Below are 60948 nucleotides of genomic sequence, written 5' to 3' on the forward strand. Positions count from 1 at the left end.
ACGATTTGTTTCTTGGTCAAACGGACACGAGGCAGCGCATTTCTTCCGGTCTCCGACCGGATATTTTGGTTGAGATTTACCCGGACATTATTTCCAGATGTACAGCTATAGAATATACATCGCCTCGTGATCAATTTGATCGATTATTAACGTTTACTAATACCTAAAGTTGCATTACAAAAGTATTTCGAAATGTTTTGTGAAAGTTTATCGTCAACTTTTTTAATTTAAAAAAATTACGTTATGTTATAAAACGCTATTTTTTTCCTTGATCACACAGTCTTCATAGATCGATATCTAGGCTATATATGGACCGATTTAATCGAAAAAAAGACCCAATAGTGATGTTTATGGGACATCTAGGAGTGCCAACAAAGAAGATGGTCAAAGGTAATGAATGTTTTATATTTTATTTGTGCGTTTTGTGTAGCGCCGACTATGCTAATTATTTTGTTTATGTCCCCTGCGGGTCTTTTGGGGTGTTACATGCTATCAGATAATAGCTTCTCATGCTTTCGCCGAAAAGCATTTTAAAAATCTGACTTGTTAACTGGATTCACGAGTGTAGCTTTAATTCAGTACCCTGCATGTGTATTTTCATGAACGTTTGAGTTTTAACGAGTGCTATTAGCATTTAGCGTAGCGCATTTGCATTTCCAGATGTCTAGATGGGACGCCTGCGTGTCGGGTAGGAGTAAGAGACACTAACAGCTTACAGACGGTAATGCAATTAAGGTCACAGTTATGAAAACGTAGGTCACTAAAGAGGCCTTTCTACTGACTCTGAAAAATACAAAAAGAAAGATGCCCAAGGTCCCTGCTCATATGCGTGAACGTGCCTTAGGCATGCTGCAAGGAGGCATGAGGACTGCAGATGTGGCCAATAAATTGTAATGTCTGTCCTGTGAGACGCCTTAGACAGCGCTACAGGGAGACAGGACGGACAGCTGATTGTCCTCGCAGTGGCAGACCACGTGTAACAACACCTGCACAGGATCGGTACATCTGAACATTACACCTGCGGGACAGGCCTCCTGTGTGTCTCCCCAGCCTGGTGAGTCCTGTGCCTGTGCCCAGAACAAAGCTTCCAGTGATGATCCATGGCAAGATGCCTCCAGTGATGATCCATGGCAAGACGCCTCCAGTGATGATCCATGGCAAGACGCCTCCAGTGATGATCCATGGCAAGACGCCTCCAGTGATGATCCATGGCAAGACGCCTCCAGTGATGATCCATGGCAAGACGCATCCAGTGATGACCCATGGCAAGACGCCTCCAGTGATGATCCATGGCAAGAAGCCTCCAGTGATGACCCATGGCAAGACGCCTCCAGTGATGATCCATGGCAAGAAGCCTCCAGCGATGATCCATGGCACGAAGCCCCCAGGGATGATCCATGGCACGAAGCCCCCAGTGATGATCCATGGCACGAAGCCCCCAGTGATGATCTATGGCACGAAGCCTCTGCGGGACAGGTACAAACCCACCATCGCTGGACCAGACAGGACTGGCAAAAAGTGCTCTTCACTGACGAGTCACGGTTTTGTCTCACCAGGGGTAATGGTCGGATTTGCATTTATCTTCGAAAGAATGAGCGTTACACCGAGGCCTGTACTCTGGAGCGGGATCGATTTGGAGGTGGAGGGTCTGTTATGGTCTGGGGCGTAATGTAGTGACGTAAAATAAAAAGTTGTAAAAGATATAAAGAGTAAAGCACACATACCCCCAAAATGTACCTAAGTAGTACTTTAAATGATTTGTACTTAAGTACTTTACACCACTGTCATTTGGCAACAGTGGACTTCGTAAGCCGGAATAGCTTCCATTAAAGTAGTTAGTCATGTAAGGTAATCGGTCAATTGAAATAAATTCATTAGGCCCATCTATGGATTTCACATGACTGGGCAAGGGCACAGTTATAGGTGGGCTTGGGAGGAAATTGGCAAAGCTAGGTGAAGAAGCTGGATGTGGAGGTCCTGAGCTGGCGTGGTTACAAGTGGTCTGTGTTGTGAGACCGATTGGATATACTGCCAAATTCTCTAAAATGCTTAGGGTAGAGAAATTAATTCAATTATCTGACAACATCTCTGGTGGACATTCCTGCAGTCAGCATGCCAATTGCATGCTCCTTCAAAACTTGAGACATCTTTGGCGTTGTGTTATGTGACAAAACTGCACATTTTAGAGTGGTATTTTATTGTCCCCAGCACAAGGTGCACCTGTTTAATGATCATGCTGTTTAATCAGCTTCTTGATATGCCACACCTGTCAGGTGGATGGATTATTTTGGCAAATGAGAAATACTCACTAACAGGGATGTAAACTAAAATTTGAGAGAAATAAGCTTTTTGTGCATATGAAACGATTCTGGGATCTTTTATTTCAGATCGTGAAATATGGAACCAACACTTTACATGCTTCGTTTATATTTTTGTTCAGTATGTATGAGGGAACCACTGGAGGAGCCAGACTAGATGGATACCTACATACTCTTATCATCAGAAGCATGGATGGCAGAGGGCAGCTCAGGGCTAACCTGTCACATTGACTTACAGCACTGTGTGCAGTTAAAATGTATACACAGACATCTTAATACCAGCCTTTGTCTGTCAGTGGTGGGTTGGCAGGCTTGTTACAACAACGGTTTCCTTGGCACCAATGAACAGTATGGTATGAATGAGATGCTTGTGTCCAGCACAGAATGGGGAAAGGATAGGAGGGTGATGCCGGAGGAGGAGGTGAGGGATGGAGATGGATGTGCTGGGAGCTGTTTGGTTATCTGCTGACTGGACCCTTCCAGAATGTTCTTGGGGCACCCCAGATGTTGTGATGAAAGGAGCAGGCGTCGTTTGGCTTGGTCCCGGTTCAGCCATGTTCTGAATGGTTCCTTTCAAAGCCCTTTGGACCAGAGGATTCCCAGGACCTCATTCGGCACCACACTTTACTAACAACACAATGTACATTTACATTTACATTTTGTCTCCGGAAGGTGGTGATTGACTCCGCTGTCCTGGCGTCGTGAGGAGTTTGTTCCACCATTGGGGGCCAGAGCAGCGAACAGTTTTGACTGGGCTGAGCGGGAACTGTACTTCCTCAGTGGTAGGGAGGCGAGCAGGCCAGAGGTGGATGAACGCAGTGCCCTTGTTTGGGTGTAGGGCCTGATCAGAGCCTGGAGGTACTGAGGTGCCGTTCCCCTCACAGCTCCGTAGGCAAGCACCATGGTCTTGTAGCGGATGCGAGCTTCAACTGGAAGCCAGTGGAGGGAGCGGAGGAGCGGGGTGACGTGAGAGAACTTGGGAAGGTTGAACACCAGACGGGCTGCGGCGTTCTGGATGAGTTGTAGGGGTTTAATGGCACAGGCAGGGAGCCCAGCCAACAGCGAGTTGCAGTAATCCAGACGGGAGATGACAAGTGCCTGGATTAGGACCTGCGCCGCTTCCTGTGTGAGGCAGGGTCGTACTCTGCGGATGTTGTAGAGCATGAACCTACAGGAACGGGCCACCGCCTTGATGTTAGTTGAGAACGACAGGGTGTTGTCCAGGATCACGCCAAGGTTCTTAGCGCTCTGGGAGGAGGACACAATGGAGTTGTCAACCGTGATGGCGAGATCATGGAACGGGCAGTCCTTCCCGGGAGGAAGAGCAGCTCCGTCTTGCCGAGTTCAGCTTGAGGTGGTGATCCGTCATCCACACGGATATGTCTGCCAGACATGCAGAGATGCGATTCGCCACCTGGTCATCAGAAGGGGAAAGGAGAAGATTAATTGTGTGTCGTCTGCATAGCAATGATAGGAGAGACCATGTGAGGTTATGACAGAGCCAAGTGACTTGGTGTATAGCGAGAATAGGAGAGGGCCTAGAACAGAGCCCTGGGGGACACCAGTGGTGAGAGCACGTGGTGTGGAGACGGATTCTCGCCACGCCACCTGGTAGGAGCGACCTGTCAGGTAGGGCGCAATCCAAGCGTGGGCCGCGCCGGAGATGCCCAACTCGGAGAGGGTGGAGGGAGGATCTGATGGTTCACAGTATCGAAGGCAGCCGATAGGTCTAGAAGGATGAGAGCAGAGGAGAGAGAGTTAGCTTTAGCAGTGCGGAGCGCCTCCGTGATACAGAGAAGAGCAGTCTCAGTTGAATGACTAGTCTTGAAACCTGACTGATTTGGATCAAGAAGGTCATTCTGAGAGAGATAGCGGGAGAGCTGGCCAAGGACGGCACGTTCAAGAGTTTTGGAGAGAAAAGAAAGAAGGGATACTGGTCTGTAGTTGTTGACATCGGAGGGATCGAGTGTAGGTTTTTCAGAAGGGTGCAACTCTCGCTCTCTTGAAGACGGAAGGGCGTAGCCAGCGGTCAGGGATGAGTTGATGAGCGAGGTGAGGTAAGGGAGAAGGTCTCCGGAAATGGTCTGGAGAAGAGAGGAGGGGATAGGGTCAAGCGGGCAGGTTGTTGGGCGGCCGGCCGTCACAAAACGCGAGATTTCATCTGGAGAGAGAGGGGAGAAAGAGGTCAGAGCACAGGGTAGGGCAGTGTGAGCAGAACCAGCGGTGTCGTTTGACTTAGCAAACGAGGATCGGATGTCGTCGACCTTCTTTTCAAAATGGTTGACGAAGTCATCTGCAGAGAGGAGGAGGGGGGAGGGGGAGGAGGATTCAGGAGGGAGGAGAAGGTTGCAAAGAGCTTCCTAGGGTTAGAGGCAGATGCTTGGAATTTAGAGTGGTAGAAAGTGGCTTTAGCAGCAGAGAGAGAAGAGGAAAATGTAGAGAGGAGGGAGTGAAAGGATGTCAGGTCCGCAGGGGCGGGATTTTCCTCCATTTCCGCTCGGCTGCCCGGAGCCCTGTTCTGTGAGCTCGCAATGAGTCGTCGAGCCACGGAGCGGGAGGGAGGACCGAGCGGCCTGGAGGATAGGGGACATAGAGAGTCAAAGGATGCAGAAAGGAGGAGAGGAGGGTTGAGGAGGCAGAATCAGGAGATAGGTTGGAGAAGGTTTGAGCAGAGGGAAGAGATGATAGGATGGAAGAGGAGAGAGTAGCGGGGAGAGAGAGCGCGAAGGTTGGGACGGCGCGATACCATCCGAGTAGGGGCAGTGTGGGAAGTGTTGGATGAGAGCGAGAGGGAAAAGGATACAAGGTAGTGGTCGGAGACTTGGAGGGGAGTTGCAACGAGGTTAGTGGAAGAACAGCATCTAGTAAAGATGAGGTCGAGCGTATTTCCTGCCTTGTGAGTAGGGGGGAAGGTGAGAGGGTGAGGTCAAAAGAGGAGAGGAGTGGAAAGAAGGAGGCAGAGAGGAATGAGTCAAAGGTAGGCGTGGGGAGGTTAAAGTCGCCCAGAACTGTGAGAGGTGAGCCGTCCTCAGGAAAGGAGCTTATCAAGGCATCAAGCTCATTGATGAACTCTCCGAGGGAACCTGGAGGGCGATAAATGATAAGGATGTTAAGCTTGAAAGGGCTGGTAACTGTGACAGCATGGAATTCAAAGGAGGCGATAGACAGATGGGTAAGGGGAGAAAGAGAGAATGACCACTTGGGAGAGATGAGGATCCCGGTGCCACCACCCCGCTGACCAGAAGCTCTCGGGGTGTGCGAGAACACGTGGGCAGACGAAGAGAGAGCAGTAGGAGTAGCAGTGTTGTCTGTGGTGATCCATGTTTCCGTCAGTGCCAAGAAGTCGAGGACTGGAGGGAGACATAGGCGGAGATGAACTCTGCCTTGTTGGCCGCAGATCGGCAGTTCCAGAGGCTACCGGAGACCTGGAACTCCACGTGGGTCGTGCGCGCTGGGACCACCAGATTAGGGTGGCCGCGGCCACGCGGTGTGGAGCGTTTGTATGGTCTGTGCAGAGAGGAGAGAACAGGGATAGACAGACACATAGTTGACAGGCTACACAAGAGGCTACGCTAATGCAAAGGAGATTGGAATGACAAGTGGACTACACGTCACGAGTGTTCAGAGAGTTAAGCTTACGTAGCAAGAATCTTATTGACTAAAATGATTAAAATGATACAGTACTGCTGAAGTAGGCTAGCTGGCAGAGGCTGCGTTGTTGACTAAGTAGGCTAGTTGGCAATGTACACACCAAGGGACGATCGGAGCCCCTCTTTGTTGGTTGAATTAATGTCTAATTTATGCCGTTATAATTTTTACTTGAGTTGGTGTGTAAATGTGGGTTTCTTTGTAGTAGCAGTAAGGCTGCAGACAGGCATGCAGCAACATGGAGTATCCCACTGCGAACCTCTCTCTCAGGGCATCCTCAAGAGCTGGTCCCTCTAGTGAGGCTTCATTTAAGAACAAAGTTTGGGAAAGAGCAGAACTTTCTGAAGTACACTAATGATCCTCAAAACGGGTAGATTTGAGTTATTAGCATTTTCCAACAAGATGGTTTATCTTCATCCTTTTAGGTTTTGTATTCCCACAGTGGTTAATCGAGGGGGAATTGCTCAGCTCTCCTTTCCCATCTGCGTAATATAAAAATAATTAGACACCGCATTGTAGAGTAGGAAAAGGTCTCCCCATAATGGAATCATGCACCCCTGGGGTTGATCAGAACTTGCTGATCTGAAGTCAGCTGTAGTCCATACAGCTGTGGTCTTCCATCCCCTCTCTGGTATGAAGCAGATGAAGCGGTAATATTGGACTCGCTCCCAGCTAGGCCCAATCACCGTAATGCCATGGCTAGGTGGCCATGGAGAGATTAAAGGAGCAGAAGTGAGGAGGATTGGGGAGAGCAGTGAACAGGAAATGTGATGAGGGCTGAAGGAAAGACTATGGCCCCCTGACGACTCCGCTTGCACAATCTGAATCAGTAATGGAAAGGTTTTATAGCATATTGTATGTTATTCAGACCACATGAATGTCAGTGGAAAGTACTGTAATTCAGCAAAGACAAAGAAATAACGTTTGAAGCAACATCGTGTAAATCTTGATCCATTTATGTCTTAAATTGATTCTCTGACCCAAATCCCTTCATATGATCTATTCTGCCAGTTTGTATTATTTCTTTATTCTACAGTATGTTCCAGAGAACAGTCGCTGTTGTTCTCTTCCATGGAAGAACAGCACCATCTGCATGACCGCACAGAGCCGTAAGCCTTCAAGAGAATATCTCTCCGACATGCCAAGTGGCACCCCACACTTTTGCCTCAGACAGCCATTCGGGAGCCCATTCAAATGCATCACTCACTTGACTCTGCCCATGATGCCAGCACTTCTCTATTCCCCAAAGTGAATCGCTAATGCGCGGGATTGATGGATGTGACAGCAATACACTCTGTCATTTAATCAGCACAAGAGTGGGTCCCTTCACTGATCAAAAACAACAGTGGAGGTGTCACGGGTGTTGTTGGAAGTAGACCAAAGTGCAGCGTGGTGAGCGTACATTTTATTTTATTTTAAAATGTCGCCAACAAAACAACAAACTAAATAAACAACCGTGAAGCTTACAGTGCTAAGTGCCACAAACAAAGTTAACTACCCACACTGAAAGGAGGGAAAAAAGGGCTACCTAAGTATGATTCCCAATCAGAGACAATGATAGACAGCTGACCCTGATTGAGAACCATACCCGGCCAAAACATAGAAATAAAGAAACCTAGAAAACAAAAAATAGAATGCCGACCCCACATCACACCCTGACCTAACCAAATAGAGAAATAAAACGTCTCTCTAAGGTCAGGGCGTGACAGGAGGACGCAGGAGCACACCAACCGGTTCCAAATTCCAAGAAGGACAGACTGGCATCAACAAGGACTCGCTGCCCGAGAGATATTCATGTCTAGCGTCTTTCTTCTTTTCCTGCATTCGGATAGCTCCCTCACATTGCTAACGCTTTGATTTGTAAATCCAAGCTGGCTTTATTCACTTTCATAAAGTGGAGGCTTGGAATAGAACATGTGGCCCATCACTCCTAAGGGCCTGGAAATGCCCGGAACCTTCTGGAACAGAACATTTAGAAAACGTTCAAATTCTTCAAAACAGAAGGATCTGTGTTACGGCAGAATGTTAGATAAAAATCGACATGTTTATGGATTACAGTCCATAAAGATGCTCACATAATAGCCTATTTTAAGGAGACAAAAGAGAATGATGACCAGAGAGACTTGTTAACTATCTAGGCAATTGATAAAAGCCTGTTATCATGCATAGAATACAGCACATTTTACTGTTGTCCAGTTGGATCAAATGGCTCTTCTCCATTATGGTCATCAATACTGGGGTTTTCTAATCTTTATCAAATATTCAATTATCTTATCAGCCATGATGATGAAACAGCCATTTGATCATATTATAGAAATGTGCCAAAGCTCAGTCTGAACGAAACCTTTTCATTAAAACCTAAAAGCCCAATAGTGATATCAATTACTATGCTGTAATTGTTACCGAAATAAATGAGATAAAATACACATCATTCAAATGTTCTTGAGTTCTGTCAAATCTTTAAACTGAATTTCAATTATCTTCTGAGTCCAATATACTTTTAAACATAAAGTTCTGTTCTTTAATCTTCCTCCACCATTTAATGGGATTTTCTCATGAGCTTCTTTGTTTGAGAATATGAAACTACATTCTAAGTGAATTACTTTTCAGAGAATGTCTGCAATATGAAATAGGCATTCACGATTAACCATCTAATGTCTCCGACTTTACCTCAACTGTTCCCCATTCACTTGATCTAAATGAAATTGAATACTTTCATGAAGAGAAAGTTGAATGCTTGTCTGTGAAGTCTAGCTGGTTTTTATATAGCAGCTCTTTGAGTATTCCATCACAGTTCCATTTGCCGATTTCACTTCACCCTTTTGTGTTTTTCACTTTCTCTTGTATATTGAGGATTTGGTTCTATTGAAGTTCACATCAGAGGTCTACTTGGAGCCACTTCAATAGTGCGGTGGTCGATCGTTTTTGGTATTTTTTTAATTACTGTCATCTGGCCCCTTATAGTTGGGGAAATATCCAAGAGTACAAAAAAATAGGCAATTAGAGAAAGGTCTCACTGTGTTCTCCTTCACTACACTGTGTTTAACCTTTGACCCACTAAAGGCATTACTTATATGGAACTGCTTCCAATTCCAGTCTGGTTAATAAAACATTCACATAAGAAGAATTTAGCTTTTTTACAACCGTATCTCTATTTTAGAAACAGAAAAGCTCTCAGTATAGTGATGGAGGTCTTTAGATGTTAGATGTACACATGAGATTGTGTCATTCTGAACTTGATCTGCAACTTTATATACACTACATGGCCAATAGTTCTATTCTAATGAGTTGATTCGGTCATTTCAGCCATGCTCATTGCTGACAGGTGTATAAAATCGACCACACAGCCATGCAATCTCCATAGACAAACATTGGCAGTAGAATGGCCTATACTGAAGAGCTCAGTGACTTTCAGTGTGTCACCATCATATGATACCACCTTTCCAACAAGTCAGTTTGTAAAATTTCTGCCCTGCTAGAACTGCCCCGGTCAACTGTAAGTGCTGTTATTGTGAAGTGGTAACGTCTACTAGCAACAACGGCTCAGCTGCGAAGTGGTAGGCCACACAAGTGTACAGAATGGGACCGCCGAGTGCTGAAGTGCTTTGCCATAAAAATTGTCTGTCCTCGGTTTCAACACTCACTACCAAGTTCCAAACTGTCTCTGAAAGCAACGTCAGCACAATAATTGTTTGTGGGAAGCTGAATGAAATGGGTTTCCATGGACGAGCAGCCGCACACACGCCTAACATGACCATGTGCAATGCCAAGCGTCGGATGGAGTGGTGTATTTGGGGAACACCCTTTCCTGTTTCTGCATGACAATACCCAGTGCACAAAGCAAGGTCCATACAGAAATGGTGTGGAAGAACTTGAATCGAACACGCCCTGACCTCAACCCCATCCAACCCCATCCAACATCAGTGCCCGAACTCACTAATGCTCTTGTGGCTGAATGGAAGCAAGTCCCCACAGGAATGTTCCAACATCTAAGATGGGGAGAAGTCTGTCCATAATAAAGCACTGCTCTGTCTTTTTAACAACACTATCATCAAGGCGGGTCCTACAGGCTCTAGTTTTGTGGCACATGGACTACTGTTCAGTCGTGTGGTCAGGTGCCAGAAAGAGGGAACCTCGGAAAATTACAAATGGCTCAGAACAGGGAAGCACGGCTAGCCCTTAAATGTACACAGAGTGCTAACATGGATAATATTCATGGAAATCTCTCATGGCTCAAAGTAAAGGAGAGATTGACTTCACCATTATATGTTTTTGTAAGAAGTTTTGACATGCTGATTGCACAGGTGTCTGTTTAACTTCTTGCGTCGAGCCATCCCGGATCCGGGATCGTGACTACAGCCTCAAGCCCATTACCATAACGCAACGTTAACTATTCATGAAAATTGCAAATGAAATGAAATCAATATGCTAGCTCTCAAGCTTAGCCTTTTGTTAACAACACTGTCATCTCAGATTTTCAAAAATATGCTTCTCAACCATAGCAAAACAAGCATTTGTGTAACAGTATTGATAGCTATTGATAGCTAGCGTAGCATTTAGCGTTAGCATTCAGCAGGCAACATTTTCACAAAAACCAGAAAAGCATTCAAATAAAATAATTTACCTTTGAAGAACTTCAGATGTTATCAATGAGGAGACTCTCAGTTAGATAGCAAATGTTCAGTTTTTACAAAAATATTATTTGTGTTGACAAATCGCTCCGTTTTCTTCATCACGTTTGGGTAAGAAAAAAAACGAAAATTAAGTCATTAAAACGCGAACTTTTTTCCAAATTAACTCCATAATATCGACAGAAACATGGCAAACCGATGTTTAGAATCAATCCTCAAGGTGTTTTTCACATATCTATCGACGATAAATCCTTCGTGGCAGTTGACTTTCTCTTCTGAAGAAATGGAACGCGCATGGACCTAGAGATTACGCAATAATTTCGACACAGGACACCGGGCGGACACCTGGTAAATGTAGTCTCTTATGGTCAATCTTCCAATGATATGCCTACAAATACGTCACAATGCTGCAGACACCTTGGAGAAACGACAGAAAGGGCAGGCTCATTCCTGGCGCATTCACAGCCATATAAGGAGACATTGGAACACAGCGCCTTCAGAATCTGGGGCATTTCCTGTATGAAACTTCATCTTGGTTTCACCTGTAGCATTAGTTCTGGGGCACTCACAGATAATATCTTTGCAGTTTTGGAAACGTCAGAGTTTTTTCTTTCCAAAGCTGTCAATTACATGCATAGTCGAGCATCTTTTCGTGACAAAATATCTTGTTTAAAACGGGAACGTTTTTTATCCAAAAATTAAAAGAGCGCCCCCTATCTCGAAGAAGTTAAAGTACTAGCACACAGCTCGGACACCCATGCATACTCCACAAGACATGCCATCAAGGGTCTCTTCAAAATCCCCAAGTCAAGAACAGACCATGGGAGGCGCACAGTACTACATTGAGCCATGGCTACATGCAATTCTATTCCAAAAACCGATCAAAAATAAACCTTACGGAATAGTGGAGACTGAAGAGACACAAAGGCACAGACACACATAAACATGACAAGACGCACTCTACACACACGTGCACATGGATGTTGTGTTGTAAATATGTGGTGATGGAGTGGTGGCCTTGGCAGCAGCTAATGGGGATCCATAATAAATACAAATACAAATCTAGCGGGAAGCTTTCCCAGAAGAGTGGAGGCTGTTATAGGAGCAAAGGTGGGCCCAACTCCATATTCAAATCTACGATGCATTGATTCTCCCCCACTTATCATACTGCTTGACTAGTTGGGCCCAAGTTTTTCTGTACAACAAGCTGTCAAAGTGAAAGCCCAATAGCCATCATCACTGTAACAATCTCAGAAGGCATGAGCTCCTGAGTTAGGAAAATCTTGTGCAATACACCAACACATGTCTTATATTCAAGATCATCAATGGCATGGCTCCCCCTCCACTCACCACGGCAGCAGATCCACAAGGTCTGCCAATGAGAGGCAACTTTAGTCAATCTGCTTTCTCTGTGAGAGCTTCCCATGTCTGGAACACACTGCTATCAGACACACACACACACACACACACAACTGCACCACCTATCCCACCTTCACAAAAAAACATAAAGACATGGTTAAAGGCCAATCAGGTTTGTGAACATAATCCCTAGGTGTGTATTGCCACTTTCCATGTTATCTGTTGTCTGTAGCTTGTGAGTTGTGGAAAAACTGTTACTTTTTTTGCTATTGCTCTGTTTGCATGCTACGTGGTGCTTGTCCTATGTTGCTCTGCATGTGCTCACTGCTCGTTTATTTGTCTGTATTGTTATTGTAATTGTTTTTAATAACCTGCCCAGGGACTGAGGTTGAAAATTTGCCGGCTGGCTAAAACCTGCACTTTTACTGAAACATTGATTAATGTGCACTGTCCCTGTAAAAATACAAATAAACTCAAGCTCAATTAATGCCCATGATTTTGGAATGAGATGTTCGACGAGCAGTTCTCCACATACTTTTGGTCATGTAGTGTACCATTTTGTGTGGCTCGGTCAGTTTCCCCTATGCAGCTATTCCATTCTCTGTGTAACCTACTGCTAGAATGGATGGAGAGGCATCGCTCGAGTTACAACAAAATGGAATACAACATTGCAGGTAAAGTTCAGAATGGCAAAATTGTATGTGTACAACATCTAAATACCTGCATTACTATACTGAGAGGGTTTCCGTTTCTAAAAGGACGTATTTGGGTGTTCTTGGAGCATTTGTTCACACTTTCAACGTACTGCACAACGAGGATTAGTTACTTTTTTGTGATTTAACTTTTTTTTGCGAAACTTACCCCAACCAGCGGTAAGTTCCTCAAAAACAAGTGAAATTGCTAAAACTCTGTCTGGACCCTTCTATAACATTTACATCAAAAATTGAAATTTGGGTGTAAAAAAGCTAACTTCTCCTTTCACACACATATGCACACATATACAGTATACAGTACATTTTGGATCCCTGACCAGACTGTTATTATCACGTTCAGATACTGAATGTGATTTAGCAACACTGGGGGGAAACTGAACGCTTCTGTACTGAAATCCAGGGGCACAACTTTGGTTTTAAAAGTGGGGGGAAAACATGTATTTTTTTATACAGTTGGATAAACACTCCAAACAGCCTACCCTAACTCTCGGAGGTGTCTGCATTTTGCTAAAGCACACTGTTGCCCAATGATAAAACTGGAGAGGGACAAAAATGCAATTTCAGAATGTAGAGGGGACATGTCCCCCCAGTCACCAGTGAAAGTTGAGCCCCTGCTTACATCACATTAACACCTATCACATTTTCAGGCTCTATGCAATGTACGTATTTTACAGGCCCAGTGCCGTCAAAACTCAGACTTTTATCATTCTGTACAAGAGCTGATGAAACTAACACTGTAAAGTATGATCACATTTGATCACTGTTATTTCCTGATATTTGCTGGTTGAAAATACAATTTACACAGGACCTTCTAATCAGCAGGTTTTACATCGGTGGAATTTTGGCTAGCCTGGCGACATCACCAGGCGATATAAGTTAATAGACCAATGACAAAAGGGAGTTTCAAACCAGCTAGTTTTCAGGTTACATATCCCTCCCATTAGGCCCCTCCAATTAGGCCCCTCACTCAGACCACTCCCAGATAGTTTTTGCAACATTCCTGCTTGAGAATGTGTTTTTTAGGCAAAACCCTTTTTGTTTCATTTTGACAATTTTAATGGAAAAATATTACGGGGGAGGAGGGACACAGACAGCTTGACCTGAGCTTTTACGTAGCTGAGGGGTATAGCTCAGCCTGCCATCATATTGGGTATTATTTAGGGGGGGAATAGGCTTTCTAAAATATGACTATGCCCTATTGTTCTTACATTATTACATATTACAATGTCACTTGAACAGGAAATTACCACCGAACTACTGTTTCTAACTGCAGTCAATATCAAGTGGAGTTTCATTGTTCTCCCAATCTAGATAAATGTCTTCAATCCAATACAGAATCAATAACAATGGTTTGTCACTGGGGGCTGTGCCAGGGTTTCTCATTAATGAGTTACATTATTTTCTCCTTTCTTCAATCATAATACATCTAATGTGGGCAACAAATCAACAGGCCAGGATCCATACTTGATATAGAGGGATGGGGAGAGAGGAGGAGCTGCAGAATGAAAAGCAGAATGTGCCAGAAGAAGTGCTGACTGTCTACACCTATGCTTTAGACAAGACGTCCGGGACCAGACTGAGCACTGCAGCAGTTCATCTGAGCACAACTAAACAAATGATCAACAAGACATATTCATCTCAGTCAGCAACCACAAAATCACTGCTTTTCACTACATACTCAATATCTCATACACAGACGATAAATGTGAAGTAAATATTCAAAATGTACAGTATGGGAATCATTCTGCCCCCTGAAGGGCATGAGATGTTTCTATATTGTATAGGAGGGAAATGGTTAGGAAATGGATAAAAATTCAGTTGTACTGCTTCAACAAAATGCTTGTAGAGAACAGCAAAAGGAAGTTTATTGATAGAGGGAGTTGCTCAGCCACTGTGTTAGACCCCAGTTGCCCCTTCCAAATAATAATTTAGGACACCAAAAATATAAAAATGTTCAACCAATGTTGCCACTGTGCACTATTTTGTTGAATTAACATTGTAGGCTAAACTTCGTTACATTTTGGGGCCAGACCAGTACTGCAGGATGGGGCCTTCATGTGTTTTCTTAAGAGTGTTGTAGCAGGTTAGCATGACGGACTGGGCTCCTGTCCTGCACTGTGATCAACACTGTTCGTGGTTTTAACTACAACCCTATGCCCTGAACAATTATAGGCACCAGCGTGCCCACAAGTGGGATGTATTGGTGGTACACTATAATTTCCTGTAGTGAATAATGCATTTATTGCATAAAACATTTTGGATTACATAGTAATTTTTACCTGTGAAATTCAACGGCCAAGCCCTACCTAAAGTTTAACATACGATTAAAGACATGAAGTTTTCAATTCTAACATGTTCCATGGCAAGTGAGTTGACTTGATAACCTATTTCCAATACATTTGAAATGCATTTAGGGACAAAAGAATCCACTCCAATCTAGCTGTTGAGGTGGTTGTGAATGCATTTTGTAACGTGTTAAATTGCGTAAGTGTACAATCCATCAAATAAGATTCCCAAATCTGAAAAGGAGTCAAGATTTGCTTGATGCATGGCTGCAGTCTGGTTGTGAAAACTGATCCAATTCCAAAATACAAGTGTCAGTTCACCTGTTGGAGAAGCTAAGGCATCATCCTTAATCATGATTATACCGCTCCTATGCAACATGTGAGCAGAATCCAACCGTCTAAGTCTAATGGTCTACAGCTGATTGAACAGGAAGCCACCACATTCAAGCAGACACGGTACACGTCTGTGTGGCCAGTCATATCCGAAGGGAGCAGACACAGTGGTTTTAACTCCCAATCACACACAGACATTAATAACCGCCAACCCGGTATCAAAAATGACTTATGGGGTTGTGGAAAAAAAACATAATTCCCTGAACAGTGTGTGTACAACATAATCCATTTCAGGAGCGTGACAAACCCAAGCAACTTCATTATACCATTAATAAATTAACATTAGACTGGTGGTAATGTACACAATTTGTCTTTCTGAGTGCCGCAAATGGCACGAAACATGCCGCGTGAACCCAACAGAAAACTTCAGTTATTCCGGCACCTTCTATTCAAAACTGAAATACAATCAGTGTTGTAAACTTGAGCTGCGACAGTGCCTAGACTCAATGGTGCTGAAACAACAACCAGTTCAATATAATATCAATCAATCACAAGGGGCTGGTTCTCACTGAGTAAAACTACTGAGGGAGAGAGAGAGTCAGAGACAGAAAATCAGAGAAAAAAATAACTGAAGTCCTGCCTTTTTATTTCAGAGATAAAGTGCAGTGGTGAAATGCATAGGCTTGGTATGGGTTTGGGTTCCAGCAAATGTCAACAGATGTATCTGCTCGTTCCAGACTGTATGGCATAAAAACAATCACTCTGCCTCCCATCTGAAAGTGCTATGATCATAATTTGTATTGCTGGGATACAGATGTATTCCAGATGCCCTTGCTAATATGGTCTAATATAGTAGTTTCACCATGCCTATTTATATCCGTTCAGAAGAACGCAGGGTCACGGGCAGTTGGCTGGTGGAGGCTGGCGAAGTGGTGAGTAATCTGGGGTTTGAGTACCAGAACCCTAGCCCTGGCTGGAGCAGCGAGCGCTCAGCCCTGCACACTCAGATGTCCCCAATGTTTCTCAGACACACAACTCAGGAGAACATGAGAGAGAGGGGAAATAGCCAGACAGAGTACATTTAAACACAGGAACAGACACGGGGAATGGGAGGGAGGTGAGCAGGAAACTATGAGAGAAGCAGACAGTGTAGTTTGAAAGAGTGAGACAGAGAGAGAGAGAAAGAGAGACCACCAGCACAACCACTCCCCAGTTCAGTGGCTCAGGAAATGTTTCCTCTGCCCAGGCATCGTAAATAGGATTTATGTCATTTAATTAAGCAGTTGTACAATCACCCTTATTTATGGCTGCTGGGCGGGCCACTCCATCCGGGGCTGTGGAGATCCGGGAAGGCCTGGCCCAGTCAACTGAAGGGGTCATAATTTGTCCTTTTTTTCTCTCTCATTGTTCCCCAGATGTGAGAACATGGTGCCTGTGTACGTACACGCTGTGTTTGGAAGTGTTTGGCACATTAGTCCCGACATTGATTCTCCAATGGGATTGTCTTGCTTTGTTTGATTACATAGGTAAAACGCTTGACAGGCGAGCATTGGCATGATAATTAGAAGATATATCAAAGAAGAGGTTATATAATGTGTCAGCACAGATGGGATAGCTCATATTGTTTTGGGATGGGATGAATGTTGTTTATAAACACCTTTTTGCAACATTGTATCAAGATTGAGAATTAAGAATGCTTGCCTTCTCAACAACAAATTGTCGGTAGATCCTTTTGTACGAGCAGTAGAGGGAATGTGTGCCTGTTCAACTTGTATAATAGATATATATATAATGAAGGGATGTGGGAGACATTACGTATGGGTCTTTTCATAATGGTTTGTGGACACAAACTGATGATATTTGCAGAGACAAGTGTTTCAGTTCCCTTTGTAATAGTGACCTCTGTTGGACAAACTATGTTCTGCAATATTATGAGGTGGAATAAAAGTAGAAATTAAATACAGTACATTTGTAATTATATACCTTCTGGTATAACATAAACATGATATATATATATATAGTTTAAATTAATGATAAGCCTCTTGTTGGACATTGTTACTAATATGCGTGTATTGTGTGTCTGTGTTTGTGCGCATATGTGTGTGTGAATTTATGCGTTCGGTTTTAACAGTGGCTCTTTATTTAATAGCTATTCTATACTCTGAATGACCAACACAGCATATGTCAATATGTGTTTTTTACAGACCAGAAGCAGTGTGCCGCACACACTGTCACCATTATGACTCGTCACACTGGAGGACATGTCTCCCATCAATGTGGTCTTTGTGACAGTGGCACACTCAGAAACAACGGTGTACTGTTGCCATAGGATGCTTCGGGTCAGCATTTTATTACTCCCTGGTCACTGCAAATGGGGGGGTTCTATAGAAACTCTATACAAACACAAGGAATGACTGAAATAAATAATGAAACCTCAGCCCTTTTAATTTGTTTAAGCTAAACCCCTCAGATGGAGCAGAATACTTTGGTTCTTGTGAAGTGACATATTTGTTCTTTAATATCATACAGTGAAGTCCAAATATCAGAGTGAAATGTTATTTTATAATACTATATATATATATATTTGTACTACCCCTTTCACAAGTCTCCATCCAGGAGAGGGTGCTTTAAACACACTTTTCCTCCATAGAGATGCCTTGGATAGTAGCCTACATATCATAGAAACTCAGCACATAACAGAGATTGTGCTGTTGTAAGAGACATAAGGAAAGACAATAGACTTCAATATACAATATATCTTGCCATTTTCATTAGTATTTGCAGCTATAACATTAGTGTGAACAATGGCACCGGAGAGAACGGTAATAAGTTTTACAGTCTCCTAACCAATTGTGCTATTGTGTGTGTTTTTTTGCATTATTTGTACCTTATTTTGTACATAATGTTTCCTCCACCGTTTCTTATGACCGAAAAAAGATTCTAGATATCAGGACAGCGATCACTCGCCTCGTATTGGAGGAACATTTTTTCTTTAATGAGTCGGACGAGAGTGATTTACTCCAGACACCCGACAAGGCCCTCATCCCCGTCATTTGCAAGAGAAAGAGACGTAGATATCGTGGTCGAAGGTCGGGGTGCCTTGTAAGGCTCCGGCGGCGAGTGGGTAATTTTCCTTCACCATCGGTCCTATTAGCCAATGTACAATAATTGGATAATAAAATAAACAAACGACAAGCATGTAGCATCCTACCAACAGGACATTTAAAAACTGTAATATCTTATGTTTCACTGAGTCATGGCTGAACGACGACATGATTAACATATAGCTGGCGGGTTATGCACTGAATCGGCAGGAGAGAACAGTAGCCTCTGGTAAGAGAAGAGATGCAGGTCTATGTATATTTGTAAACAACAGCAGGTGCACGATATCTAAGGAAGAATCAAGGTTTTGCTCGGCTGAAGTAGAGTATATCATGATAAGCTGTAGAACACACTTTTTACCAAGTTATCTATATTCTTTGTAGCTGTCTATCACCTCAAACCGATGCTGGCACTAAGAATGCACTCAATGAGCTGTATACAGCCATAAGCAAACAGGAAAACACTCATCCAGTAGCCGGGGACTTTAATGCAGGGAAACTTAAATCCGTTTTACCTCATTTATATCAGCTTTTTAAATGTGCAACCAGAGGGGAAAAAAACTCTAGACCACCTTTACTCCACGCACAGAGACGGATACAAAGCTCTCCCTCGCCTTCCATTTAGCAAATCTGATCATTCTATCCTTTTGATTCCTGCATACAAAAATAAACTAAAGCAGGAAGCACCAGTGACTAGGTCAATAAAAATGTGGTCTGATGAAGCAGATGCTAAGCTTCTGGACTGTTTTGTTAGCAGACTGGAATATGTTCTTCCGAAGGCATTGAGGAGTACACCACATTAGTCACTGGATTCATCAATAAGTGCATTGATGATGTCGTCACCACAGTGACTATGTACATACAGTTGAAGTCAGAAGTTTACATACATTTAAACTCAGTTTTTCACAATTCCTGAAATTTAAACCCAGTAAAAAATCCCTGTTTTAGGTCAGTTAGGATCACCACTTTACTTTAAGAATGTGAAATGTTTGAATAATAGTAGAGAGATGTAACTGTTTTCGTCGCCGGATGAGGAAAAGTAGTCGGACCAAAGCGCAGCGTGGTAACTGTTCATGCTGTTTTATTGAACTGAACAGTAATACAAAATAGCAAGAGAATAAATGAAACCGAAACAGTCCTGTAAGGAAACAGAAAATAACTACCCACAAAAACTATGTAGGAAAAAGCTACCTAAGTATGGTTCCCAATCAGAGACAATGATAGACAGCTGTCACTGATTGAGAACCATACCCGGCCAAAACAAGGACATACAAAACATAGAAAAAGGAACATAGAATGCCCACCTAAATCACACCCTGACCAAACCAAAATAGAGACATAAAAAGCTCTCTACTGTCAGGGCGTGAAAAGAGAATGATTCATTTCAGCTTTTATTTCTTTCATCACATTCCCACTGGGTCAGAAGTTTACATACACTCAATTAGTATTTGGTAGCATTGCCTTTAAATTGTTCAACTTGGGTCAAACGTTTTGGGGAGCCTTCCACAAGCTTCCCACAATAAGTTGGGTGAATTTTGGCCCGTTCCTCCTGACAGAGCTGGTGTAACTGAGTCAGGTTTGTAGGCCTCCTTGCTCGCACGTACTTTCAGTTCTGCCCACACATTTTCTATAGGATTGAGGTCAGGGCTTTGTGATGGCCACTCCAATACCTTGACTTTGTTGTCCATAAGCCATTTGCCACAACTTTGGAAATATGCGTGTGCTCATTGTTCATTTGGAAGACCCATTTGCGACCAAGCTTTAACTTCCTGACTGATGTCTTGAGATGTTGCTTCAATATATCCACATCATTTTCCTCCCTCATGAGGCCATTTATTTTGTGAGGTGTACCAGTCCCTCCTGCAGCAAAGCACCCCCACAACATGATGCTGCCACCCCCACAACATGATGCTGCCACCCCCGTGCTTCACGGTTGGGATGGTGTTCTTTGGCTTGCAAGCATTCCCCGTTTTCCTCCAAACATAACGATGGTCACTAAGGCCAAACAGTTCTATTTTTGTTTCATCAGACCAGAGGACATTTCTCCAAAAATTACAATATTTGTATCCATGCAAACCGTAGTCTGGCTTTTTTATGATGGTTTTGGAGCAATGGCTTCTTCCTTGCTCAGCGGCCTTTCAGATAATGTCGATATAGGAATAGTTTTACTGTGGATATCGATACTTTTGTACCTGTTTCCTACAGCATATTCACAAGGTCCTTTGCTGTTGTTCTGGGATTGATTTGCACTTTTTACACCAAAGTATGTTCATCGCTAGGAGACAGAACGCATCTCCTTCCTGGGCGGTATGACGGCTACGTGGTACCATGGTATTTAGACTTGTGTACTATTGTTTGTACAGATGAACGTGGTACCTTCACGCATTTGGAAATTGCTCCCAAGGATGAATCAAACCTGTGGAGGTTTACCTTTTTTTTCTGAGGTCTTGGCTGATTTCTTTTGATTTTCCCATGATGTCAAGCAAAGAGGCAGTGAGTTTGAAGGTAGGCCTTGAAATACATCCACAGGTACACCTCCAATTTACTCAAATGATGTCAAATAGCCTATCAGAAGTTTCAAAAGCCATGACATTACTTTGTGCAAAAGTATTCATCCCCTTGGCGTTTTTCCTATTTTGTTGCATTACAACCTGCAATGTAAAGATTTCTATTTGGAATTCATATTATGGACATACACAAAATAGTCCAAATTGGTGAAGTGAAAAAAATGACTTGTTTCAAAAAATGAAAAAATGAAAAACTTCAGAAAAGCGGTGCGTGCATATGTATTCACCCCCTTTGCTATGAAGCCCCTAAATAAGATCTGGTGCAACTTATTACCTTCAAAAGTTACAGAATTAGTTTTTAAAAAGTCCACCTGTGTTCAATCTAAGTGTCACATGATCTGTCACATGATCTCAGTATATTTACACCTGTTCTGAAAGGCCCCAGAGTCTGCAACGCCACTAAGCAAGGGGCACCATGAATACCAAGGAGCTCTCCAAACAGGTCAGGGACAAAGTTCTGGAGAAGAACAGATCAGGGTTGGGTTATAAAATAATATCTTTAACTTTGAACATCCCACAGAGCACCATTAAATCCATTATTTTAAAAAATGGAAAAAATATGGCACCACAACAAACATGCCAAGAGAGGGCTACCCACCAAAACTCACAGACCAGGCAAGGGGGGCATTCATCAGAGAGGCAACAAAGAGACCAAAGATAACCCTGGAGCTGCAAAGCTCCACAGCGGAGATTGGATTATCTGTCCATAGGACCACGTTAAGCTGTACAACCCACAGAGCTGGGCATTGCAGAAGAGTGGCCAGAAAAAAGTAATTGCTTAAAGAAAAAATAAGCAAACACATTTGGTGTTTACCAAAAGACATGCGGTAGACTCCCAAAATCATATGGAAGAAGGTACTCTGGTCAGATAAAACTAAAATGTTGGTTTTTGGCCATCAACGAAAATGCTATGTCTGGCGCAATTCCAGGTTGTAAGGCAATCAAATAGGGAAAATGCCAAGGGGGGTGAATACTATTGCAAGCCACTGAAACTTGGGTCAGAATTCCCTCCTATGTCAATAGTGTGTGTGTGAGTTTGACATAGGGAATATGGTGTGTGTGTGTGTGTGTGTGTGTGTGTGTGTGTGTGTGTGTGTGTGTGTGTGTGTGTGTGTGTGTGTGTGTGTGTGTGACAATTGTGAATATGGTGTGTGTGGCCTGTCTTCTGTGTACAAGGCTGATAAGCGTGTGAGACTGAGTGTAGGTGACAGATGCCCATCTGTGATCGAGTCGACAAGGAGGTGCCCTCAGAAGGGACGGCTGCATGGGCCTTCTGCTCCAAATACGCCGGGCACAATGTGTGTGTGGCTGTGATTGTGTTCTATCTGCAGAAGCCAGTCTGTTGGTCTCTGTGCCTGTAGTGTCCCGTGACTGGTTAATCCAGGATCTCTGGTCCGAAACAATGTCATTTTGACTTCTTCCGTTCTCTTTCTTTCATTCGATTTTCTCTCCAGACATCCCCATGGCCATGGGTATCCAAGAGCCTCTTTCTAATGGGCCATAATGAATATAAGAATTCTGCTATCAGCTGTGGAGCCTTGTGGCCTGTTTAATTTCAAAGCTTAGATTCCTATCTAGTCCTATTTAGTGGGTTGAAAAATAAGCACAATGCACATAGCTTCTCAAATAAGCAAACAGCAGGCTATTTTTAGGAGGACAGGGCACGGCCTGTTGCTTTTGAGGGAGAGGAAGATTCGCTGGGCTCTGCTTAATTTTACCCAATAGAGTAGTACAAATCAAATTGTATTTGTATATACCTGTTCTGAAAGGCCCCGGAGTCTGCAACACCACTAAGTGAGGGGCACTACCAAGCAAGCGGCACCATGAAGACCAAGGAGCTCTCCAAACAGGTCGGGGACAAAGTTCTGGAGAAGTACAGATCAAGGTTGGGTTATAAAAAAATATATAAAAAAACTTTGAACATCCCACAGAGCACCATTAAATCCATCATTAAAAAATTGAAAGAATATGGCACCACAACAAACCTGCCAAGAGAGGGCTACCCACCAAAACTCACTGACCAGGCAAGGAGGGAATTAATCAGAGAGAAAACAAAGATAACCCTGAAGGAGCTGCAAAGTTCCACAGCAGAGATTGGAGTATGTCCATAGGACCACTTTAAGCCGTACACTCCAGAGCTGGGCTTTACGGAAGAGTGGCCAGAAAAAAGCCATTGCTTGAAGTAAAAAAATAAGCAAACACATTTGGTGTTCACCAAATGGCATGTGGGAGACTCCACAAACATATGGAAGAAGGTACTCTGGTTAGATGAGACTATAATTTAGCTTTTTGGCCATCAAGGTAAACACTATGTCTGGTGCAAATCCAACACCTCTCATCACTCCGAGAATACCATCCCCACAGTGAAGAATGTGCAAAAATCCCAGTGGCTATACATGCCAAGCTTATAGAGACAAGAGATTTGCAGCTGTAATTGCTGCAAAGGTGGCTCTACAAATTATTGACTTTTGGGGGGGTGAATAGTTATAGTACACTCAAGTTCTGTTTTTTTTTGTCTTATTTCTTGTTTCACAATAAAAAATTAATTTGCATCTTCAGTGGTAGGCATGTTGTGTAAACCAAATGATACAAACCCACAAAGAAATCCATTTTAATTCCAAGTTGTAAGGCAAAAAAAAATAGTAAAAATGCCAAGGGGGTGAATAGTTTCGCAAGCCACTGCTGCTGCTAGTAGCTATCTTGTGGATCATCATTCACAGCTATTTTGGACTCTCCATACTGTAATGTAAACGTTAGTCAGGCTTCACTGACTAGTGTTGCTGTTTTAGGTGGAGCTATTCTTTGCTACTTTTCAAACGAATACTACATGATGTTTGTCATATCATCTTGCTATATGCCTTTTGTTGTGACATTTCACATAACTTGCAAGATATGCCTTTTGTTTTGTTTGTGAGGAGTAATTGTCGAGAGAAGGTAGGATACACTATGTTTTGTTTCGCTTAGGTTAGACTACTCCCTATAATGGATCAGTCATCCTCTAGGCTACACTCTACGATAAGGGGGAGGTGGGAGAGGAAGCGTTGTGTGTCTCGTTTAGGGAGACAAGGGAATGGGTTTCAGTGTTTTACTTTTAGGATAGATTTATGTTTGTTTGTTCCAAGAGATCTTCACCTATTTTCCGCACACCAAAATATTAATTCGGTCCTTGTGGTTACTAAACCATTTTAGATATGCCTTCATGCTATAGCTTATTCCATGCTTACATCTTTGGTTAAATTACTTCAAATGTAAAACTGAAATGTACTTAGTGGAATCTCCGAGGAGTTTGTAAACTATCCAAGCTTAAAACAGGTTATTACTAGGCCTAAATAACTCCATTCATCTATTGTGTTCCTACAAGAAACCCACTTGTTGAAGGATGAGCTACTTAAAGTATGCAGGCGATGGCAAGGGAAAGTAATTGCATTCAGTTTCTCCTCTCATTCTTGGTGTTATTGTTTTAATTCACAAATCTGTTCCGCTTCAAGTGGATAATATTATAACTGATACACCTGGTAGAAACATTTTGATACAGGGAACTTTTGAATGAGCGTTATATAATCTGTTTAATGTTTATGGTCCTAATGATGATAATCCAAATTCTTTGAGAATGTATTCCTATGTATTCCTATGTATTCCTATTGATAGCCTCCCTTCCTGGTAAAGTCCTAATGGCAGGGAATTTGAATTGCACTCTTGATCCTAATCTAGATCGCTCCTCTAGTTTTACTTTTAAAAATCTAGGTAACAATTTGCATCAGCCTTTTAAGTAAATACAACAAGGAAGATCTTTTAAGTATAAATATACTTAGCTTTTAGTGCATTACAAACTCACATATATTAAGTACAAACAATTAACAGGATATCAAAAATTCCTTTCATTCAACTTAATTGTATCTGGTTCAGAACATTTTGTTGTTGTTGACCTGCTTATGTCCTTCATGTCCCAGAACTAATGTTTATAAGTTTGATATACAGTGGGGCAAAAAAGTATTTAGTCAGCCACCAATTGTGCAAGTTCTCCCACTTCAAAAAATGAGAGAGGCCTGTAATTTTCATCATAGGTACACTTCAACTATGACAGACAAAATTAGAAAAGAAATCCAGAAAATCACATTGTAGGATTTTTAATGAATTTATTTGCAAATTATGGTGGAAAATAAGTATTTGGTCACCTACAAACAAGCAAGATTTCTGGCTCTCACAGACCTGTAACTTCTTCTTTAAGAGGCTCCTCTGTCCTCCACTCGTTGCCTGTATTAATGGCACCTGTTTGAACTTGTTATCAGTATAAAAGACACCTGTCCACAACCTCAAATAGTCACACTCCAAACTCCACTAGGGCAAAGACCAAAGATCTGTCAAAGGACACCAGAAACAAAATTGTAGACCTGCACCAGGCTGGGAAGACTGAACCTGCAATAGATAAGCATCTTGGTTTGAAGAAATCAAATGTGGGAGCAATTATTAGGAAATGGAAGACATACAAGACCACTGATAATCTCCCTCGATCTGGGGCTCCATGCAAAATCTCACCCTGTGGAGTCAAAATGATCACAAGAACGGTGAGCAAAAATCCCAGAACCACACGGGGGGGGGATCTAGTGAATGACCTGCAGAGAGCTGGGACCAAAGTAACAAAGCCTACCAGTAACACACTACGCCGCCAGGGACTCAAATCCTGCAGTGCCAGACGTGTCCCCCTGCTTAAGCCAGTACATGTCAAGGCCCGTCTGAAGTTTGCTAGAGAGCATTTGGATGATCCAGAAGAAGATTGGGAGAATGTCATATGGTCAGATGAAACCAAAATATAACTTTTTGGTAAGAACTCAACTCGTCGTGTTTGAAGGACAAAGAATGCTGAGTTGCATCCAAAGAACACCATACCTACTGTGAAGCATGGGGGTGGAAACATCATGCTTTAGGGTTTTCCTTTCAAGGTCCTGGAGTGGCCTAGCCAGTCTCCAGATCTCAACCCCATAGAAAATATTTGGAGGGAGTTGAAAGTCCGTGTTGCCCAGCAACAGCCCCAAAACATCATTGCTCTAGAGGAGATCTGCATGGAGGAATGGGCCAAAATACCAGCAACAGTGTGTGAAAACCTTTGACCTCTGTCATTGCCAATGTAACAGTATAACTTTAGACCGTTCCCTCGCCCAAACCTGGGCGCGAACCAGGGACCCTCTGCACACATCAACAACAGACACCCCTCGAAGCATCGTTACCCATCGCTCCACAAAAGCCACGGCCCTTGCAGAGCAAGGGGAACTACTACTTCAAGGTCTCAGAGCAAGTGACGTCACCGATTGAAACGCTATTTAGCGTGCACCACCGCTAACTAAGCTAGCCGTTTCACATCCGTTACACCAACAAAGGGTATATAACAAAGTATTGAGATAACCTTTTGTTATTGACCAAATGCTTATTTTCCACCATAATTTGCAAATAAATGCATTAAAAATCCTACAATGTGATTTTCTGGATTTTGTTTTCATTTTGTTTGTCATAGGTGAAGTGTACCTATGATGAAAATTACAGGCCTCTCATCTTTTTAAGTGGGAGAACTTGCACAATTGGTGGCTGACTAAATACTTCTTTGCCCCACTGTAGTGGTTGGCAGGATAATATTTATTTATACTTTTATAGGAAACTTCCTTCATTTTGTTAACAAGTAGGTATGTGTGGGGCAACATCCAAACTTTTTTCCAACAGATATTATCAATAAATCCATTCCAATAAGGCATGACATAAGGTATAGATACAACATCCTGCTGAAACGAGGTTCGTATCACTCTGTTGTTGAATGGACCAAAAGAGAAACAAATCTATCCTACTGATGAGTCAACAGGGTCAATAGAAGGTAGGCTCTGAGGGTCAGGTCTTGACACCTCCCTGAATAACATAGCAACACCTGAGGGAATGGCATCTAAAACAATTGCAAAATCTTTAGGTTTTACAGGCACCTTGTAAAGTGATAAGAATTCCTTATAACTGAGTAAAAGACCCTCTGAATTTACCAGTTGGCTCACCAATAGGATATTATTTCGGAACCAATATTCTAAAAACAAAATGATTATTTTTATACAATATATCCCGATTTTTCCATATATAATATCTGTGTGGAGAAGAATTGTGTTTATAAATGAAGGACCATGACAAGAAAACCTGCCAATGAAAATCAGAAAGTTTCACTGGAACTTTGTATTATAATTGCAAAACAACATGAAGGCCACCAAAAGTAGAGAATACATGAGGAATATAATTCCAGATAGAAGTGGGTCTCCTTAGGAATTGTTTTATCCAATTGATCTTAAAAGTATTTAAAGTAGTAAAGTCCAGAAAATTCCATCCACCATTCTCGCAAGTGTTCATTACAACAGTTTTCCTAATGTAATGGGTACGGTTTCTCCAAAGAAAGTTGAAAAGCATCTGGTCTATCTCCTTGCTTATTTTACCATCAAGATATAAAGATAGCGCACCATAGGTTGGTCTTAGAGATGCCTTCGGCCTTGGTTATTAGGACTCTACCTTTTAAAGATAAGTCCCTCTGTAGCCATTGATTTAGCTTCTTCTGGGGTTTTTTAATTAGAGGGTTCAAATTTAGTAAGCCTCTAGACTTCTGATCCTTTGTAATGGTTATGCCTAAATATGTAAGTTATTATTTTACTGGAATACCATAATATGAAGGTGTCACACAATCTTTGACAGCTATGAGTTCACATTTATTAATGTTAAGATATAGACCAGACGCTTTGGAAAAGGATTGTATCACATTGATCGATATGGGAATTTGGTTAGCGTCTTTCAGAAAAAGTGTAGTATCATCAGCCAGCTGGCTTATAATAATTTCTTTACCAGCTATGGAAATACCTTGTACAGGACTATTATTTAAAGAATTTGCAAGAAGTTGGGTGACTAATAAAAACAGGTACGGAGAGATAGGACAACCTTGCCTAATTCCTCTCTTTAACTCAAATCTAGGTGAGGTGCCATATTTAAATTTGATAGAGCTGTTACCATTTGCATAGAGAATCTTAATAGCCTTACAGAAAAAAAACAAAGCAAAGTCTCTCAAGGGAGTGGAAGAGAAACTGATGCTCTACTGTGTCAAATGCTTTATAAAAATCTAAAACATAATATGAAGCTATCCTCAGTTATTAGGTCTGAGTAGTCAAGTATGTCTAATACTAGTCTGACATTGTTAGAAATATGTATTTTCCTGTATGTTTCATCAATGATTGTATCCAGGACTTCTTTAATTATTTTTGCAAGTAGTAACGCTAATATCTTAGTCATTATTGAGAAGACAAATTGGATGCTAGTTATCGATGAGAAGCACTTCTTTTTTAGGCTTAGGTATCAGTGTTATTAACCCCTGACTCATTGTAGGAGGGAGAACATTGCGTTTAATACTCTCTAAAAAAGACTTCAAATAGGAAGGGATCTACTTGTTCAGAAAATAATTTGTACAATTCTGATGTAATTCCATCAACACCTAGTGATTTATTGTTCTTTAGATGTTTGATATACTCAATGATGTCTTCAACTTTGATGGGTTCATCACACTGTTTAGATTCTATATCACTGATAGAGTGAACCTTATTCTCTGAGTTAAAAAAAACAGTACATAGAGCTATACAATTTTCTGTTAAAATTGCTACAGTATTTAGCGATTCATTTTTAGTCATCTGTAGGAACACAGTCAGTATCAATACATTTGGATATAAGCCAAAAATATATGCTGGATTGTCTGGAACCTGTTTTGTTACTCCAAGTGAATGATCTGTCGGCCAGAAACCTCTCTCCATATATCAGTAATATCAAACTTTTCCATGAAAAGTATTAAACCCAAATTCTGATTGTTTGGACTACCTGGGGGCCATCTATCAGTTGAATTATCTATAGTAATGTTAAAGTCCCTTCCTATCAATAATAACAAATTGGGAAATTTAGATAACTAATGAAGTGTATATTTCTCTATAGATTCAAGCAACTCATCATTCTCATGTTTGGTGTTGTACCCGTAGAAGTTTACAGTAATGAGCGTTATGTCATTGTAACTGATCACAAGACAAATAAAGTGACCAAAGGGGTCACATTCTGAGTGTAGAATATTACCAAAGGTATTTTTCAATGTAGTGACACCAGCGGAGCGTTCAGATCCATGGGAAAGCCAAATATCGTTGCCCCACTGTGACCTCCAGAAGTTGGCATCAGCTGAAATTGAGTGAGACTTGAAAAAAGCAAAAATCTGTTCAAAATTGTTTAGCAAATAAAAATAAAGCCTTGCGCTTCACATTGTTTCGTAACCCCCTCGCATTAAGAGAAACTATAGACAAAGACAAAACAACAAAGATTATATAGAAGTATAAACTGTAGTAGGATGAGTCAAAGACATAGGAGCAGTGAACGTAAACAATAAGGAACCGAGATCTGCACCATTTAAGTCAATTTAAAGTGAAAATAGTTTATTCCATAACCTTTGAGCTAGACGTTATCCGGCTTTGAAATTCAACTCAACTGAAAATTATGTTCAAGACCAAACCAAGGGTTCTTGTAGTAAGAGAGACTAAAAACCCTCTTTAGTGTAATCAGGAACTATTCTGAGAAATAAAATAACAAATAATAATTTAAATAAAAGGGTACCTACTATTTTAAGTGCATATGACAACTGATCATAAAATAATTGAATTTTTTTTTTTTTTACATATACACTAAGACCTTTTTTGGAAATAAGTATTAATAACTAAATAGAACAATAACCGTGTAAAGTCAGAGCAGACCTGTATGCCCTTTAAAACAGTATCTTAGTTACTGTATACATAAAACATAAATACAGCTTTCAATCTTCTTCGTAAGTTTGTAAACAAAATAGGTCTTCTGGTCATACAAGAACAAACTAATAAATTGAAATACCTGAGTATTCCTGAAAAATAGTCACCTAATGCTTGTTAGGTAAACATAAGGAAAATTAGAATACCATGGCTGAAACCATCAACCGGTTCCTTCTAGTGAGATTTTAGGGAGGATATGGATTTCTGAACCGTTGATGAAGCCTCGTCCTCCGACGAGTAACCAGCCTTTCCCTCATACCGTGCTCTCTTGATCGTTGGCCACAACTTGTTCCTTCTTTCTATGTCCTCCGGGCTGAGATGCTCGGCGAAACGCATACCATGGCTCTGAAGGAAGGCGTTCTTCATAGCAGCTTTCCAGACAGCATCCCTGTAGAATCTGGCAGTGAAGAGGATGATGATACCCCTTGGACTTGAATCATTTTGCTGTTGCTTCTTGCCGAGGCGATGCACAACGTCGATGGTATCACCAACTTTGTTCTTCTCTGCAGGCAAAACGTCTTGGCAGATGCGGATAGCCTCTCCTCGCACATCTTCATTCTCCACCTCTGGCAAGCCGCAGTGTCTCAGGTTCCATTTTCGTGTGTATTGTTCCAGATCAGTGAGACGTCTATGGTAGACATTGTTATTATTTTCCACACTTTTTTCAACTTTTGCCACTCTCGTTTTCACATCCTTGATTTCACCACATGCAAACTCCAGTCTTTTTCAAGCCTTCGATAACCATGGTGTTCGCGCCAACCATTTTCTCAATGGCGTCACACCTGGAGTTGATAAGTAAGGAGAGGGTAGCCACGATATCAGAGTTCATGTTGGGTTTTTTGGAGGGTGGAGGTTTGCACAGAGTAATCGGTAAAGAGGGGAATTCGTCATGTTCAACAGCATTCGAAAGCATGATATTATCCATAGGCCAAGCGTAGTTATGGCAGTTGTCTATAAGCACGTTTCTCTCGTTGATTAGCAATAGAACGGCTAACTTCTTTCTTTTTTGTCACGACTTTGCATGGACATGCCGAAATAAATTGTCCAATTATTATTCCAGTCACAGGAAAGGTCTTATATCTTGAACAAATAAAAATAGTAATGACTGTAAACTTTTTTTTCACAATCTTTCTGAAGTTTGGTACGGAGCTCGGTAAAAAAGCGTCTGTTCAAGACGCCATCTTGGCACCTCCTCAATTGACGTTCATAACTAGATCTATCATATCAGTCCAACATAATAATGATAATTTGAATATCATATTTTTAAGTTGCTGGTTGATACTTAGAAATATTAGTTCAAATTTAGCAGCATATTACCTTAGACCTTTATTTGCAAAATCCAATCTTTGTCAACACATATAAATCAATTACTATATTCAAAAATGTAAGTAAAACCAGAAACCTATTATTTTAAGTAAAAATCATTGATTTTCTTTTGCAATATTTACTAAGCCCGTGAGTAATTTTTTACATTGTAGACACTTCCCACCTCCAGAGTAGATCATTTCATTAAGGACTTAAATCTATGTGAACCTTAGAGGACTCAGAACCCGTCTAAAAGGGAGTATTCTTGTATGAACTAGTTTTTAGTTTCTTGTAAAGCGGCAGGTCCAGATGGGCCACCAATAGATATTATAAGATATTTAAGGACAAACCTCTAGGTCAACTTCTGGATATGTATGCTGAATCCTTTCAGGAAGGTTGTTTCCCCCCCTCTCTAAGGAGTGCTTTAATCACTCTTATTCTGAAGTCTGATGAATCCACAACTAAATGTGGAAGTTACAGACCAATTTCTCTTCTGAACTCCGACTCAAAAATGATTGCTTAAGCTTTAGCCAGGAGATTGGATAGAGTGCTCCCATGTTTAACACAAAGACCAAAATGGCTTCGTGAAAAAACGTCATGGTTTTTTGGTTTGAATTGCTTATGGAAACAGGAGACAAAGGGCTGTGAGACATAGGTTTGACTCTGGACACGAAAGGTGGGATGTATACGTAGGGTACAGGGCAACAGAAGACGAACAGCAGAGCGGCTAATAATCTTGGAGATGGGAAATGGGCCAACAAACCGGGGGGAGAGTTTGCGGGATTCCACCCGGAAGGGCAGATCCCGGGTGGATAGCAATACCTTCTGCCTGAGACGATACCAGGGAGCCGGGGTCCGATGGCTTGTCGTCGATACCTGGGGGGGGGGTCTTTAGGAGGGCTGACCGGGCTCTCCTCCAGGTACGATGACAGCTGCGGACAAACATCTGGACAGAAGGTACGCTGACCTCTTCCTCCTGCTCAGGAAAGAGTGGGGGCTGATACCCCAGGGAACACTCAAATGGAGATAGGCCCATGGCAGAGCAAGGAAGCCAGCAGCTGCTGGCTACAGGAGGTGGGGTTTGGCAGAGAACAGGCAGCGCAGAGTAGTCTCAAGATCCTGGTTCGCTCACTCCAACTGGCCATTGGACTGGGGGTGGAACCCAGAGGACAGGCTGGACGATGACCCAATGAGTGACCACTGACCAAGTTGAAGGTGGTCTTACACTTGTCCCCTTCCCGTATCAGCACCAGTTGGTAGGCGTTCCATAGATCCAACTTGGAAAACACAATGGGTCCCTTGAGCTACTCGTAGGCCGAGGAGATGAGTGGTAGCGGGTAGCGGGTAGAACTGAACTGATGCTACAGGCGAAACCAAGATGAAATTTCAAACAGGAAATGCCCCAGATTTTGAAGGCGCTGTGTTCCAATGTCTCCTTATATGGCTGTGAATGCGCCAGGAATGAGCCTACACTTTCTGTCGTTTCCCCAAGGTGTCTGCAGCATTGTGACGTATTTGTAGGCATATCATTGGAAGATTGACAGGTTAACAGGTTAACATTCATGAAAATCGCAAATGAAATGAAATAAATCTATTTGCTCTCAAGCTTAGCCTTTTGTTAACAACACTGTCATCTCAGATTTTCAAAAATATGCTTCTCAACCATTGCAAAACAAGCATTTGTGTAACACTATTGATAGCCTAGCATAGTATTATGCCTGACATGCCTGACATTCAGCAAGCAACATTTTCACAAAAACCAGAAAAACATTCAAATAAAATCATTTACCTTTGAAGAACTTTGAAGAACTTCAGATGTTTTCAATGAGGAGACTCTCAGTTAGAAATGTTCAGTTTTTACAAAAATATTATTTGTGTTGACAAATCGCTCCGTTTTCTCCATCACGTTTGGGTAAGAAAAAAAACGAAAAAGTCATTAAAACGCGAACTTTTTTCCAAATTAACTCCATAATATCGACAGAAACATGGCAAACCGATGTTTAGAATCAATCCTCAAGGTGTTTTTCACATATCTATAGACGATAAATCCATCGTGGCAGTTGACTTTCTCTTCTGAAGAAATGGAACGCACATGGACCTAGAGATTACGCAATAATTTCGACACAGGACACCGGGCGGACCCCTGGTAAATGTAGTCTCTTATGGTCAATCTTCCAATGATATGCCTACAAATACGTCACAATGCTGCAGACATCTTGGACGAACGGCAGAGAGCTCAAGTTCATTCATGGCACATTCACAGCCATATAAGGAGACGATGGGAAACAGAGCCTCAAAAATTCTGCTCATTTCCTGTTTGAGGTTTCATCTTGGTTTCACCTGTAGCATGAGTTCTGTGGCTCTCACAGATAATATCTTTGCAGTTTTGAAAACGTCAGAGTGTTTTCTTTCCAAAGCTGCCAATTATATGCATAGTCGAGCATCTTTTCGTGACAAAATATTGTGCTTAAAACGGGCACGTTTTTTTATCCAATAATGACATAGCGCCCCCATAGGTTGAAGAGGTTAACGTTGCGTTATGGTAATGAGCTTGAGGCTATGATTACGCTCCCGGATACGGGATTGCTCAACGCAAGAAGTTAAGACCCCGGTAATGCACAGGTGGGAGAAGAAGAAGGACGGATGAATCTTGCAGCAAGGGAGTCCCCAATGTAGGTCTCCATTGCCTTGGTCTCTGGTCCCGACAGAGAGTACAGTCATCCACAGGGCAGAGTCATGCTAGGGATAAGGTCAATCCCGTAGTCATAAGTTCAGTGCAGCAGGAGCGAAGTGGCCTGGGTCTTGCGGAACACCTCCCGGAGGTCCTGGTACTCCGTGGGAATGGCGGAGAGGTCCGAGGCACCTTCCGAACCCCCAGGAAGACTTACCGGGGCAGGTTGTGCTGACTTCAGGCAATGGGCATGGCAGAACGGGCTCCAGCCCATGATGGCACCAGTAGACCAGTTAATGAGGGGATTGTGTCGCTGGAGCCAGGAGAATCCCAATACCAGGGACTCTGAGGGGACTTGATGAGCAGGAACTGGATAGCCTCGCTGTGGTTCCCTGACACACGTAGGTTGATGGGAGGGTTGTTGTAGGTGACTCTGCCTATAGAGCACCTGTCCAGCGCTCTAACATCCATGGGAATGGAGAGGGGCTGAGTGGGGATGTTCAGCTCAGACACCAGGGTAGCATCCAAAAAACTCTTGGCGGCCCAAGAGTCAATCAGAACTCGGAGAGATTTGGACTGGGCTCCCCACAACACAATGGCATGAAAAGGTGTGCGAACAAAATAAGCAGGAACATTCTCTATTTGGCCCACCAAAGTATTCACTCCTACCGGTGAGCCTGTTTTATTTTTTTTAAACAAGAGGACACAAAATGACCAAGAGTCCCGCGATACAGACAACTCTTCATGTCGATCCTGTATTGCCGTTCCACTGGTGTAAGACCAGCTCTGCCTAATGGCATAGGCTCAGGAAGCGGTGACTCAGCCGTCTTCGGCAGCCCTTGGGGCAGGTCGGGAAGCCTCGGGTTCTCTCGGAAATGAGAATGTCGGGAGCTTCCGGGATGACTCGGAGGCAAGGTGAGATCCCTGGGCGTGTGAGCGAAATCCAATTTCCTCTCCCCCCGCCGTTCCCGTAATCGCCCATCGATACGGATGGTCAAAGCGATGAGGGAATCGATCTCTGTAGGCAACTTCTGGGCTGCAAGATCGCCCTTGACCTCCTCCGAGACTTCGTGCAGGAACATATCGAACAGTGCCTCTTGATTCCAAGTACTCTCTGCTGCCAAAGTGCGCAAATCAACCGCATAATCAGCTACACTACCAGAGTCCTGCTGAAGCTGGATTAGCTTCAGGTCGGCCTCTCGCCTGGAGAACAGGGCATCAAAAACCTTCCTCATTTCTCCCAGCATATGGCTGGCTGTTGTTCCCACACGGCAGTAGCCCAAGTGAGAGCCCTCCCGGACATCAGCGTGATGAGGTAGGCTATTTTGGAGCGATCTGAGGGGAAGGTCACACGCATCAGCGATTCATTGGACTCACCTGGACTCTATCCCCTGTATTATCACCTCCCCTTTATCTGTCTGTTCACCAGCTCTGTTCTCTTCAACATTAATTGTCGTTTGTCGTTGTGTTACCCTGTTCTGACTCTTTTCCATGTCTGTGCAATATTAAATGTTCACTCTCCGTACCTGCTTCTCATCTCCAGCGTCAGTTCTTACACCCTCTCCAATTGAATTAATAACTTTGATCAGTTTTCTGCGTTTAAAGTTAATAAAACCAAATATTCTATCCTTTCCCTAAACAAATAAGAGAGACTGAATCCAGTTGTACAGCATCCATTTGAATACAGAACAAGATTTCACAAATCATGTGAATTTAATACCATCAGAAATTAGCTCCTTATTATGATTATGAACCCATGGTAACGAGTGTAACAGAATCCACCAATAGATGGACATCATTGCCTATATCTATTATTGGTAGAATAAATATCATTAAGATTAATATTCCGCCTAAATGTCTTTATCTATTTCAATCAATTCCTTATGCTCCACCACATTTATTTTCCCCAAAGATCAGAAAGATACTCTCAAATGTTATCTGGAGCAACAGAAAACCAAGGCTTAGACTTTCTCGTCTTTATTTGCCCTATGACAGAGGGGATTGCAACTTCCAAATCTACAGTGGTATTACTGGGCTGCACAATTTAGGGCTCCAATAAACCATACTTACTCTGGCTGCAGACTGAAATGCTGTCCACAAAAGGCTTAACGAGGGATGGATATTAGTACTCTGCTCCCTTTAAAAACACCATAACTATATGGCACGAAGTACAGCAATATCTGGGCGATCCCCTGTATTATCCAGTTTTACACCAATTTGAGGGAATGACAATTTCACTCCTGGTAAAAATGACTTGGGATTTAAAGAATGGGCAAGAAAATATATTGTTAAAGTAATGGACTTATGCAATGAAAAAGGGCTCATGTCGTTTGAAGAACTAAAATAATTTTTTTAAATAAATAGTTAAAATTTCCAGTCTAAAAACAATCTGCCTTACAACTTCCTTTGCCCACATTAGAAATGCTCTCTGTTAAAACATGTTATGTCTGCAATCCCGCTAACGGGATTGATATAACAACTACCAGTGAAAATAGAGGGCGCCAAATTCAAACCACAGAAATCTCATAATTACAATTCCTAAAACAGACGTCTCTTAAAACCTTTTGATACTCCCCATCCCGGATCCGGGAGCGAAATCATCGACTGACACTAATTAGCATAACGCAACGGACATAAATATTACTAGAAAATATTCCTATTCATGAAAATCACAAGTGAAATATATTGAGACACAGCTTGGCCTTTTGTTAATCACCCTGTCACCTCAGATTTTCAAAATATGCTTTACAGCCAAAGCAAGACAATCATTTGTGTAAGTGTATCGATAGCCTAGCATAGCATTATGTCCAGCTAGCAGCAGGTAACTTGGTCACGGAAATCAGAAAAGCAATCAAATTAAAATGTTTACCTTGATTAGCTTCGGATGTTTTCACTCACGAGACTCCCAGTTAGATAGCCAATGTTCCTTTTTTTTTTTAATATTATTTTTGTATGCGAAATAGCTCCATTTGTTCTTCACGTTTGGCTGAGAAATCGACCGGAAATTGCAGTCACGAAAACGCAGAAAAATATTCCAAATTAGCTCCATAATATCGACAGAAACATGGCAAACGTTGTTTATAATCAATCCTCAAGGTGTTTTTCAAATATCTATTCAATAATATATCTACCGGGACAATTGGTTTTTCAGTAAGACCGATTGGAAAAATGGCTACCTCTGTATTTTACCGAGAATCACTCAGAGCCATCAGGTGACCACTTACACAATGTAGCCCCTTACGGGTATTCTTCAACATAAATGCGTAAAAAAAATGCGTAATCTGGTTGAAAGCCCATTCACTGCTCAATAGGGACGCATTGGAACGCAGAGCTTTCAAAACATGAGACACTTCCGGATTGGATTTTTCTCAGGCTCTTGCCTGCAATATCAGTTCTGTTATACTCACAGACAATATTTTTACAGTTTTGGAAACTTTAGAGTGGTTTCTATCCTAAGCTGTCAATTATATGCATATTCTAGCACCTTGTCCTGACAAAATATCCTGTTTACTTTGGGTACGTTATTTTTCCAAAAATGAAAATACTGCCCCCTAGTCACAACTCCATTTTAAAGCTTTTCTCTTGTTAATCCCACCAAAGTGTCCGGTTTCAAATATGCTTTTCAGCAAAAGCACTACAAACGATTATGTTAGGTCTCCACCAAACCACAGCCATTGTCCAGCGAAATATAGCATTCATAAAAAGCAGAAATAAAGATAAAATTAACCACTAACCTTGAATTATCTTCATCAGATGACACTCATAGGACTTCATGTTACACAATACATGCATGTTTTGTTTGATAAAGTTCATATTTATATACAAAATTCTGAGTTTACATTGGCGTATTAGATTCACTAGTTCCAAAAACATAATGTGGCTATGCAAAATCACTTGGTTTCAACAGAAATACTCATCATAAATGTAGATGATAATACAAGTTGTACACATGGAATTATAGATATACCTCTCCTTAATGCAACCGCTGTATCAGATTTCAAAAACAGTTTACGGAAAAAGCAACCCATGCAATAATCTTAGACGGAGCTCAGAACAGTAGCCAAATTAGCCGCCATGTATTAGTCAACAGAAACCAGAAAATACATGATAAATGTTTCCTTACCTTTGATGAACTTCATCAGAATGCAGTCCTAGGAATCCCAGGTCCACAATAAATGCTTGATTTGTTCGGAAATGTCCGTTATTTATGTCCAATTAGCTACTTTGGTTAGCGCATTTGGTAAACAATTCCAAAGTCACAAAGCGCGTCCACTATAACGTGACGAAATGTCCAAATGTTCCGTAACAGTCAGTAGAAACATGTCAAACGATGTACTGAATCAATTCTTTAGAATGTTTACGTATATCTAGAATGACTTCAGATGACCAGTGGAACGCAAGTCCTTCCCCTGTGAACGCGCATGGTGAATGCATGGTCAACTCGTGACAATGGTGACTATTTCCTGTCTCATTCGACCCCCCTTCACATTAGAGTCATCAGACAAAGTTCTATGGATTGTTGACATCTAGTGGAAGGCGTAGGAAGTGAAAACTCATCCATATCTCGCTGTAATTTCAATGAGAGCTTGGTTGAAAATCTGCCACCCCCAGAAAAAAAAACAGGAAGTGGAATTTCTCAGGTTTTTGCCTGCTATATGAGTTCTGTTATACTCAGAGACATAATTCAAACAGTTTTAGAAACTTCAGTGTTTTCTATCCAATACTAATAATAATATGCACATATTACTAGATCTCTGAGATTACCTCTATCTCAATACCACTAATCCCTAAACTTTGCATCCTACATCTTTACCCAGAGAATATCTATTTACGTAGGAGAGAGAAGAAAATGGTTGACCTCTGTCTCTTACAAGCTAGTGCAACTGCTCTCCACTGGAAGTATGTCAGTTCCCCCTCACTTTGTCATTGGTTAAAATAATTAACATCAAACCTGGCCCTTGAAAAATGTACTTATATAATGAAAAGGAAAGCCCCAGAGTTTCATGATGTTTTGGGATCTGTTTGGTGAATTTTTGCAAACCGGTGATATTGAGGAAGCATTGGAATTGTAAATCTGTATATTCTAAATGGTTTAGTTGAACATTGGCTATAGTCGAAGTGTAATCTGCATTATCTGCGACTGCATATTGTACTTGTTGTGCATTTTTATTTTTGGAAATGTGAGGAAATGTGATTTTCTGTCATTTTTCTGTGAATATTTGGTTGTAATGTTTGTCTCTTTTGTCTCTTTGAGGTGTATGTGTGAAAATATTTTTGTAATTGTTGATCAAATAAAATAAAATAAAATTCTGTCACATGCACCAAATACAGCAGGTGTAGACCTTACAGTGAAGTGCTTACTTACAAGCCCTTAACCAACAATGCAGTTTTAAGAAAATATCTACAAAAAAGTAAGAAATACAATTGAGAAATAATTAAAGAGCAGCAGTAAAATAACAATAGTGATGCTATATACAGCGGGTACCGGTCGGAGGCAGCTTATGGTAGAGAAATTAACATTTAATTCTCTGGCAACAGCTCTGGTGGACATTCATGCAACCAGCATGCCAATTGTACGCACCCTCACAACTTGAGACATCTGTGGTATTGTGTTGTGTGACAGAACTGGACATTTTAGAGTGGCCGTTTGTCCCCTGCACAAGGTTCACCTGTGTAATGACCATGCTGTTTATCAGTTTCTTGATATGCCACACTTGTATGGATGGATTATCTTATCTTTTTAGTGTATGGAACATTTCTGGATCATTTATTTTCACTCATGAAACATGGGACTTTACATGTTGAGTTTATATTTTTGTTCGGTTTACATGGCTTTCTGTCATTGATCCTAATATTCTGAAACATTCTCTGGATATATTCTAGTGAGTCTGTTCTAGTGAGTCTGTCGAGAAGAAAATTCTATTTAAAAGGTACACCAAATTTAAAGGGATGACTTTTAGATAAATGTGTTGAAACCCCTATTGAATTAAAACACCACAAGAAAATCTGTTGGCCAACAAGTGGGAGGGTTAGCATTTAAATATGCATAAATACATTTATACAACGTGCCCAAGGGAACCATGAAGCAAAGCCTGTTATGCACCTGCATAAGGTAAGTCTGAATACCTACTGAGAAGTAGGAAAGGAGGAAAGGCATGTGTACGTGTCCCCTCACATTCAGAAATTGCGTTTGTGTCCCCCAGTTTTATCATTGGAATGTGACACAAAACGAGGCAACGGAATGCCTTAGGACCATGCGGATGCCTCCGAGCGATCGGGTAGGCTGTTTGCAGTGTTTATCCAACTTGATAAAAAACATTTATAATTAAAAAAATCTCCCCCCACTTCTAAAACCAAAGTTGCACCCTGCATCCATGCACATATTACATACGTATTATTACAATCCTTTAATCTGGGAAGCTTGAAGTATTCCTAAGAGAGAGAGTAAGAAAGTACTCTAATATTGCAGTGCATATTCCACCCGCAGCTAGAAAGTGCTCCTAACCCAAGTTATCAAAGGAACTTGCGATAAGAGTCGTTGGGGGAAATAACTGCAGTTTGCCCGAGTAACAGAATCAAGATCTGTCTAAATTGAGATCTGTCTAAATATCATCATGTGAGGTCACCATCATTACAGCAAGTGCCAAGGAGGCCAAAAGTTCACTTGCCTGCCCCAGTCTGAGAATCATACTCTAATCAGTACAGTCTTCCAAAAAAGGGTTTCAAAAGGGTTCTTCAGCTCTCCCCATAGGATAACCCTTTTTGGTTCCATGTAGAACCCCCTCTGAAAAGGATTCTACCTGGAACCAGAAAGGGTTTTTCAAATGGTAATGAGAGCAACATTACTTTATTTAAACAAAATGTTAAGCTTTACAAAAACATGAATGCATACAGGTCCTTTGTTGTTGTGGTTATTTTAAGTTAAGACAGTTGTGCTCATTTCAATAAGGTCATATTTATCTTAATCAAGGGGTATATTTCAATAGTTGAAATTACCAATGAGTGGTTTGAAATCGTACAGATTGTGACTACTCGTGGTCACTAGTTGACTGTCACTGCTCTATGTTAGGGTGTTTCTGAAGACAAAGGCATATTGGGATGGATCCTGTTGATGAAGACCAGAGATCCAACAATCCTCCAATTGTCCTCACAAAACCCCCTCAGAGCCTTATTCTTCAGTAAGTTGGCCACCATTCCCAGCACATTCATAACATGAGGACTCCATAGAACGATGAAGGTTCAAATGACGAGGTTTACTAATCTGGTCATCCTGGGGCTCCTGAAGAAAGCTGTTTGGTACACCCTTTTGGTGGAGTCAGATACAGGCTGTGGCCATGAAGAAATGAACTACAAATAACAGGAGAGTCTGCAGGAGCAACACAGCCACCTGCTCATCGTCTGATGCAAAAGCATACCAGCACCGGACCCATCCATTCTCATCCTGCGTCACATCCCGCACCAACAGATAGACACGACCCCGGCTACCCTCAACAGGACATATAGCAGCCCCCTCTCCTTTGGCACTCCCATTCTGGCCAAGCTGTGGGACTGCACTACCTAGAGGTAGCACTGGAATGCTCAATAGTGTGACAGTCAGCAGGCTAGTGTAGGCACTGCAGTAGAAAAAGTAGGTGATGAGCTCACAGAGGACTAGACCCAGGCTCCAGGTAAAGACTAGGTTGTAGATTACCAAAGGTAGGGTGAAGAGGCAAAGCAGGTCACATGAAGCCAAGTTCAACATCAGCATCTGGCTCGAACTGGATAGATCTTGGTTTTGGCGAAGGTTGACAATCACTGCAATGTTCCCTGGAACAACTATTAGGAAGCAGAGCCAAAACCACGCCAGGCTCTCCACCCCTATTTGTCTTTGAAGTATGTAGGAGTCAGTGTTTTTAAATTGACCCATTGGTTCTGCTTGTGCAAATATGCAAATGGTCAATGCTAGTATTTTCAGAGAAAGACACAATGTAATAATTCTTCCCCTTTTACCGTGCATCTTAAAATGATTTTATACGAAATAATTGAGAAAAACAATCCATTTAAATGTCACGTTCTGACCTTAATTTCCTTTGTTTTGTATTTATTTAGTATGGTCAGGGCGTGAGTTGGGTGGGTTGTCTATGTTTGTTTTTCTAGGTTTTGGGAATTTCTATGTTTCGGCCTAGTATGGTTCTCAATCAGAGGCAGGTGTCATTAGTTGTCTCTGATTGAGAATCATACTTAGGTAGCCTGGGTTTCACTGTGTGTTTGTGGGTGATTGTTTCCGTGTCTGTGTTTGTTCGCCACACGGTACTGTTTCGGTTTTGGTCACGTTTATTGTTTTGTATTCATTGAGTGTTCAGTTCATGTTTTTAAATAAACAACCATGGACACTTACCACGCCGCATCTTGGTCCGATCCTTGCTACACCTCCTCTTCAGACGAAGAGGAGGAAAACCTTTACATTAAAAGATGATTTAGGAAAGAAACTCCAAACATGCGCAACGGGGGATCGACAGATACTGTATGTCATGCTTTTTCACAGTTATAACCAAATGCTACCTGTGGGTAGGAGGAGGGCAATGATGACAAACAATACAGAGGCTCTGAACACAATGGGATGGATATAAACCAGCATGTACTGATATATTTATTATAGGAACTGAAGGTCTGTTTTCTGGGTTTTGGAGTGGAGACACATCGAGCATGGTTAGACACTTCAGACTCTTTAAACATCTGTTTCTGAATGACAAACCCCCTTCAGAACTCTTAACAGATGACAAAACTTCACTCAATAGAGTATGGGGCTATTTCTCTCCTCGTTGATTGCCCTCTTCCATACCCATTGGACTGGGTGGTCGACCGGCAGAGTTCATCCACTGCCTCCTTGACCTCTGCCTGCTTTCTTGTTTGTTTCCTTCCAACTTGTTAAGTGTAATATACTTGGCTGCCAGAGAAAAGCTTGATCGTCCTTTCCTGTTGGGTGGAAATGTCTTCTCCATATGAGGGTTAACACATGTACACATAAACATAATTGCATTTGAATGAATCATACAGTAGTTGTTGAAAGTCTTCCAATCCTAGTATCCTGGTAGCTGGAATGAGTTCAACGTTAGATTCATATTCAGTCTGTGGTCCCATAATGGCTTGTTCTATTTTCCCACCTGCAGTGGCAGTATTTCTCACAGCGATGTCTAACCCCTAATTGTTCCTCCAGCTAATACACGACCACCACATCTCATTCACCTGTTGGTTTTATCTATGGGAGCCATTCTGTTGTGGTATAACTTTATCACAATTAAACAGAACACGTATTTTATCTCATTTTGCTGCAATAAATAAAATATCCCTAAAACAGACTGGAGATTACCATTTTGCTCCAACTTCTCCCAAAGGTTCCTCAATCCAATCTGTGTTAACCTAAAATTATCTTACGTTATTCATGCTTGGATGTACTTATACTTACTTAACTAAACAGATGGACATCTCAAATAAGCCATGATCTAAATGCTGTTGTGTGAGGAAAGCAAGAGATGGTTTGTTTCTATGAGTGAACGTAATTTAACAAACCATGGTAAAATAGCAATATAAATGATATTATATGCCATTTAGCAGCCACTTTTATCCAAAGAGACTTACAGTCATGCGTACATACATGTTTATCTTGGGAGGCCCCTGTACTTTATGATATTGATGTATAGAGTTCCCTAGAGGTTTGGATACACCCTCGCATCCTCAAAATGTACTACCGTATTTCTCAATGTCCAACAAAAATCCAATGGCAATAATACTGTGCTGCATTCCCTGAGCAGCAAATCCTTGGAAGACATAACATCCTCGGATAATGAATGTGTGTGTGAGAGGTACTGTAGCCTATACCAGGCAGGAGATAAGAGTTTAGATATGATTTATGTGTCAGGGGGCTACAGGGAATATGCGTCCCCTGGAGGCTACATGCATGCACACACGCAGTATACACGGAGTGTACAAAACATTAAGAACACCATCCTAATTTTAAGTTGCACATCCCCACCCCGCCCCATCCCTTTTGCCCTCAGAACAAGCTCAATTTATCGGGGCATGGATTACAAAGTGTCGAAAGCATTCCACAGTATATTCTTTATACACGCGGGAAACTGTTGAGCGTGGAAAAATCCAGCAGCGATTCAGTTCTTGACACCTAGCACCTACAAAAAAATATATTAAAAAAATACAAAGCCACTTAAATCTTTTGTCTTGCTCATTTACCCTCTGAATGGCACACATAAACCATCCATGTCTCAATTGTCTCAAGGCTTAAAAATACTTCTTTAACCTGTCTCCTACACTGATTGAAGTGGATTTAACAAGTGACATCAATAAGGGATCATAGCTTTCCCCTGAATTCACCTGGTCAGTCCATGTCATGGAAAGAGCAGGTGTTCTTAATGTTTTGTACACTCAGTGTATACAGTATCTACAAGTCAACCCATAGCATAGCTCCCAGTAGCCACATATCCATTAGGCATTGGTAGCCAAATGCAGACAGATCAAACATAATTTTAAAAAATGAATATCTGGGTATCATAGCTGAGCTGTAGGGGGGGTTGCATGGGTTGTTGCAATACAGCTTCAATGTAAATGAAAGGTTTGCTATGCTTAGTGGAGATGAATGCATGAACAAAGGGAGGTGTGTTGTACAGTGCATGACCCTCTGGAGATTTTTCAGCGCGCTGTGTTTTAGGGACCACTTCACTTTAGACATCTGACTGGTGACATTCTTCACATGATTCTACATGTAAAATCGATGCACCCTCGCAAATTACATTCAGAGGTGCTAAGTACTCCCGGCCAGCAAAGACTATTGGTGTGTCTGAGCTCTTAAGGTTTGGGATAGGGTTAACCTTGACGGTTAAGTTGAGGTATTCATATCGAGTGGTTAAGGTAAGGGTTAATGTTTGGAATAGGGTTAATCTTGGCGGTTAAGTTGAGGTATTCATATCGAGTGGTTAAGGTAAGGGTTAATGTTTGGGATAGGGTTAATCTTGGCGGTTAAGTTGAGGTATTCATATCGAGTGGTTAAGGTAAGGGTTAAGGCTTGGGATAGGGTTAAAAGAGAAAAACTCAAAATTACAAAACAAGTGCCTAGCACTGGGATTAAACCCACGATCCTTAGAATTGAAGCTCACGGTTTAAGCCCATCCTCGACCCAATTGCGAGTCTACTAGATAGTATTAGTTGCTCGCGTTGCCCCTAGTGGATGGTAGGAAATTGCCACAGAAAATAAGTTACTCCTCAGGTCATAATTTCACCATTTCAAATATGCCTAAATACGCAGTGATGTACTAAAGTTTGACCTGTCATTTCTACAAACTTTCACACACACGCCATGTGGTGCAGTATGTCTTTTGACATGTGCTCAGATCAGCTCCAAAGGGACTCCCATTCATTAGTACAGACACAGTCATTACTCTACACAGACAGTGACAACATACAGAGATTACCCTCATCCGGTATTGCATATCATAAGCCCACAATCTGCCTATATAAGGGGATTTCGTAATGTCTATACATCACAGGTTAACCTTCACTCTACATATTATTGGCTAACCTGTCTATGCATTACCACATTGAAATCATTATGTGGTCTGTACAGTATATCATGTGTGTATAGCTAGTAGGCCATAAACTTCTCTGTGGCACTGCAAATTGACAAAGGAGGATTCTAACAGTGAGGGAGGAGGACAATGACAGGGACCCTCTCCTTAGAGAGCTATTCACCCAGCCCAACCTGGATTAGTCCCCAACACAGATATCTTGATGCATAACACGTCCATCAAGACCTGTGGGACTAGTTCACAATGTACACTGTAAAAACGTCGTCATCCTCAGCCCAATGTTTGTCTCCTGGGCCATGCTGTTGGGATGGGGAGCAGAGGGAGGGTCAAACACACACGTGCACAAATACACACATGCCGTGGCCCTGATCTGATTTCTCCCTGGGTTAGTTTAGAGGGAAGAACACATTGATCTATGAATCTCATTAGGTGTCTTACTGTTGGATCCTACAGGCAGTCATTGATGGACTGCTCCTTCACAGCACCTCTGCCAAACATGATGTCAATAGAATGCTTGGAGGTGATCAACGTTAAAGATCCTAGTGATGGCTGGATGTGACACTACTTATATCAGTTAAAATGCAGTACAGGATCAATGGTCATAATAAGCGATAGGAGAGAATACAACAATATTCATGTGTTACTGTAGTATAGTTGCCCATGAGACAATGGCACCATATAGCCAAGCTGTTTGTTAGTTTATGACATGACATTAATGTGGCTAATGTATGCGAGAGTATTTTTGTATATGTTTTATTCATTTCAGCTGCTTTGCATTTTCCAATGTTTGTGTTTATGTGTGTTAATTATACACATGACAGAGATAAAGAATGTGACACCCATGACTGTCTGTGTGTGGTGAGTGAATGAGTGCATTCATGACTGTGTGCTCACAACACGTGTCTGTTAAGAAAAACATGTTTTCACCTCACATGTGAAAATCAAAATGGCAGTTTCACATGTTAGAAAATTCCACATGTAAAAATCTCACATTCACAAAAGGAATTGCATTCTCACATGTAAAAAAATGAATTACATGTAAAAATCACATTTTCAGTTTCATATGAAAGAAAACATATGGAATTGCAAGTTCCCAAGTGAAAAACAATCATGTGAAAATCAAATTTGCAGCTTCAAATGTGAGAAAAATTTACATGTGAAAATCTAACTTTCACATATACAGTATATACTGTAATTGCAAGTTCACATGTTGTGGTGAAATAGTGTTATTCTCCTCACATGTGAAAAGGTGGTGTTAACATGTTGCAATAACATTGTTTCAACATATGTAACTGCAAATTCTGTAATGCCATTAAGTAAAAAGGTAACTTAGCCTACCTGAGTAAACTAATTCAGGTGTTAAAAATAACTACATTATTTCTTATTTCTGAGCCATCCATTCGGAGTGTTATTGTATCAGGCGCATGCCTCTTCTTCCTACGTTGGTCAGTGACCTTTGGAACTAGCCCAGAGAAAATACCAGTTAGCGGTCTGCATCTCCTTATTTATCCCTTTTAACATGTAAAAATTAGCACTGTCAGATGTAATCAGTATATTTAAAAAAATGTTTGTGCCTATTTTTTTCAGCATTCAAATTACACTGAAAACATCCAAAATACATAATCTATACAGCTAACAACAAAAATGCGATGTTTATCATGAGGTAGTCACCTGGAATGCATTTCAATTAACAGGTGTGCCTTGTTAAAAGTTTGTTTGTGGAATTTAATTCCTTCTTAATACTTTTGAGCCAATCAGTTGTGTTGTGGCTAGGTAGGGGTGGTATACAGAATATAGCCTTGTTTGGTAAAAAAAAACAAGTACATGTTATGGTACCAGCTCAAATAAGCTTTAAGATAACATTTCATGAACTTTGACAGTTTCTTCAAGTGCCAATCGCAAAAACCATCAAGCGCTATGATGAAACTGTCTCTCATGAGGACTGCCACAGGAAAGGAAGACCCAGAGTTACCTCTGCTACAGAGGATTAGTTCATTAGAGTTACCAGCCTCAGAAATTGCAGCCCAAATAAATGCTTCACAGAGTTCAAGTAACAGACACATCTCAACATCAACTGTTCAGAGGAGACTGCGTGAATCAGGTCTTCATGGTCAAATTGCTCCAAAGAAACCACTACTAAAGGACAATTATAATAAGAGATTTGCTTGGGCCAAGAAACACGAGCAATGGACATTACACCAGTGGAAGTCTGTCCTTTGGTCTGATGAGCCCAAATGTGAGATTTCTGGTTCAAACTGCCGTGTCTTTGTGAGATGCAGAGTAGGTGAACAGATGATCTCCGCGTGTGTGGTTCCTGTGTGAATAATGGAGGAGGAGGTGTGATGGTGTGGGGGTGCTATGAAATAAGACACTGTCTGTGATGTATTTAGAATTCAAGGCACACTTAACCAGCATGGCTACCACAGCATTCTTCAGCGATGCGCCATCCTATCATTTGTTTTTTTAACAGGACAATGACCCAACACACCTCCATGCTGTGTAAGGGCTATTTGACAAAGAAGGAGAGTGATTTAGTGTTGCATCAGATGACATGGCCTTCAATCATCCGATCTCAACCCAATTGAGATGGATTGGGATGAGTTGGACCGCAGAGTGATTAGAACTCCTTCAAGACAGTTGGAAAAGAATTCCACATGAAGCTGGTTGAGAGAATGCCAAGAGTGTGCAAAGCTGTCATCAAAGCAAAGGGTGGCTACTTTGAAGAATATAAAATATATTTTGTTAATCACTTTTTTGGTTACAACATGATTCCATGTGTTATTTCATAGTTGATGTATTCACTATTATTCTAGAATATAGTAAAAATAAAGAAAAACTCTTGAATGAGTAGGTGTGTTCAAAATTTTGACTGGTACTGTATATATATACACTGCTCAAAAAAATAAAGGGAACACTAAAATAACACCTCCTAGATCTGAATGAATGAAATATTCTTATTAAATACTTTTTTCTTTACATAGTTGAATGTGCTGACAACAAAATCACACAAAAACTATCAATGGAAATCAAATTTATCAACCCATGGAGGTCTGGATTTGGAGTCACACAAAATTAAAGTGGAAAACCACACTACAGGCTGATCCAATGTTGATGTAATGTCCTTAAAACAAGTCAAAATGAAGCTCAGTAGTGTGTGTGACCTCCACGTGCCTGTATGACCTCCCTACAACGCCTGGGCATGCTCCTGATGAGGTGGCGGATGGTCTCCTGAGGGATCTCCTCCCAGACCTGGACTAAAGCATCCGCCAACTCCTGGACACTCTGTGGTGCAACGTGGCGTTGGTGGATGGAGCGAGCCATGATGTCACAGATGTGCTCAATTGGATTCAGGTCTGGGGAACGGGCGGGCTAGTCCATAGCATCAATGCCTTCCTCTTGCAGGAACTGCTGACACACTCCAGCCACATGAGGTCTAGCATTGTCTTGCATTAGGAGGAACCCAGGGCCAACCGCACCAGCATATGGTCTCACAAGGGGTCTGAGGATCTCATCTCGGTACCTAATGGCAGTCAGGCTACCTCTGGCGAGCACATGGAGGGCTATGCAGCCCCCCAAAGCAATGCCATCCCACACCATGACTGACCCACCGCCAAACCGGTCATGCTGGAGGATGTTGCAGGCAGCAGAACGTTCTCCACGGCGTCTCCAGACTCTGTCACGTCTGTCACATGTGCTCAGTGTGAACCTGCTTTCATCTGTGAAGAGCACAGGGCGCCAGTTGCGAATTTGCCAATCTTGGTGTTCTCTGGCAAATGCCAAATGTCCTGCACGGTGTTGGGCTGTAAGCACAACCCCCACCTGTGGACGTCGGGCCCTCATACCACCCTCATGGAGTCTGTTTCTGACCGTTTGAGCAGACACATGCACATTTGTGGCCTGCTGGAGGTCATTTTGCAGTGCTCCTCCTGCTCCTCCTTGCACAAAGGTGGAGGTAGCGGTCCTGCTGCTGGGTTGTTGCCCTCCTACGGCCTCCTCCACATCTCCTGATGTACTGGCCTGTCTCCTGGTAGCGCCTCCATGCTCTGGACACTACGCTGACAGACACAGCAAACATTCTTGCCAAAGCTCGCATTGATGTGCCATCCTGGATGAGCTGCACTACCTGAGCCACTTGTGTGGGTTGTAGACTCCGTCTCATGCTACCACTAGAGTGAAAGCACCGGCAGCATTCAAAAGTGACCAAAACATCAGCCAGGAAACATAGGAACTGAGAAGTGGTCTGTGGTCACCACCTGCAGAACCACTCCTTTATTGGGGGTGTCTTGCTAATTGCCTATAATTTCCACCTGTTGTCTATTCCATTTCCACAACAGCATGTGAAATTTGTCAATCAGTGTTGCTTCCTAATTGAACAGTTTGATTTCACAGAAGTGTGATTGACTTGGAGTTACATTGTGTTGTTTAAGTGTTCCCTTTATTTTTTTGAGCAGTGTATATGAAACATTCTATTGGTTGCAAGAATTTTGAAAAATAATTTAAATTTAAAAACATCTAAGTTCTGAATCCATCAATAAACTAGATTTTTAAAAAAAATATTGTTTGACAGCTTTAGGTGACATTAAAATGTGAAAATGCACATGTGAAATTGTAGAGACTTCAAAATTAGTTTTGGCCTACTTGGTCGAATGGTAAAGACGTTGGCTTCTCCCACGGGAGACCGAGTTTTAATCCCGCCAGTTACAAAAGCTCACCAGGAATTTATAATATCACATGTGAAATGTTTGGAAACCACATCTAAGTAGTGAAACTCCACACATGTCCAAAAACAACATCTGACTCATGAACATTTTATGTGCATTTAGAAAAATATATATATATTTTTACATGTGAAATGTAATGTGTTTTTTTTGTAAGGGAGAGTGAGATTCACTCCTGTCCCCCTCCACAGGAGTGTGGCGCGGAGCTGGGATGGCCAGCATTGAACTTGTCTTTGGGGAATCTCAATTATTTACAATCTACCATCCTGTGGACACGATATAAGTTGACAGGAGCAATAGGAAGTTCATGAATAAAACACAGGGGCCTAAAAGCAGAGGGGGGCAGGAGGTAGCGGTGCACTGTAAAACATTTCCTGTAAAATTGACAGTAACTTACTGTCAGGTCTTCTAGGAGTAGTGGGTTTGTAGTCAGGCGCAGAGGGTTAGGAAAATCGTATTTATTCCGGTACAAAACAGTTACGCCAAAAACACTAGCCGCATAAAACTGACCGACCCAAACAGTCCGGCGAAAATAAACTGCACATCCACAAACTAACAGAGGAACAAGCCCGCACAAAAGCAGGTTGGCATAACTGGCTTAAATAGCCCTAACCAAAACCCAAACAAGGAACAGGTGTAACCAATAAGACAAAACTAACAGAAAAGGAAAAGGGGATCAGTGGCAGCTAGTAGACCGGTGACGACGACCGCCGAGCACCTCCCGAACAGGTGGAGGAGGCACCTTTGGTGGGAGTCGTGACACTTACTGTCAGCAATAGGCCAGTAAATTACTGTAATCTATTTTACAAAAATCCATTTTACGGTTCTTAAATGCCCAAACCAACAATGCAGTTCAGGAAATAGAGTTAAGAAAATGTTTTCTGAATAAAGTAAGGTAAAAAAATATATAAAAATTAACATAATAAAATAAAATAAGAGGCTATATACAGGGGGCACTGGTACAGAGTCAAGGGGTACAGGTTAGTTAAGGTCATTTGTACATGTAGGTAGGGGTAAAGTGACTTTGCACAGATAATAAACAGCGAGTAACAGCATTGTAAAAACAAAGGTGGGGGTGGGTAAAGGTAAATAGTCTGGGTGGCCATTTGATGAACTGGTCAGCAGTCCTATGGCTTTGGGGTAGAAGCTGGTACCGCTTGCCGTGCGGTAGCAGAGAGAGCAGTCTATGACTTGGGTGACTGGAATCTTTGAAAAATGTTTGGGCCTTCCTCTGCAACCGCCTAGTATATAGGCCCTGGATGGCAGAAAGCTTGCCCCAGTGATGTACTGGGCCGTACGCACTACCCTCTGTAGCGCATACGCTCAGATGTCGAGCAGTTGCCATACCAGGCGATGATGCAACCGGTAAGGATTCTCTCAATGGTGCAGCTGTATAACTTTTTGAGGATCAGGGTACCCATACAAGGTCTTTTGTGCCCTCTTCACAGCTGTCTTTGTGTTTTTTGGACCATGAAAGCTTGTTGGTGATGCGGACACCAAGGAACTTGAAACTCTTGACCCGCTCCACTAATAGCCCCTTTGATGTTAATGGCGGCCCTTCTTTTCCTGTAGTCCACGATCAGCTCCTGTGTCTTGCTCACATTGAGGGAGAGGTTGTTGTCCTGGCGCCACACTGCCAGGTCTCTGACCACCTCCCTACAGGCTGTTGTTGGGGATCAGGCCTACCACTGTTGTGTCTTCAGCAAACTTAATGATGGTGTTGGAGTCGTGCTTGGGTGAATAGGGAATACAGGAGGGGACTAAGCAAGCACCTCTGAGGGGCCCCAGTTTTGAGGATCAGCATGGCAGATGTGTTGTTGCTTAACCTTAAAACCTGGGGGCGCCCATCAGGAAGTCCAAGATCCAGTTATGGGTTAGTCCCAGGGTCCTTAGCTTAGTGATGAGCTTTGTGGGTGGTGTTGAACGCTGAGCTATAGTCAATGAACAGCATTCTCACATAGGTGTTCCTTTCATCCAGGTGAAAAAGGCAGTGTGGAGTGCAATTGAGATTGCGTCATCTGTGGATCTGTTGGGTCAATATGTGAATTGGAGTGGGTCTAGGGTTTCCGGGATGATGGTGTTGATGTGAGGCATTACTATCCTTTCAAAGCATTCATGGCTACCGGCATGAGTGATACGGGCCGGTATTCATTTTGGCAGGTTGCCTTTGCCTTCTTGGACAAGGGGCTATGGTGGTCTGCTTGAAACATAGGTATTACAGACTCAGTCAGGGAGAGGTTGAAAATGTCAGTGAAGACACTTGCCAGTTGGTCCGCACATGCTCTAGGTACACTTCCTGGTAATCCGTCTGGCCCTGCGGCCTTGTGAATGTTGACTTGTTTAAAGGTTTTGTTCACATCGGCTACGGAGAGCAGAGGGTAGCTTGGGGAGGGGAATGAAGTGGGCAGCTTTGGAAAACCAGTCCACTACCGTATGGCGATGTTGACATCAGATGGGGGAAGACCCGTGATGAAGTCCAGAGATATGTGAGACCAGGAACGGTGAGGGACAGGCAGTGGTTGAAGGAGACCATCTGGAGCATGCCGAGGAGTCTTGTTCTGCACACAAACCGATCAGGCGGCAAGGAACGCGGAGACGTCCAGGACCATGGTTGGCCACCAAAGAATTGCCGCACAAAGGTCAGGGTCCGAAAGGAACCTGTGTGGCAGGCAAGCCTGGAGGAGTGGGCCCACTCCGGGGTTCACTCCGGGGTTCGGCTGTGAACACTGCACCTCATGGACTTGCTTCCCTATTCCCCAGCTGAGTGTGGTCGCCAGGTACAAGGTGGGAAGGATGGTCTCGGGGTCCTAGGGTTTTGCCACATGGCTATACCTGCATGATAGCGCATCCGGCTTGATATACTTGGATCGCGGCCGGTAGGAGAGGGAGAAGTTAAACCGGGTGAAAAGCAGGGCCCGCCTAGCATGCTCGGAATTGAGATGCTTGGCGGTGCGGAGATATTCCAAGTTCTTGTGATCCGTCCACACAATGAACTGATGTTCCGCCCCCTCCAACCAGTGTTTCCACTCCTCCAATGCCATCTTCACAGCGAGAAGATCACAATTTCCCACATTGTAAATCCTCCCTGTGGCATTGAGGCGATGGGAGAAAAAGGTGCAGGGATGTAACTTGAGGTCCAGGGCAGAACGCTGGGACAGGACAGCCCCACTCCAACATCTGAAGCATCGTCCTCCACCTCAAACTGACGGGACGGGTCAGGATGAACCAATATGGGGGCTGTGGTGAAGCAGTGCTTGATGTCCCGGAACGTCTGGTCAGTAGCTGGGGACCATGTGAACGGAACCTTGGGAGAGGTGAGTGCAGACATGGTGGAAGCCAGATTGCTGTAGCCCCAGATAAGGCGGCGATAAAAGTTGGCAAATCACAGGAAACGTTGCACTTGCACTCTGGACGTAGGCTGGGGACAATCCAACGCTGCTCTCACCTTCCCGGGATTGATCTGTACATTCACTGCAACAATGATGTCAGCAAGGAAGGGGATGGTGGAGCAATGGAATTCGCATTTCTCCGCTTTCACAAAACGCTGGAGGACCTGTCGGATGTGGAGCACCTAATCTTGGGCTGAGTGGGAGAAAATTAGGATGGATGTCGTCAAGGTAGCCGAAGATGAACCAGTTCAACATGTCGCGGAGAACGTCATTGCCCAGGGCCTGGAACACTGCTGGGGCGTTGGTGAGGCCAAATGGTATGACCAGATATTCACAGTGACCACTGACCGCACCAGGTGGTAGGGGTTCCGCAGGTCCAACTTGGAGAAAATGGTGGCCCGTTGGAGCGGCTCAAAGGGTAGCGGTTCTTCACCGTGATGTCATTGAGGCCCAGGTAGTCAATGCACGCCAGTGGGGGAGGCAGAAGGACAGATATACCCTGCAGCTAGGGAGTCATCGATGTAGGTCTCCATAGACTTTGTCTCCTGACCCGAAAGATAATACAGTCATCCCTGGGGCAGTGTGGTGCCTGGGAGAAAGTCGATCCTACAGTCATATGGTCGGTGCGGATGAAGTGAAGTGACCCGTGCCTTATTGAAAACCTTCCAGAGGTCCTGATACTCTGTGGGACTGGCAGGGCAACTTCCGAGCCCACCGGAAGACTTCCCGGGGCAGGCTGCACTGACTTCAGACAAGTGGCAGAACGGGCTACAGTCCATGATGGCACCAGCAGTCCTGTCAATAAAGGGATTGTGTCGCTGGAGCCAAGAGAATCCCAATACCACGGGAACCTGAGGAGACTTAGCCTCGTTGTGGTTCCCTGACACTCGTAGGTTGATGGGAGTGGTATTTGTGGGTGACCCGGCCTATAGAGCGCCCATCCAATGCTCTAACGTCCATGGGAATGGAGAGGGGCTGAGTGGGGATGCCCAGCTCGGACGCCAGTGTAGCGTCCATAAAACTCTCATCGGCCCCAGAGTCGATGAGTACCCGGAGAGATGTCAACTGGTTCCCCCACAGCAGGATGGCATGGAAATGGGTGCGAGTAAGGGGAGAGGAAAAGTTATCCGTATGACGCACCAGAGTACTCTCCCCTACTGGTCTTTTAGTGTACAGGAGGACACGAAATGACCAGTAGTCTCGCAATACAGGCAACTCTTCGTGTGAAGCCGGTGTAGACATTTGGCTGGGCACAGCCTAGCTCTGCCTAGTTGCATCGGTTGAGGAAGAGGTGTTTTGGCAGACTTCGGAGACTCTTGAGGGAACTCAAGTAGCCTCGGGTCCTCTCGGCAATGGGGACGTCGGGGACTTCCAGGATACCTCAGAGTCAAGGTGGAATCGATGTAATAAAACTTCAAACTTACAATTGAAACTTGAAATTGACATAACGTATGTCTGAAAGACAAATGCTTTTTCTCTTTTTCTGTATGAATGAATCAAAACGTGTTTCTGATATTTGTGCATAGTAACTTATGCACAAACTTTTCATAATGACCCCTCTCATTAGACCCCAGAATGCTGCTGTCCATCTCCCATGGTAACTCCAGACGGGAATAGGGACTGCCCTGACTGCCTATGCCAGGGCGATATCGTCTGATAATGCCATCAACCTCAAATACGTGAACTGAGCCACATGAAGCATTTTCATAGAGAAATCTTTCCTGTTCTCACTCTGTGCATGTGCGTGCGTGTTTTTAGGATATTTTGATCCAGTGTGAGGAATCAAATTGGGTCATAATACAATACATAGATGGGAAGCCATGCACACTACTTAACTTGGAAGGTTTGCGGATCAAAATCATACTTGTCTACCTTGAAATAGTAAAATCAGTGGCTAACTATCGATAGAACTTGTATCTCACTAGTTCAGTGGCTTATTGCTGTACTGCATTAGATGGCTATGGGTTGGTATCAGATGTCACTCTATTTGTGCTTGAGTGCTCTGACTTCCCACAAGTGTCCATCTGGACAAGAGTGTTTTCAAAAAGGTTTGGTTATAAGACATGCAGCTATGCTCAAGATCAGATTAAATACACACACGCAGACAGACAGACAGACAGACAGACAGACAGACAGACAGACAGACAGACAGACACACACACACACACACACACACACACACACACACATACACACACACACACACATAGTCATTCACTTATAAAGTCCCTCAAATCTATATACTTAGCACACCCTTCTCCACTTGGGCCATCATAACCCTAACACAACCAATCCTATTACAGCATGAAAACAAAAGCAGGAAACATGAAAGCCTTAAATGTTAATTCATGCAAACAGATAACTGACTTTCCCCAAACCTTCCAAACCAGTGGCAAACCAGTCTGCTTTAACGATCCTTCCCAATTAAAAGTTATTAACCACACTCACACATGTAATTTGCTGTGACAATGCTCTGTTTAGCATTACGACTCTCATAACGGAATGCAAATGAGTTGGTGTGATGCGTGGCTGGCTGGCAGTGGGGATACATTTGATTGCCACACATTTTTCGGTTTCTGTCCTTCCACTATGCAGCCCTCAAAAGGCATTCACATACTGTCTTAGCCTGTGTGAAACAGAAAGGGAAAAAGATGCTCTGAAAATAAGGATAAACAAGCATGAGATTCAGTGTCTGTGTCACGCCCTGACCTTAGAGATCCTTTTAATTCTCTATTTGGTTTTTCATTTCTAGGTTGTCCTAGTATGGTTCCCAATCAGAGGCAGCTGTTATTCGTTGTCTCTTATTGGGGATCATATTTAGGCAGCCTTTTTCCACCTGTTGTGTGTGGGATCTTGTTTTTGTATTGTAGCCTTTTTGCACTACAAAGCTACACGCTCGTTTTGTTACTCTGTATTGTTTTGGTTGCTGGTTCACATTAATAAACATGATGAACACCTTCCACGCTGCACCTTGGTCCAATCCTTCTAGCAACGATCGTTACAGTCTGTCTGTTCTCATTGATGGTCTGAGGTGTTAATTGCAGTGTTTCTATTTGTATTGTATATAGTCTATGGTGCTTTGACAAAGAAAAAAAAGACATCAAATGTTGCCATAAACAGCCAGGCAGTCCAACAGTAGCAATTTTTACACTGATTATGACCTTAAGGATGCATAATAAATGCAGTGTTTTTTTTTTAAGGGAAACCAAATTCCTCAACACTATAATTGATTCTGCATCTACATGAAAATATTGTACTATACATTCTGTGTGATTGCAGCTATACAACAGGCCTTAATCTGCATAGTTTGGCTTTGTCTGACTGTAAAACAGTGGCAGCTAATGTCTCAAAATTCAGATACACCCACACACACACCATATCCATCTGTTTATATTGGTCTCTTCCTCTCTCCCTCTTTCTGTTTCTCTCAGTAGTTGGAAAGTTTCCTTTGTCGACCCACACACTGAAGCAGATGCGTGATGTGGACCTCAGCCCAGTTCCTCCAATCATCCCTCTCATAGAGGTGACTGAGGGAGCCATGTGCCTCCCCCTCTACCCGGTCCCACCACCCTGCTGCCTATACGTGCCATCGAGTGGCAGCTGCAATCCTCCCCCCAACCCCCTTCCCCAAAAAAGAGAAACAGCCATCCAGTCTGCCCAGTGAAAGTGGGTCTACTTTACAGGGAGATTCCTTCTGCTCAAACTCACTGTAGCTTACAATGTCAATGTCAGTAGGAGACTAAATGGCTGAACAGAGGTTTGCTGTGGTCATCAGATAGATAGCTAAACCTCCTTACATTTGAAACTAGAAAGCACAGTTTGTTGAGAGGCACAGTATTAGTGTATATGCAGTGTTGTGTATTAATCAATCTTATTTATTTATAAAGCCTTTATTACATCAGCAGTTGTCACAAAGTGCTTAATACAGAAACCCAGCCTTAAACACCAAAGAGCAAGCAATGCAGATGTAGAAGCACAGAGGCTAGGAAAAACTACCTACAATGGAAGGAACCTAGGAAGAAAGCAAATAAGAGGCAGTGGTTATAGAGGGTGCAACAGGTCAGCACCTCAGGAGTAAACGTCAGTTGGCTTGTCATAGCCGAGAATTCAGATGTCGAGACAGCAGGTGCGGTAGAGAGGGGGAGCGAGAGAGAGAGAGAGAGAGAGAGAGAGAGAGAGACAGAGACAGAGACAGAGAGAATGCCTAAGATCACACAGGACACTAAATAAGACAGGAGAATTATACCAGACCTGACAGTGACTCTAGCCCCCCGGCATATATTGCAGCATAGATACTGGTGACTGAGTCAGGGGGGGTTGGGGGACACAAAGTTACCCCCGGACAGGGCCAACCAGGCAGAATATAAACCCATCCACTTTGCCAAAGCATAGCCCCCACACCAGCAAATGGATATCAACTGACCTCGAACTTACTACCCTGAGACAAGGATGAGTATAGCCCACGAAGATCTACCCCACCGCATGAGCCGAAGGGGTGCAAAACCGGACAGGCATGACATAATGCACCCCTCCTAGTGACGGCATGGAGAGTGCAAGCAAGCCAGTGACTCAGCCCCCGTAAAAGGGCCAGAGGCAGAGAATCCCAGTGGAGAAAGGAGAGCCGGCCAGGCAGAGACAGCAAGGGTGGTTCGTCACTCCAGTGCATTGCCATTCACATTCACATCCCTGGGCCAGACTACATTCAGTCATAGGACCTACTGAAGAGATGAGTTGAGAACGAGCCTGTGTCTCCCACATGGAACGGAAGACCATTCCATAAAAATGTAGCTCAATAGGAGAAAGCCCTGCCTCCTACTGTTTGCTTAGAAGTTCTAGGAACAATAAGGAGGCCTGTGTCTTATGACCGTAGTGTACATATAGGTACACTATATATGCAAAAGTATGTGGACACCCCTTCAGATTACTGGATTCAGCTATTTCAGCCACACCTGTTGCTGACAGGTTTATAAAATCGAGCACACAATCATGCAATCTCCATAGACAAACATTGGCAGTAGAATGTCCTTAAGAGCTCAGTGACTGTCAACGTGGTACGGTCATAGGATGCCACCTTTCCAACAAATCAGTTCGTCAAATTTATGCCTGCTATAGATGCCCCGACCGACGAATCTAGGTTTGGCGGATGCCAGGAGAATGCTGCCTCCCCAATGCATAGTGCCAACTGTAAAGTTTGATGGAGGAATAATAATGGTCTGGGGCTGTTTTTCATGTTTCGGGCTAGACCCCTTAGTTCCAGTGAAGGGAAATCTTAATGCTACAGCATACAATGACATTCTAGACGATCCAACTTTGTGTCAACAGTTTGGGGAAGGACCTTTCCTGTTTCAGCATGACAATGTCCCAGTGCACAAAGCGAGGGCCATACAGAAATGGTTTGTTGATATAGGTGCGGAAGAACTTGACTGGCCTGCACAGAGCCTGACCTTAACCCCACTGGGATGACCTCTGGGATGAATTGGAACGCAGACTGCAAGCCAGGCTTAAATGCCCAACATTATTGTCCAACCTCACTAATGCTCTTGTGACTGAATTGAGGCAAGTCCCTGCAGAAATGTTCCAACATCTAGTGGAAAGCCTTCCCAGAAGAGTGGAGGCTATTATATCAGCAAAGGGGGGACCAACTCCATTATAATGCCCATGATTTTGGAATGAGATGTTCGACAAGCAGGTGCCCACATAATTTTGGTAATGTAGTGTATGTACGGTAGTACCACATCGGAAAGATAAGTAGGAGCAAGTCCATGTAATGCTTTGTGAGATAACAGTAAAACCTTGAAATCAGCCCTAGCCTTAACAGGAAGCCAGTAAGGCCGAGTCTAGCAGTGGAGTAATATGATAAATTGTGTTGGTTCTGGTCAATATTCTAGCAGCTGCATTTACCACTATCTGAAGTATATTTAGTGACTTATCCGTGTAGCTGGAGAGTAGAGCATTGCAGTAATCTAATCTTGAAGTGACAAAGTATAGATGAGCTTTCAGCATTATTTTTGGACAAAAAGTTTCAGATTTTTGCAATGTTACGACGGTGGAAAAAAGCTGTTCTTGAAATATGTTTTATATCTTCATCAAAAGAGAGATCAGAGTCTAGAGTAATGACGACGTCCTTCACAGTTTTATTTGAGACGATTGTACAACCATCGAGATTCATCCAACAGCAGACCTCTTTGTTTCTTGGGACCTAGAACAATCTTTTTTTTGTTGTCCGAGTTTAAAAGTATAATACTTGCAGCCATCCACTTCCTTATGTCTGAAACACAGGCTATGGGGGTTGGCAAATTGGGGGCTTCACCGTGTTTCATCGAAATGTACAGCTGTGTGTCGTCTGCATAGCAGTGAAAGTTGACATTGTGTTTTTCCATATGACATCACCAAGAGGTAGCATATATAATGAGAATAATAGTGGTCCTAGAACAGAACATTGAAGAACACCAAAACGTAACATTGATTTGTCAGAGGACAAACCATCCACAAAGACAAACTAATATCTTTCTGACAGATAAGATCTAAACCAGGCAAGACGAATTAGGGTTTCCCAATCTCTCCAAAAGAATGTGGTGATCAATGGTGTTGAAAACGGCACTATGGTCTAGGAGCATGAGAACAGACGTGGAGCCTTGGTCTAACTGTAATGCTCGTCTGTGGTGGAAGAAGAGGAGGACCAATGCGCAGCGTGGTAAGTGTTCATAGCTTTTAATTAAGTACTAGAACACTGAACCAAACAATAAATAACAAACGAACAGTCCCGTAAGGTGAATGACAAAAACACTAAACAGGAAATAATCACCCACAACTCAAAGGTGAAACCAGGCTACCTAAATATTGTTCTCAATCAGGGACAACGATTGACAGCTGCCTCTGATTGAGAACCATACCGGGCCAAACACCGAAATCCCAAATCATAGAAAAGGGAACATAGACAATCCACCCAACTCACGCCCTGACCATACTAAAACAAAGACAAAACAAAGGAACTACGGTCAGAACGTGACAGTACCCCCTCCCCCCCAAAGGTGCGGACTCCGGCCGCAAAACCTGAACCTATAGGGTTCCACCATAGTTTTTATCCGCTTCTTCACCTGCCTCAGTGGCCTCTTTAGAGCGGCGACCCTCGCCGCCGACCTCGGACTGGGGACCCTAGCCCCGGGTCCCGAATGGAAGGGAGATTCGGGCAGCACCGGACGAACGGGAGACTCTGGCACGGGAGACTCCGACAGGATTTAAAAAAAACTTGAGTGTCTCCATTGATCTGAGGTCCTGGCTTTTCTGTGCAGTCTCAGGACAACTGCGCACATGCACGCACACACATAGCCTCCGGTGATCCACTTATAATGCACCACGGAAGAATCCCCATCTGCTTCCCTGTCCTCTCAGGGGATTGTGGGAGGTGTGGATCAGCAGCCTGTGCCATACGTTCTCAGGCCCATTTGTATCTGTACGATACAACTGGAGAGCAGGGCCTCTGTGAGAGAGCAGCAGGAG

General features: G+C 42.8%; 1 pseudogene; it reads right to left on the reverse strand.

Annotated features, from left to right (window-relative positions):
• Positions 1-40830: 40830 nt before the first annotated feature.
• Positions 40831-41671, reverse strand: LOC135574789 (leukotriene B4 receptor 1-like; annotated as a pseudogene).
• Positions 41672-60948: the final 19277 nt, after the last annotated feature.

Source organism: Oncorhynchus nerka, linkage group LG13 (assembly GCF_034236695.1).
Source record: "Oncorhynchus nerka isolate Pitt River linkage group LG13, Oner_Uvic_2.0, whole genome shotgun sequence".
In the NCBI taxonomy this organism is placed as follows: Eukaryota; Metazoa; Chordata; class Actinopteri; order Salmoniformes; family Salmonidae; genus Oncorhynchus; species Oncorhynchus nerka.